The sequence below is a fragment of the Maylandia zebra genome, linkage group LG6, assembly GCF_041146795.1.
Source record: "Maylandia zebra isolate NMK-2024a linkage group LG6, Mzebra_GT3a, whole genome shotgun sequence".
NCBI classification, from domain to species: domain Eukaryota; kingdom Metazoa; phylum Chordata; class Actinopteri; order Cichliformes; family Cichlidae; genus Maylandia; species Maylandia zebra.
In genome coordinates, this window is record NC_135172.1 from 21900383 (window position 1) to 21972471 (window position 72089).

The 72089-nt window shown below is 41.0% G+C and overlaps 1 protein-coding gene across 2 annotated transcripts; it reads left to right on the top strand.

Moving 5' to 3' along the window:
* The first annotated feature begins 15916 nt into the window (after nt 1–15916).
* Nucleotides 15917–45504, top strand: cxxc4 (CXXC finger 4). 2 transcript variants are annotated; one of them, XM_004549436.4, is made up of 3 exons: nt 15917–16356; nt 18328–19266; nt 44288–45504. In XM_004549436.4, exons 2-3 carry the CDS (start codon nt 18442–18444, stop codon nt 44330–44332), a joined length of 870 nt encoding a protein of 289 aa, XP_004549493.1. In that variant the 5' UTR covers nt 15917–16356; nt 18328–18441; the 3' UTR covers nt 44333–45504. The 2 variants fall into 2 exon arrangements, with proteins under 2 accessions (XP_004549493.1, XP_004549494.1); XM_004549437.4 differs by lacking the exon at nt 15917–16356 and adding an exon at nt 16484–16681.
* Nucleotides 45505–72089: the final 26585 nt, after the last annotated feature.

A 72089-nucleotide genomic window follows, 5' to 3' on the forward strand; every position in this document is an offset into this window, starting at 1 on the left:
AGAGCCTACCTCAACTGTCATGGGGCAAAAGGTGAGGTACACCAGGGACAGGTCATCAAACTATCACCCTGACTAACACAGACAGAACAAACATCTACACCCACACAGGCATACTCCTAAAAAAAACTGGTCTGTGGATTCAAACCCAAGACCTTGCATTTTGGCAAAAGTGCCAAACGTTCACAATGTATAACGTACGTGATTTGTTTTTATTCATGTGCAAGCCACATTTTGATGGCACTAATCTCATGAAGCGGATGTCTTTTAACTGCTTTAACTGCATGAATGGTTTCACTGACAACTTGTCTCTGCCAGTTTAAAAGAAAAATGACAATGTAGAACACAGCCAAAATGTTTCCCTTTTTTAATCTAAAGAAGTACGAGTAAATTCAGAATTCAGAATTAATGAACCATCCATTTACAAAACAGACGAGGAAAAGTTTAAAATATCTTAGATTTGTTTCATGTCTTAGTTTTAGAAAATATTGTCATCAATCACAGAAAGGCACTGGCGCACTACTTAGCTTAGCCATCTTAAGAGGTGTGGCATGGCAAGTTATTGGTAACATCTTCATAAGTAAGGAGGCTATAAAACTCTAACCCTAAGCCACAATGTAAAACAATGAAAGAACTGTTTCCTCTCTGTTTCAATGTTTAGATTTATACTATATACAACACAAAACAAAAAATCCAAACATTTATGCATGAAAACTCACTGAATCTCCCCAAATCTGAGGAGTATATAGGCTAGAAAACAGGTGTGCTCAGTCCTTCAGACTGATAAGCTCCATCCTGAGCTATTCTACATGTGCATTGTTTCTAACAAGACCTTCGGTGGCGTTTTAACTAGTAGAAACCATTTAAAAATGACTTTCTGTTACAATAGAGTTCATATTAAGAATGGATAGGCGACTGTTTGTACACACGCCCTTCTAAAGTAGCACAATCAAAGACGACTTCTCTACACTGTGTCAGGGATAGTTTGGTGAGTTGTGCTCCATGTTCCTTCAACACAGAGCCTATTCACTGTCACGGTTGTTCAAAACTGTTTTGCTGTATTACATTGATTTTTTTCACTGCTATTGTGCAGGAGACAGATTCAGCATCTGCCATTGTGGACTTTGTCAAAGCCAAGGCTGCGGCTCAGAGGTTGAGTCAACACGCAGATAAATAGTGGCTAGTTCTGGTTGACAGTGCTATGAAGTATAAAGAATGAAAGTTGTATTCATTTCACCTCATATAGATGAAATGATCACTGTAATAAGTGGGTTTGTGTGTATGTGTGTGCATGTGTAAGTGTGTCATGTCTCCCAGCAGAGCAATTTTCCTGTCTCTTTTTTGTTTGTTCATTTTTTATTTTAAGCAAAAACATTAACAGTTGTACTTACAGAACTGAGCACTGGGGGAAACTGTGTATGAAAATCTTATTATCCATCCAGATAGTTGATGCATGTTGGAGAACATTTAAATATTAACTTAGCAGATGGTAGAAAATCTTACTAGTGATCTATAAGACTGAGCGCACCTCAGTGTCGCCCTTCTTATGTCTCCATGTGAACTCACACATCTAGAAAAACAAGCCAGTATTAAAGATCTAGAAACTCAAAACTGTCATACACAAAGTAAATTTATGTAATTTTGTTAATTTTGACTGCATTTTCTTTTAGTTTTCTAATTATGAGATTAAAAGAAAATTAAAGTAGACTAAAGGTGGTTTAGTTGACTGAAATTTAAAGCGTACAAAGTTTATCAGGTTTTCACCTGTGAGATTTTCTCCACACAGTTTCCAAAGTGTCCCATTTTCCTTGACATCAAATGCGAAAGCTGTAGCATTTCTTGTGGAAAAATCAGATGTGCGCATCTAACCTCACTGCACTCTTTCCAGAATATATTCTTCTCTTTTTTTCCCCCACTTGTTGATAAAAGTGTCATAGTTTCATCATAGTTTTTCTCCTAGTGAATTCGTTTTTATTTACTTATGGTCTTGTTTTTGTCAAAAAAAAAAAGGTGTTGACAAAAGCATTGGTCAACAAAATTAACACTGATATTCTCTTTTTCATATTCCCTCTCAGCAAGTTTGCTGCATCTGACTTTATGCATAAAACCATGACTACAGTGTTTACTTGCTTTTCAAATAATTAATTAATTTATTGCTTAAAATGATGGATTTAGGAGACTCTGTTCTATAGATTTACTGCCATACTTTAGTTTAAAATGTTGTCGTAGCATTTTGGCCAGCTTGTTCCACTGTAAAGTATCACCAGTGTAATGCTTTTCTCAGCATTGCAGTTCAGTTTCAGTCTGCCCAAGTTCACATTTAAAACATCTCTTTTCTCTGCTCATGGAAATCAGTAATCCAGTGTCTTAAATTATTAGAAAATATTTTGTAAGATTAAAAAAACATTTTTACTATACATAAATGTCAACTTTTGAATAGTATGTTCATTCACACTCAGTACTTGGCTAGAGACTCGAATTACTGCATCACTGGCATGGAGATGATCAGCTTGAGGCATTGCTGAGGTCTTATCCAAGTCCAGATTGCTTTGGTAGAAACCTTCAGCTCATTTGTATTTTAGGGACAGATGTTTCTCATCTTCCTCTTCACAATATATCTGTAACGTTCAAGGTTCAGGTTAGGCAAGGTGGCTGACCAAGCTGATCAAGTACAGTAATAATATGGCCAGAAAACCATTTGGTATTAGTTTTGGTTCTGTGGCCAGGTGCTAGGTTCTGCTGGAAAAGAAAATCAGCATCACCATAAAGCTTATCATCGGATGGTTGTGTTGATAGATGGCTGTGTTGACACTGAGGTTGATAAACACAGTGGACCAACTAACCAACACCAGCAAATGACATGGCACCCCAAATCATCACAGACTGCAGAAACTTGTACTGGACTTCAAACATGTTAAATTCTGGGCATCTGCACTCTTCCTCTCGACTATAGGACCCTGAATTTCCAGTTCTTGACAGGAATTGTAGCCCCTTAGCTTGAGATGTGTGATGACGCTTGAGGCACTGATTCAGTTCGTTCCTTGTGAAACTCTCTTGAGTTCTTGAATAGACTTTTCTTGACAATCCTTCCAAGGTTGCAGTCATCCCCATTGTTGCTGTACCTTCTCCTATAACTTTTTTCCCTTTCATTCAACTTTTCATTATTTGCTCTAATACAGCAATCTGTGATCAGGCAGCCTTTTCACCAGTGACCTTGTCCTCTAGCTTACGTTCCTTGCAGAGGATGTCAGTGATCATCATCTAAACACCTGTCAATTAGCAGCCTTCTCCATGATTGTGGTTATGTGTACTGAACTACATGAAGAGATAAATGGCGTTTGTACAGTTTGACTAATAATTTACTCATACTCTGATTTTCATGAGCTGCAAGCTGTAATAATGAAAATGAAAACAAAAAAAGGATTCAGATGTTTCCACTTACCTGTGACGAATAAGACGAATAAGTTGTTTCCATTTCATTAGAGATGCTGAAAAGCAATAAATCATTTTTTAAAAAGTTTATACTACAAAGACAACATCTTTTTTTTAATATCAAACTATGCTTATGCCTTTTCTTTGTAACAAATTTAAGTTCTAATAACAAATTAGTTACATTGGGTATTTACAAATGATATGTATGGAGATATCATATCTGGGTGTATGGTAATTCGGGTGCACTAATGTTACTAGCCAGGTGTACCAGTTGTAATCTTCCAAATCGTGGATATAATTCACAACATACATAAACCAACAATATTACTAACAACACATCTGGTTTTATGATCACTCTACTTGTCTGGCTGGATATGTGGACATAATTAAACGGACAACAGATATAGACTTTATGTTAATAGCTGATGTAAATGTGGTCTTCATATCTATTAATACTTATTTAGGAACAAATACAATGTCAACACATTATTATTATTTTTAGAAATATTGTCATTTAATGGTAAAATCACTGCAGCAGTGGCGTCTGTGATATGACAGTGTCAACCAGATGTAGACACTTAAAAAAAGCAAAAAATCTGACAAGTGTGAGTGCACACAAACTGAGTCACATCCAGAATGTGACCTATGGGTTTAACTAGGTGTTTCTAAAAGATATTTGTGTTTGCTAAAGTTGTTTGTTCACCCTCGCTGACAGATGAGCAAGGCAACAATGTTTACACACATTAACTCAAAAGTAAAGGCATCCTGACAATTCCTTTTTATGAAAGGTGAAACTCCGAATTTGAATCACTTGTCAGTGAATGTATTTGTTAAATGTATGTAAGCATAGGCAGATATGAAGTTGGTTTGTTAGGTAGACAAGAAATGTATACATGTTCAGGGTATGAGAGGGTCAGTGAATCCACGGTAATGTGCAAAGCTCTTGACTAGCCCTTCATTTCATTAAATTTTCCTAGGGAAATTTGGAAATTGCTTCAGCAGTTTATTGAAACATGCCAAAATTACATAGAAATATGGCATATAAAGCAAAAACATACGTTGTACAGTTCTAAGGACCTGAAGGGCAATATTTGGTATGGCCATCTTTACTGTTAAATGCTGTGTAGTCTCTCTTTCTTGTCTCTTTCAGGCTTTCTTGCATTTCTGCATTCATAATTGCATCGGTTTTAACAAGAACAACAACACTGACAACCTCAAACCATGACAGAGCCTCCACCGTGTTTACAAACACTGTTGTGCCTCTCTCCTGACCTCCTCGATACATACTGATGATCATTTCAACCAAAGATTTAAAATTCAGCGTCATCATCTTAATTTTCAGATCATTTCTTGTGTAATTTGGCATGCCTCAGTCTTTTCTTCCTGTTTCTTTTTTTTAAGAATGGCTTCTTGACAGCCACCCTTCCATTGACACCATTTCTGATGGGCTTCTGAAAACTCAAGACTTTTGGACAATAATTCAATTCAGTTCAGTTCAATTCACTTTTATTTATACAGCGCCAAATCACAACATAAGTCGCCTCACTTTATATTGTAAGGTAGACCCTACAATAACACATACAGAGAAAAACCCAACGATCAAATGACCAAGCACGAGCAAGGCAACAGTGGGAAGGAAAAACTCCCTTTTAATAGGAAGAGAACTCCGGCAGAACCAGGCTCAGGGAGGGGTGGCCATCTGCTGCAACCGGTTGGGGTGAGAGAAGCATGCTGTGGAAGACAGGCAGAGATTAATAACAAGTATGATTGAATGCAGAGAGGTCTATTAACACATGTTGACTGAGAAAGGTGACTGAAGAAGAAATACTCAATGCATCATGGGAATCCCCCAGCAGCCTACACCTATTGCAGCATAACTAAGGGAGTATACAGGGTCACCTGATCCAGCCCTAACTATATGCTTTAGCAAAAAGGAAAGTTTTAAGCCTAATCTTAAAAGTAGCGATACTGTCTGTCTCCTGAATCCAAACTGGAAGTTAGTTCCATAGAAGAGGGGCATGAAAACTGAAGGCTCTCCCTCCGATTCTACTTTTAAATACTCTAGGAACAACATGCAAGCCTGCAGTGTGAGAGCGAAGTGCTCTATTGGGGTGATATGGTACTATACCCCACAAAGCAAAACTGGTATGGCCTGGATCTGGCCCACACAATGTGCTTACATATGGCCCACATACCACAAAGAATGATGGCCCTTTGGTGGCCCAGATCTGGTTTGCCAGAGGTGGCCCACACATGGGCCAGCACAAGGCCAGTTGCAGACACACTGGTGGTCCTGTGCTAGCCCATATGTGGATTACCTTTGGCAAACCTGATCTGGGCCACCAAAGGGCCATCATTCTTTGCGGTATGTGGGCCATGTGTAAGTTGTCTGCAGCCACGGGCCAGTTGCAGACACACCACTGGCCCTGTGCTGGCCCAGGACAGTTTCAGCTCTGGCCCCAGATGTCAGCCTAATGTGTACTTTAATCAAGCCATGTAATAACAACATGTGCCGGAACATAGTAGTGCAAAAATAAAATGACGAAAATCTGTTCAGACAGTGAATGGACTGATTCTTATATAGCGCTTTTCTACTCTCCCGGATTACTTAAAGTGCTCTATACAACATTCTATATTCACCCAATCGCACACTTTCTCTAAACTGAGTGCTTCCTAACTACATTCACATTCTTGACATGCAGACTGAAGGAGCCCGGGATCGAACCACTAACCTTCCAATCAGTAGGTGACCTGCTCTAACTCTGCTTTACCTCCAGTAAACCCTCACTAGGTTTTGAATAAAGTGTACACTCACAAACCTGTCAAACCTGCATTTGAAACATTGGCTACCATAGTTGTATAGTATTGCAACATGGCATTTGGGTCTTCTAACTAAAATAGGAAAATAGGAACATACATAGTGCCGTCATTGCCAGACCTGGCCCACATCTGGTTGACATGGTCTCTGCATTGACACCAGTCAGTCAGAAGTGCCAGCTTGATGCTGGATCTGGGGAAGACCTGTTTTCTATGAGCCTGGGCCTAGAAGTAATAAATGCATAAACTAGTTTTTCAGCATCACTCTGACACAGGATATTTCTAATTTTAGAAAGGAAGAAAGCAGTCCTCCATATTAGTTTAATATGTGTATTGAAGGACATATCCTGGTCCAAAATGACTCCAAGGTTCCTCACAGTAAAGCCCAAGGTAATGCCATTGAGAGTAAAAATTGTGTTACATACCATATTTCTAAGATTTTCAAGGCCAAGTACAATAAACTCAGTTTTATCTGAATTTAGAAGCAGAAAATTAGAGGTCATCCAGTTCTTCATGTCTTGAAGACATTCTTGTAGTTTAACTAATTGGTGTGTGTTATCTGACTTCATGGATAGATAAAGTTGGGCGTTATTTGTATAGCAGTGAAACTGTATCCTATCTCTCTAACTTCACGTCTCAGAACAGAATCGCCAATTACCGGAGTTTGATCCATGAACAGGTTAGACACATGAACAGGTTGGTGGTGTACCAGAGGCTTCTGTTCAGAACTACGCTTCGTCCTCACCGTCACCTAACCATCCTGTTTCCCCAGCTGCTAGGGACAGTCTGCTGGGAGACAGCTAGCGGGGCACCAGCTACAGGGACCCTGCTAGCTACGGGTTTTCGAGGGTGCAAAGCCAAGTCTCCAATTAGGTGATCCATGAAAGTGCAGGGGGGACAGGTGAAGAGGCCACGCTGCTAGCAAGTCGGCTATAAGCTAAGTTAAGATAGCAAAACCCTAAAGAAACAGTAAGTGAATACTTTGACTATACATTAGCGAGTGAATACACAGAGCGTGTGCTTTGGATGAAGCACGTGAAGATTACACAATGAAATAAGAAGTTATGTCTAAGTTTTTAATTAAATTGTTACGCAGATAAGATAAGCTACTCAAAAACACCAGTGTGTTGGACCAGGAAGTGATATTCTACCGCAGAGAGAGCGAACACCAAGTGACAGCGCCACCCCAGGAAAGACCAAATAAGCAAATGCTAAGCAAAGTTAAAAAAAAGAGAAAATATATATATATATTTTTTCAAAACTATTTCGCTGTTTCCTCAAAGCAACATCAAAGAGCCAAAGCAGTACATTAGACTGCCTCAAAACCAGTTGTTTTCCTATCTCCACCTCTGAAAATCTATGAAAGTTTCCTGTGGTATCTGGGACAGCATGATGCTACTTGCCGCATAAAGTGAGGCGGCACTGTCACAAATAGCAGCAGTATTTCACACCCTATTTCGAAGTTGTGTTTTGAACTTGGTTTTTACTTGCTTATTTGTTTGCTTATTTGTTTTTTACTCTTTATTCTAGTTGTTGGCCTGGTTCAAACACTAAAAGCTACTTTGTTAGTTTTAGGAAAATATGTTTTGGGTAAAAAAACAAAAAAAACCTGCTAATTCACAGCATTAAGCCTGCAATTTGAAAAATGGCACTTACCCTTGGGTTTAAAATGTGGTTCCAAGGGATCCTCTATGAACTTCCATATTTGACAACTTGGGAATGAGAGACCCATCTCACTGTCACCAAAAACCCCCCAGTGCATCATGGCACCGATGCCAAAGGACAGCTTGTGCTTAATTTGGAGATGCCAGAAACTTTGACAAAGCTGCAGTAATTGATACCCTGGGAATGAGAACGGCAGAGGTGGGACCAAGTCATTGTTTTGCAAGTCTCAAGTAAGTCTCAAGTCTTTATCCTCAAGTCTCAAGTCAAGTCTCAAGTAATGTCAGGCAAGTCCGAGTCGAGTCTCAAGTCACTGGTGTAAAAGTCCGAGTCAAGTCACAAGTCTGAAATTTTGAATTTCAAGTCCTTTCGAGTCTTTAAAAAAAAAACGAAAAAATAATGTTGCAGTTATGCTAAATGTAAATATTAGACCATGTAATTTTTAAATCTGTGTTTTTCTCAACACATGACAAAATAGTGAACTTAGAAAATATACACAAATTGTGAAATTGCACCTCTTTAGAATGCAGCTCAATTAAACCTAGCTCCAAGAATAATTTTCACCGACAGTTCTGAGATAAGCTGCATGTTATTCTTGGATGCGGTTGTAGGACCGGCTTTAAAATCGCATGACAAAAATATCATACACATTAAAAAAAAACTGCATCACCGTAGCCTGGAAAACATTTGCTAGTTAGATGAAGTCAGCTATCTCATCTTAGCATATTTATATGCATATTTATAATCATACGGTTCTTGGAGTGAGTGCATACACTCATGAAGTTTAGTAACTTCAGGTCACTGCAACAAGCCCAGGTACAGTTTACCGCCGGATGGCTACAGGACCTTGAAATGCACCGTGTAGAACGAAAGACCATCGTATGTATCATAAGTTTACCAGTCTCACAAATCGTCTTCATAAATACACATTCGTTAACCGTTTATTAATAGGACCTTTGAGCTCAACGATAATTAATTAGTAGTGGAAATAATTTCTGGTACGCGTTACAGAAATGTAGCAGTGACAATAATATTGTATGCTGTAATCGTACTGGACAATTAGTGATACAAAACAACTGTTTTACCCTGTGAATAAAAGTATATGTTTTTGTCAATGTACCATAATAACAGAAGCGAAACGCAATATTGTGTCAGGACAATTCACTATTTATGCACAATAAACAAAGGAGCATAGCGCGACAATTTCTGTTCAGCGCCAGACTTGCTTGTAACCTATATCACTAATTATGTTATGAAAATGACGTATTAACTACAACAGCAGACTGACCTTTGTGGAAATGCTTGGAGCAGACTAACCTGTGAGCTGGAGTGTTCTGTGACGTTAAATTTGATCTTTGAATGGCTGCAATCCAGGCCATCCGTCGCCTGTTTGTCACTTCGGAAACATGGCTCGAACAATTTCTCTTAAACGTCGTAATCCGATAACAACCGATCTCTTTACCCGTCGGCTTCCAGTGGCTGTCATGCGACCAGCTATTGCAGTTAATAATACAACAGCTTCTTGACATTTTTGTGTTTCTTTTTATCGCTGTGTGACTGATTTCAATTGAAAGCCTGCACGCGCTAGTACCTCTTGCCACGAGTTCCCAGAATCCTTTGCGGTTCTACCCGTGAATGATGTCACATTTTCAATCTCTATATAATATGCGTGTTAAATTTTATATTTGGGGTAAAATATCAAGTCTTTTCAAGTAAACCGGTTCAAGTCCAATTCAAGTCCCAAGTCATTGGTGTAAAAGTCCAAGTCAAGTCACAAGTCTTAGAACATTTTTTCAAGTCAAGTCTAAAGTCATAAAATTAATGACTCGAGTCTGACTCGAGTCCAAGTCATGTGACTCGAGTCCACACCTCTGGAGAACGGGCTGGTTGGAGTGGGTTAACACTGGCACTGTTCTGTAGCTATGCAGTCTCATATGCAGCTGCATGTGATGAACTATGTGTTGTAGCACTTTACGCTCATAACTATTGGTAAAGTATTCTGCAAGTTGTGTTCCTGTGGTTCCTGCCATTTTTAAGAAAGTTCTAAGCTCTAGCTCTAAAGATCTACAGCGTTGACCCCAAATTTTCATTCATGTAGGCTACATGAAGATATTCCTTTCCTCAGGTCTAAGCTGCGTTTTGTGTGGGAGTGATTGTGTGTAGATGCCATCACCTGTAGTAGACCGTGTGCTGGGAGTTTCTTTTCAGCACAATGAGGTGCGCTCTATACACTCCAATTAGCAGGTAATTGCAATGGGAGGTGGAATCGCTCAAATGCAACCCAAGGAAGCAGCGTAAAACAGTTAAATCACAGCAGAAGGCTAATGTGCAAAAGGTGAGGGCATCATATATTAAAGACTGCAGGAGGAAGTGAGGCTGCTTTCTGAATAAATGCTGCCAAGGTTGCTGCTACACTCTGGTGCATCACTGCCAAACCCATAATCTCCCACTGTTTATTTTCCCAAGTTGCTCTAGCCCTCTTTTTCTCTTAGTCTCTCTTCACTCTCTTTCCATCTGTGTCTGCGTCTTCATGCTTTGAAGGCCTCAAAGGAATGCTGTTTACCTTAACAGTCTGTGGGAGCCCATCAGAAACACCTCCAGAAGTTACAGTCAAGCTCCTCCCTCTTTCTGGTCAGACATTTTATTTCATCGGAGAAACAGTTGTGGCTCTGCTGTGGTTTTTCCTCACTTGCACACAAACATCATTACACCCTGAAAGCCTTTTGAGCCATCTAAAGCAAAACAGAAGTATAGAGCGTTTGAATTAACAAGCTCGGGTATGACGCAGTTACTCGCTTCCTATCATTATGTGGATCATTCCATGTCCACCAAAGCTTAATAATTTTCCTTTCTTGTGAAATATGTTTTGTTTGCATCATTTTTTTCTAATCTCGCGAGGCAAGAAAAGGAGGATGAATATGAGCGGGGTTCCTGTATGATCACTGCCTTTCCCCCCCCCTCACAGATGTGAGCACGGAGCTCGGATCACATTGAAACGGATGAATCAATGGATACACACCATCAATCCTCAAACACCCATGTCTTACAACTTCACTCCTCCGTGATTCTGTTCCCATCGACCAAATGCAGGCTACATTTAAATCAGGGGGTCATGGTTATTAATTACTCCTCTGAGTTCAGTGGAAAGCTCAAGGAAACAGGGGGAGGAGCAGATGCATGGGAAGCAATGCCAGCAGCACACAGATAGGAACAAAGGCCTGCCACGAAGGTTCATGCCTCCCACTGCTAGAGACCCATACACTGCCGTGGCTCTGCAGACTGAGAGGTTAAGACCACCTAGGCAGATTTCCCTTGGGGGCTATTATCGCCAGGAAGATGAAATGATTTTCAGAGAGAGGAGCTTCCACACACAGATGCACAGTTTCTGATACCGATCTCACTTCAAGAGAGGTTCTTCTTCTTCTTCTTCTTCTTCTTCTTCTTCTTCTTTAAAGTAACTGTCAATCAAGTCTCATGTCTAAGAACAAAAGCTCTGATTGATCATTATTTTAGGCAAATGTCAAGACAAATTTATTCAGGATTTATCCTTTGCAAAAAAAAAACCAAAACTGTAAAATGCATTTTGTAGTCTCAAAACAGCATGTGGTACAGGGCGGTGTGAAAAGGACACCGCGCTACAGTGATCAAAACAAGAAAAAGAAAAACGATTTATAGAAATTGCATAAAACACACATTACGATGAATATGAAGGAGGCTGTGGAAATCTTTTCTTTAATTTTTTCGGTTGTATCTATCACGGGGCTACACAAAGCCTGGCAGACCTTCAATGGTAGGGATCTATAAGTAAGCAAAGTGGGAAAAGAAATATAACAGCTGGTGTGATTTTTTTGTTGTGTGTGTTATGTCTCCAGTTTGAATTTGAAGTAATCATTTTTAAAGATTTTTGTGTTTTCTTCATTTACATAAGTTTAAAACTAATGTTACATGCAGAGTGTATTTGAGCATTTACACGGATTCATGATGATCTGTCTGTGAAGAACTCTGAAGCATTCATTTCCTTGGATTTCATTTCATGATTGCAAAGCCTTTACATGCTGCACAACATTTACATAACATAACATCATGGCCACCTGCCTAGCATTGTGCTGGTTCCTATTTTTCCTGACCCATTGAGGCATGGACTCCACTAGACCCCCGAAGGTGTGCTGTGGTATCTGTAACAAGATCAACCAACAGATGCCTGATTGGATTGAGATTTGGGAAACTTGGAGGCCAAGTCAACACCTGGAACTTGTTGTTGTGCTCCTCAAACCATTTCTAAATCATTTTTTGCTTCGTGCCAGGGTTCATTATCTTGATGCTAACTGCTGCATCGTCTGTTCGATCGGACCATACAGGCCAGCTTCGCTGTCCATGTGTGTCAGTGAATCTTGGTTGTCCATGACCCTGTCACTGGTTTGCCAGTGTTCTTTCCTTGGATCACTTCTGCTAAATACTGATCACTGCAGACCAGGAACACGTAACAAGATCTCCAGTTCTGGAGAGACCCAGTCATCCAGCCATCACAATTTGGCCCTTGACAACTCAAATCCTTGACTTCACCTGTCAGTGGGCGTAATGTTTGTGTATATGAGCAAACATCTGAGTTTATTAATTTGTTGTGCAATAATAACTGACAGAGCAAACGCAGTGGTCAAATTTTTTTTTTCTATTTAGAGATGGAAAAGAGTGAACAACGTATAAAAGTAGCCTCAGCTTAAAGATGACAGTTGAGTGTGAGACTGTTGATACTAAACTTCACTACTCCAGACCCAAACAAACCAATCTCTGACTTCCTAATCACATATACACGCACACTTAACCACACATATTAACACTTTTGTTGATACACCTACCAATTTTCCTAAACATGCCCATGCACCACTGCTTCTACTCACTGCTGGGACATAATAAGTTTAATACAGTGCTCTGAGGAAGACAATCTCTTGCTTATGCTCCTTATTTACATTCTCTGTCTTCTTTCTCCTAACTCATCACATCAGCTGACTGAGAGTGCACTTTCCTCAGTTAAACCAATCAAATTTTGCCTTAACCTCTGACTGGGAGCCAGTAATTTTACAGCTCTCAGTTTTTTTAATGGTCTCTCTGCTGCTGTCAGCTGTTATTTCAGTGTAAGATCGATTCATCCCTCCTCTGTCACTTTTACCTCCAGTTTTTCACACACATGATGCCAAGTTCATAGGTAGTATATACGGTTCTATGTCAGATTAATCCTTCAGGTCTTTCAGCATTGCTCCTTTCCCCCACACCACCAGCGCTGAGTGACTTCATCGGTGCATGACTGTATAGCTTGTGGCATAACAACCCCCTTAAAATGATGATGTCACAATAGGATTTTAATATTACAGCTCTCATAACTGTGCACATCATGCCAAGGCTGTTTTCCTCCTCTAAGTCTGTCGGGAAAGCTCTGGTACACATCCTGAGTTATTCCAAACAAATCATTGTGCCCATTATGACTGACTAGCAATGACTTCACAGAGGTGAAGGGTTAAAGGTGAAGGTGAAGGTTTGTCAGGTCAGACCTTTTTTAGGCACAAAGGGTTTCTTGTAGACAGAGAGGTTTGTCAGGTACAAAACAAAAACAAAGGAAAGACTTACACCCAAATCAGTTGTTACGTCATGGAGCTTCATCAGTAAATTTGAGGTGAGGTGCATTTATCGTTATAGTTTGTGTTGCATATTCACTGCATTTTACCATTAAACTACAGTAAAACACAAATCTTTACCTTTTTCCTGATCAGTACTTTAAAATGTTGGAATACTCTTAAAGAATTATGTTTGAATTTGAAGAAATGACTTTTATAATCCAAATATCATTTCTGAACAAAGTTTAAAAGATGTTTACATAAAATTGTACAACCCTTATCACAGAAGTTTGCGCTTCTTCCTCGTCCTCTCTATTGCCACCTCGAAACACAGTCATCAAAGCGTCGCCTTTAGCAGCCCATAGGCCTGCGCCGCACAGCTCACCTGGAAGATTATGGCTTAGAAATGTGTCAGTGCAGCTGTCACTGTGTTTACTCACACATAAGCGTGCTTTAAAAGTAGAAGCGACGCAGGGACTGTGTATTCCTCTGCGACATAATGCCATTTTGCAGCGGAGTCGAAATGATTGATCGTCTCACCGATTGACAGAAAATCAGCTTGTAGAAACTCAGATAATGAATCGTATCAACAAAAACACGAGAAAGTTGGTGGTTTGTTTTTCCATTTTTTTGTCTCAAGTATCAACATTTGTTGTTTTGTTTTTTCTAATGACTGTAAATTGAATATATTTGGGGTTTGGGATCTTTAGTGAAACAAAACAAGAAATAGATGCTGTCACATCAGTCTCTGAATTTCTGATGATTAACTCAGGAAATGTCGTGCAACTTAAGAGAACATGAAAAATGGTAAGATTTGGGCCCTATTATGAATTAAATGATTATTGTTATGATTGCCATATTCTATACTGAGCTGAAAAACTAAGGAAATTTGTGTTCAGTAGATTATTTCTTTGTTGTAACAAAGCTTCTTGGTACTAAATAATGTATTCATAAGATTGTATATAAAATTTTTATTTATGTTTGTTTAAGTGTAACACTGAGGTCTTTGGGAGCACTGCAATTTCAAATTCCTGTGTTTGATCTCTACATATTGTTTTTGACAATAAAGTTGACTTTGATATTATACTGTTGGTAAACCTGTTTATTTCCCCTTAAATGCTCAACCCGAAAATGCATTTTCGGGTTGAGCAGCAGGGGTGAGTATGTTGCTTGCACCATGAAATACTTGCCAGGAAACCTGCCATGAATGCGCTTTATCATCAGACCTATTTGCTCTGGTGTTGGCAACATGTCCGCTGGAACCTGAACATGTGGAGGAACATTATGTTAAGCGATGAGCCCAGAGACTACCTCAAGTTTGGGAGTGGAGATTACAGGTGACTGCCTGCATTCCTGAACTCAACCCCACTGACCTCTTGTTGTGCAGTTCGAGCACAATTTACCAAAAAAAAAACCAAAAAAACCCCCACACTGGCTAATTTTTGCTACAAATTCTGGTGAATGTGATGTCATCCAACAGCAGTGTGTGACCAAGCTGGTGACCAGTATGGGGAGGAGGAGCCAGGCTGTGTACGGTTCTTCCACATGCTGCTGAGGCTCCTGCTTGTTAAATGAATAAATTGTTAAATTCCTAATATGCTTCTGTTTCTTCAGACTTCAATCATCCAATCCAATAAAATAAAACAAAAGTCGATAGCAAAATAAGCTGTTTAGTACTGGCAGAGATGATCTGGCAAGTTTGTCATGAGCGTAACCCACAAATGCATTTTCCTTACAAAAAATCAACCAAACACAAATTTCCTAATTTTTGGTGATAAGTTTATATCTTATTCACCTTCTGTTTTATTGAAACAGTAAAGACAAACATTGTGTATTGTATTTGTTTTTTCTCTATAATGCAAAGTACCGTAAAACCAAGAATGGGATTAAAAAGGTGAAGGTCCCATCATAACCTGATCGGACGGGACTGCCACACACTGGGACTCATGGTGTAAAATGTGCCAGGCAAGATCCTTTTGTCAACGGGAAGTGTGTAGGCATGGGTGGTGAGCAGGCAGGACTTACAATGTGATGAATCCTCGAGGTCTTGGTAATTATGGCGGTCGATGGACGGGGGGAGGGTTGGTGGAGGCATTTTATCTTAATCACAGCTCAGCTCCATTCAAATTAATTTGACAAGTTACCCCAACTCTTATTAAAAGACGCGTCTCCCCCCCCCCCCCCCCCCCCCCCCCCCTCTAAATGTGACATTATTAAAGAAGTATATTAAAAATATTTTTGTCAAAATAAAGGGGTGAAAGAGGACACCACGAGGGTTGAAGACGCAGAAATTTGCCGTAGATATTTTCTCCCTGTAGGGCGCCCTGAGCCATCCATCCCTCCCACCTCCCGAGTGTTTCTATAGTAATTTCCAGCCAATGATCAGTAGGTGTCCACATCCCTGCTTCCTCACCTCAGCACCAATCAGCCACACACAGCGACAGGAGACACGGGCTGAACTGAGACCAGGCAGACACACACAATACAGCCTCCGGATCAAGAAGAGAGGAAACACCTAACCACCTCTGCGATTTCCGCTTCCCCCTTCTCTCTCTTTTTCGTCCGACACCTTTTGGCTTATTTATGCACTTTTCAACCTCCCCCCCCCCCCCTAGCGTGTCCAGAAAGTCGATAAAAATGATCCTTTTGTTTTGAGCGTTCTCAGCACACACACATACATACACACACACAGTCTCCCTGTTCTCCTCCGGCAGCCTATGTCTGTGCGTCTTCTCGCGTCTTTGCATTATTTCCCCCCCCGCGTATCCCTTCGCAGTGATGTGCCGTTACACGGTCTCCGGCTGGTAGCATCTTGGGAGCTCTTCTCAACAGGAACCTGGTAGGTGATGCTCTCTCCCTCTCTCCCTTCTTCTCTCTCTCTCGCTCTCTCTCTCTCTCAAGCTTTCCCTCTCGCTCCGAGTGTTTGTCCATCCTTATTTTGGCGTCCGGTTGCATGTGTTTTACCCTCCCGTTTTGCTGTCCCGATTTGTGTCCGTGTGGCTGCCAAGTGATCCGGCCAGTGTCAGATTATTTTTATGGGGCTTTTATTCGCACTGTTACACCGCACTCCCTCTCCGGATTATCTATGCATGACCTTTGATCTGGATGTCTAGCTCAGACCAGGCTGGGTGTAATTAATGGCATCATTGTGCAGCACAGCAGAGGTACAGCTGCTGATCACCGGACGTGTTTTGTTTATTTATTTATTTACTTTTCTTTCTTCGGTCTCCCTTTCGCACTCTCCACCTTTCTCTGGTTATCTTTCTCCTCTCCCCCTCTTTCTCTCTCTGTCTCTCCAGCTTCGAGTATTGAACATTTCTGTCTCTCTAAACTTTGTTTACAGGCTGAAAATCAATGTCCGTGACTTGATTGCCTTTGGGCTGCGTATTTCGCTCCAGGGGTGAATTGATTAAGTAATAATGACCCTGAGGAGGGCTGATCATTAAGCCAAGGAGGTTTTGTTTACGGGTGGCTGGCGGTTGTTTCAGATGCCACACTGACATTGAACTTCCAGATTTGGAGACTATGGTGGAGAAAACTCGTCTTCTCACATTTGCTTTGTGAAAATTAAAAGTGTAAAGTGTACCGAGACCTCAAGAATTGCTGGAAAGAGAGAAAAAAATATATCTATATAAAACCGTATGGAACATTATTTAGATTTTATTCTCCTGATAATCTGGTGTCAGGTTAACGGGACAAATGCTTGACTCTTTGGGCATGTTTAGTAGTGGATACACTTTAGTATATTGAGGACTTTGATAATGCCACCCAGTGTGATACCTCTTGTTCTGTGTGTGCATATTTATAATTCATTCTTTTCAAGACAGCTGCTGGGTAGCACCATGGAAGTGATTTGAAATGCTTTAGTGTTCTAGCAATGGATCAGCTTTGGCAATTAAGAGAGAAAGCCCAGAAAAAGGTAATGGAAGTAGGGGAGATGTGTCTAATGGGCTTTTATCTGTGGAAACCAAATCCAGACAGACTGGGGGAGAGAGAGAGTGAGAGAGGAAATGGAGCACCCGCACCCCCCACAAACACACACACACATGGACACACACATGCATGCGTCCCGTCCTGAGGCAGCTGACACTGTAGTTGGTCTGGTCCATGATCTGGTTGGAAATTCACCAGTGGCTATCACTGAGCGCTGTCACAGAGTAAATGTAATCGAGCTGGCCATGAATGAATACCACTTGCTGCTCAGGCTGGTCAGAGTCTTGTTTACAGGGATGGGCCAGCTTTGCAATTACTGTTACTACAGGCGAAAATCAAGAGATTTGAAAATGTTTAACTCTGTAAATCCTCACATCCAAGCCAGATTATTTTTAAGAACCTCCTGCAGGAATTTTGTGCACGTCTTCACATGACATGAGGCTCTCTTCTAACTTTCCCAAAATAATATGATTTTGGATAGAATATTTAAATTTTCACGTTTTTATTAAATGCACTACTGCATATCCAGATGTTTGTGTTTATTCTGTGAAGCAGCAGATTGAGTTTTCTTGAAAATAAGTAAGAAGACCCTGGCAAGAGAATCTTTTAAAATAAACATGCTAAATTTTTTCTCTCAATAATAATAATGACATGTTGGTCTGTCACAGCCATCACGTTATTGTCACTTGATGACTTTTTGTGATTATACTGTCAGAGTATAAACACTGTGCCAGAGGATTCTTCACAATATCAGCCTCTCTTTTTCAGAGAAAAGTTGAAATTGAGAAGTGGAAAGTGATCAGGATGAAAGTATTTGTCTCTTTCGTGTGTAACTGTTGTTTTCTTCTCATTTGTTTTGTTTTCTTTTTCTTTTTAGCTCTGGAGGAGACAAACCAGGATGGTAACTCGTTGTTCGTAACCAGCTTCACTTTGACGAAGGCCGCTGTAACCTCAATCTCTTCTCCTAAACAGTGACTAGCGTTCCTCAGCCATGTCTAACATAAACAATGCACTTTGCATTGAAAATGGACAGAATGCAGATGTGTCTCTGCTACAAAAGGATAATCTTCAGGATGGTGGATTAAGTCAGCTTTTGGATTATAATGCAGAAATGGAAAGGTACAGGTCTTTTGCAAACTTTTATAAAACCAATGGGGCATTTCCACAGACTGCTAAGATTGCCCGCATCACGACGCCCATTTTTCCCAGTGCTAGAATTGGTATGTCCCCTTGGAACTGTGATAACGCCATGCTCTGGGGAAGGAAATCAGCGGCAATAAACCCTAATAGGACCAGCATGCATAGAAATGACTCCCAGAGGCCGGGGAAGCCTGGCGTGCCGCCAGAGACGCTGCAAATGGCAAATAATAATTTCCTCTCTACCTTATCCCCCGAACACTGCAGACCTTTAGCAGGAGAATGCATGAACAAGCTGAAATGCGGCGCTGCTGAAGCAGAGATAATGAATCTCCCAGAACGCGTTGGAACTTTTTCCGCTATTCCGGCTTTAGGGGGCATCTCATTACCTCCCGGGGTCATCGTCATGACAGCCCTTCACTCCCCCGCAGCCTCAGCAGCCGTTACAGACAGTGCGTTTCAAATTGCCAATCTGGCAGACTGCCCACAGAATAATTCCTCAGCATCCAGTGGAAACCCAGCAAAGAAGAAAAGGAAAAGGTGTGGGGTCTGTGCACCCTGCAGGCGGCTAATCAACTGTGGTGTCTGCAGCAGTTGTCGGAACCGCAAAACGGGCCACCAGATCTGCAAATTTAGGAAATGTGAGGAGCTGAAAAAGAAGCCAGGCTCATCGCTGGAGGTGAGAACCGGGGCTCTGCTTCCCCTTCTTTTGTTATTATCCCCTTGCACTCCAAAGCATTAACCTTTTCATCCAGTCACGTTCTAAGCCCTTGAAAATTGTTTCCATGCCCACCCATGCCTGAACATCCCCCCGGTTTCTCAAATCTGCCTACCCGCCTAGCCTAATTGGCAGTAATTAGGGGTGTTTGTGCGGAGCGCAAGCTGAGCTTGGCTCAGACACCCCTAATTGCTGCCAGTCAGGCTGGGGCTGGAACGCATCCGAACAACCCCGAGCTTGGCTCAGCTCCAAGCAGGGCTGGGAAATGGTTTTCAGCAGAGAGCCATCTCTCTCTGCACCCGGTCATTTTAACCAATTATGGAAACCGTCTCTGGATGGGGAGAATCAATATCTCACAAAGCCTCAGCCTCCGACCACCAAGAGATGGCGAGAGTGATGGCAGAGCTGCTGATGGCGTTTCTCAAAACATCCCCCAAGTTTTATTTGGGGAGGGGAATAAAGCACCCAGACGGATCCCTTCACACTTATCCTGTATGAATTGATTGTGCATATCACAGTGGGGTGGAGATAAAGTCATTTTACATTATATGTACGCCATTATGGGCAATTATGCATCAGTCTGGGGCATGATGCATAAAAAAATAATAATAATCTGGTCCACTTAGGAAAGGGAAAAACATATTAGGAATCGGCTTAACTGAGAGCTAGCAAGAGGCTTCATTAGGACACAGGGCTGAATTGTTTTTAAAGATTTGTTTTAATTGATCTATTTACCTGCTGACATTTGATTATCAGGTGCAAAGGCGGAATACGAATGTTGAGTTGCAAATATGGTTCTGATTATCCTGAGGTTATGACTTAACATGCGCCTGGATGAGTTTCCACCAAATGCAGCCCGAGTGCCAGATAATTTGTTCTCTAATCAGGAGATTACACAGGGAGGATAACAAGGTTAATTCTGAAATATTACCTAATCTTTGAGGAAAAACACCATATATGGATGTATGCTTTGCTAAATCTGAAGTCAAGTCAAGACATCCGTTTGTCTGATTCTTGTTTGGTTCTCACACGTGTTCAGTAATACAATGTTGACTCCACCAATGCCCAAGTCTGTGATGTAACGTTTTGTTATTTATCATAAATGTCACTTTTGTTTGCCACATAGAGATTTTCCATCAATTCAGTCACAGCCTGGCAACATTAGCACCTTGTAATCAATTTCTCCAGTCCAGAACCTCCAAAGCTTTGCTTCTTGGTCAACGACACAGTAATCTACATGTCTGTTTTACTCAACTTAATCCCTTAAACTGATCAGCTGTTACACGCAAGCTCTGAAGGCACACCATCAAAGTTTATTGTTTAAATTCTGCATTATTTCAGAAGTTATAAATTTATTGCATGGCATGTGTACGAAGTGCATGTTTGTGCATTCACCCTTTCTCACCGTTTTCTTTTAGAAAACAGGGTGAACGAATCTCTCAGTGAAGTGGGAGGATTTCAACCTTTTTGGAAGAGAAATCAAGATTTCAATAAATAAATAAATACATCCATAACAATAGTGGGTGTCTATGAACTGAGATGGTTTGCTCTCAGGCAAGTAGAAATATTGTCACAGTGGGGATAAAGACAATGATTTTAAAGGACAGACATTACAAATATAAAAAGCGACTGTTTAGCAAAGAGACTTTCGAGGCTTGCATTTTAAATATTTTTAAATGTTTGGTGGCGTCATGCAGAATCAAATGTGTCAGGTTTGGATGTTTCTCTTAAAACATGCTGAAGCTTAGATTTAGAAAACAGTAGTGGGATCATACTGCACGCATGACTTGTCATACAGTGTACAAGACTCTGCTATTAAGGGGCAAAAAAATTAAGGTTTAAGAGTTTAATTAAATGGGCCATTAAGGAGGTTATTGAGTATGAGCTGGATGTGGATATTGCCGAGGTGTCAGTCTGAAGCTCATCGGATGCTGACTCTATAGATGATGTACTAACAGGTGTTCCAAACAGGTGTCCAGGAAGCTGGGCCCGAGCTCATAATCCATGGGTAGCATCACTTTTTGGAAAACATCCATTTGCAAAGAAGGTTAGAATTACCGAGGGTGTGAAGCCCCCCAAACAAATCCTAACTTGGATTTAAAAGCTTTTTCTCTTAGTTCAGTAATTCCTAGTATGGACTTCTCCAGCGCTAATTGTTATTTTTGACTCTGGAACTGTAATTACAGGTGCGCCTTCTGCAGTGTAAATGGGCTTGCATTTAAAGGCATCTCAGAGGTGTGAAGTTGTGCAGTTTTATGTACGTTGGCACTGAGTGGGTGTCTTTTCGCCTTGTTGACGACGCTCGGGGTTCGTTGGGATTTTATTAAAAAGTGTGAGGAGTCAAATGGTGCACGCAATATGCGCAGCATCACATGTTGTAACACGTAGTTGCACTCTGCGTGTCACCTTTTCTTCTTCTTCCTCTTTTTCTCTCGCACACACAAGATGTACGCAAACACACACGCACACGCAATCTAGCATCTAACTACTCAGTCACAAACGCACACACTGAACATGAGCCAAGTCTACCTTTTGCCTTGGAAGAGACGATAAGCTACTGGCAGCCAGTTAGATTTGGCTGTCAGTGTTTTCCACATGGGAATCACCCTGAACTAATTATATCTTAAGCAGCGGTGGAAATGCAAATCAGAATTTTACTCACACCCCTGAAATCGGAGAGCCAATTTAATCTAATACCCCCTTTAATTTAGCGCGCTAATGCAAGGCCCTAGAGAATTGCCCTCTGTCACCGCTGTGCTGTTCTGCAGCAGATTCTGCTCTCTGTCTGCTCCGTCTCTGTGCTGCTCTCAGGCTCCAGGATGGATTAGTCTGGCAGAGGAATCTCATCTAACCTAACATTTCCTGAGCAGTTACCTTTGCATAGCTTTAGCTCAGATGGCTCAGAGGTCCTTCATTAACTTTCAAATGCTATACTTGTATGAGGGTAAGCTGCATCTTCACCTCTGTTTACCTCACCTGTCTGCCTCACTCCAGCTCTTATTTCTGCATAGTCTTATTTTAAATTTCTTAATGTTTGCCAGTGAAGATACAGTACAAACTGTGCTGCACCGAACAAAACAATTAAAGTACGTAAAAATGTATACGTATGTATCAATTTCACTCTTTGTAGTTATGCTTACTCCCCACCCCCCCAAATACAGCGTTTGGCCTTGTGGTGAACATAGCCTCATCTTTCTGCTAATAGTTCTCAAAATTACCATTATGTTACCAGGATGCTGCTATGACTCACCTGCTTAGACTGTCAACCCAAACCAAAGGTGCTGCAGAGGCGCGGGTGTCAAATAAAGGCCAAAATCACATCTTATATTACTTACTACTAGAATATTATGTTTACACATATGTTGTGTATATTTTGGTGTTTTCTGTTTGCTTTCCATTTATTTTAACCCTTCGGGTTTATGTCAGAGCACTGAGCCCATGTTTGAGAAATATTATCTCTAAGGTGGCGTACAACAAGTGGTTCAAAGATCTAAATACATTCAGTTTATTGGGAATCGTTGGTGCTTCTGTTCACGATCATGTGGATGTTCATAAACAATTCTGCGTGTGAACTGAATGTGTCTCAGAAAAGCTTTAAAACATTTATTTTTCTGAGAAATCTTTGGACTCTGTCCTTACACTTTATAATTTATCAGTTCAGTTGTCATAGATTTTATTATACATAGCATGGCACTAGACGGTGAAGCAATCCAGGCTGAATCCTGACCATCCTGACCAGTTCCTGCGAGATATTCTAGCTATGCTACAAATTCAGCTGTTGAATTTTACATAATTGTTGACACTGCATTTATAATGTATGTTTTTTTCCCGATGACTCTCACTATTAAAGACTGTAAATCGGTGATTTAATGCCTACCATGCCTTCTGCAAATATATAATTCAACAGAAACTTCCTTTTAATTCCAAATGGAAGTTCAGCTTATTGTGAAGCAGGAAGTATACCGGCAGGAACAATTTTACTTAAAGAGTGCTTCTGTAGGTTTTGTTTTTTACATTAATAAAATAGTAATGACAAAGAAATCTACTTGAAATAACATCCTGAGAGGCTGCTATTTTAATAACACTGGAGAAAAAAAAGCAGGAAAGGACAAAGCCAAGTCCCGCTGAACAGATTCCTCTTTCAATTAACAAATGTCAAAGGGCAGCATCAAGTCATGTGCAGGAAAACAGCATCCCAGCGTACAGAGATGTTCGCTCGCTCCCTCGCTCCCTCCCTCCTTCTGTTCTTTGTGCTGTGTTGATACGACTACATGAAATGGGTGAGATGAAAAGGTGGCATGGCTGCCTGGAAACCTTTACTATTGTGATAAAAGACAAGGCCCGAAATGGTAGGAAGCAGGACCTTGAGTAAAATAGCTTGGATTCAGCCCCTTAATGAGAGTGCGGGAGCCAAATAAGCAACGGTAGCCAGGTCTAATTTGTTTTAGGTGTGCTCAGAATAGATAAGGACAAATCTGTGGCCTTCACCCCCCTCCCACCAACCTTTGCCTCCCTGGAGATAACACCGAGTGCTTCCAGTCAATCTCCATGGGCAAAGGAAAGGAGGGAATGAAATTTAAAAAAAAAAAAAAGCATAGAAAGAAAAAGCCCGAGGGACGCGCAGCCTTTAGATCTGCAGATCTCTAACTTACTGGATTTATTCAAGCTTTAAAACTGCAGATTAATTTGGTCGCAGAGGTCTAAGGGGGGGGGGGTGCGAAAGAAAAAAAATGGGAAGGAAAAATGAGACCGTACGCTGCTGCGCATCTCCACCTAAAGGGCAACAGTAAGCTCCTGTCAAGACAATGGGATTTTGCCATCTGAACCACAACGCAGACCGCTTAATTATACACATCTTTCCTGCAAGGTACCCTCAGCTACTTAAGAGCCCGGGCCCCTTTAGTCATTGTCATGCCCTTTTTCCCCAAGATTGGTTGTGCCATGTGGCTTTTCTGTCAGCTTCCATTTGCAGAGAGTAGCTGTCCTCCTCAGGTCTTCGCTGCGCGCGGAAAGGCACAACCGCACAAGACTGTTAAAGAATTCATCGCCGCTGCCACTGTCACCAATTAAGGCCAAAGCGTAATTGGAGGCATCCGGACGATGCCCTTACATTATGTGGTCTGTCGCCTCCTCTGCCCCTGCTTGATTTAACATCCCTAGTTCGGCGGTAAAAGAGAAGTCGTTGTCATTGTCTTTATTATAGTGAGAGGAGAGCGAGAGAAAGAGAGAGAGAGAGGGAGACGAGGATGGGGGTAAAACAGCGGCTCAGCAGAGGGTGGACAGCGTGAAAGAGCAGGTGCTGGAGGACGTTAATGTGTGGCACTTTAAATTTTAAACAGATGAGAATACATTATTGATGATGACTCTAGCTGAGAAGTTAAAAGGTATCTCGTCATTACTGAGAGCATGTACCAAAAAGTGTGAGAGAAAAAGTCTTCAGTAATTGCATCAGGGGACTTCACTGAGCAGAGAGCAACAACGTGTTATTATGATGCCGTGTTCTTGACTTTTTTCTTTTTTTTTTTGCATAATGCCCTGATTCAGTGGATAAAATGAATGATTAGACATGCTGTTCCTCTGTTCCAGTGAGCTATTCCTCAATACCTATAACCAGCTTCTTTGTGGTTATATCAAACATGTAATAGGTAGCTGTATTATTACATTGTCCTTATAAGGAGAGTGAACTACACAGGAAAATGATCATTTGTGGACTGGAACAGAAGTTCTAACTTAGTGGCTACCTTCTGACAAAAAACAAACCTCACCACATTTAATCACTTTAATCACTCGCCTATACTCTTCATTTTATTTCATTCATTAAACATTTCAGTCGTAGTGCAGTTCTGGCCAATGTCACGGTTTCATACTGACTTTGACCTTTTTGTCATTTAAATCCAAATTAAGCACCTTGAAATAAATCTAAGTCAAAGCTAGCAATTTAAACAATTGCTGCTCTTCTCCCTGTACACCAACTGCTGCACCTCCACCCACCAGTCTGTCAAGCTAATCAAGTTTGCAGATGACACCACCGTTATTGGACTCATCTCGGACGGGGACGAGTCTGCCTACAGGAGGGAGGTTGAACGTCTGGTGTCTTGGTGCAGCCACAACAACCTGGTGCTGAATGCCCAGAAGACAGTGGAGATTATTGTGGACTTCAGGAAGCACACAGCCCCACTCCCCCCCATCATCCTGACTGACACCCCCATCACCTCTGTGGACTCATTCCGCTTCCTGGGTACCACCATCACCCAGGACCTGAAGTGGGAGCCCACCATCACCTCCGTCATTAAGAAAGCCCAGCAGAGGATGTACTTCCTGAGGCAGCTGAAGAAATTCAACCTGCCAACACGGACGATGATGCAGTTCTACACTGCAATCATCGAGTCCATCCTCACCTCCTCCATCACCGTGTGGTACGCTGGAGCCACTATCAGGGACAAACAGAGACTGCAGCGTGTTGTGCGCTCTGCTGAGAAGGTGATTGGCTGCAGACTCCCATCTCTGCAGGACCTGTACACCTCCAGGACACTGCGGCGTGCAGCTCGGATCTCAGCTGACCCTTCTCACCCTGGACACAGTCTGTTTGACCTGCTCCCCTCAGGCAGGAGGCTCCGGTCCATTCGCACCAGAACCTCTCGCCATAAGAACAGTTTCTTCCCCTCTGCTGTTGGACACATGAACAATAACCATATGACTGTACCCGCCACTAACACATGACCCTACGCTGTGTCACTGCATCATTCTATGTTTGGCACTGATCACCACCTGCACTCATGTATATATCTTTCAACGTAGCACTCTTAATTCTTATTCTCATGTATATATCTCATGTATATCTCATGCACATATCTTTCCACGTAGCACTTTTAATTCTTATCCCTACTTTTATTTTTTTCCATGTCTATTTAAGTGCTATTTATGACAGCATGTTTGCACTGAAGCACCGCAGCAATTTCCTAATGTTGTAAACCTGCTCAACATTTGGCAATAAACCCCATTCTGATTCTGATTCTGATTCTGATTCTGAAATTGAGGATGTGTGCAGAAGGAATAAAGATCTAATATTTCTGCAAAAAAAGTCTTTATGACTTTTATGACCAAAGACCTTCTTGCAGCAGAGTAGCCTAAACCTGTCCCTTCACTTTTTTTTCTTTTTTTTTGAGGCTGAAAGAGCTGCAGCACTGACAAGTTGAAAGGTTGATTCAATCCGCTGTTATCCACTGTGACTTTACAGACATATATAAAATGATGGCAAGGACATAGGTGATGATGGTAGCCTGTGACATTGTAAAATTATGTGGCACCGCCACAATAAAAAAAAGCCAGTGGAGCTTTGCTTGAATCAGATGAAGGACTCATTCAGGAGATTTCAGTGTGAGATGTCTAGCATGTCGCATTGATCACGGTTACTTTCTTCTTATAACCAGCTTCATATAAAATCTCATTCTTTTTCAGAAAGAGGCATCATGCTGTATTTTAAGTGTACAATTTTGTGTGGTGCTGATCAGTCAGATATGCTAGTAAAAGTTGTGTGTGTAAAAAAGTAGTGTTGAGATACAGGTTAACTGTGTTTTGGCTCAAACCCAATCAGCATAGTCAGATATAACATGCACAAGAGTAGGCCTGAAGCATAAAAGCACTCTTTGAGTTGCATTAATCATCATCACATGACCCGTTACCTGTCTTTTGTTGACACAGAAAGTCTGCAGAATAAATGAGGAACTTGTTCAGTCCTGTGGGTGCAGGATGCACGAGTAAGTATCGCAGACACGCCATGTAACTGTCGTGTATGAGAAGAAGTGTGCTGTAACAAAGAGGTGTTAAAGTTTATATGTAGTTGGCACAGTTGCACAAAGCTCCAGAAAACCAGACGCTTTCAAGAATTTTGTGTCAGAATTTGTATGAAAATGTATTATAGAGGAAAACAGCATTGAGTTTCCATAAATCTCAAACTTTACTCATAACTGAATATACTGTTACACAGTTTTCACTAACTGAGACTCAGGCTTGTAAGCTTACCTTGTATGTGTCCCTGTATCTAGTGGCTATCGCTAAACATCAGCTATGATAAAATTGTTATTTAATACTTTAATATAAAGTGACAATAACACAGACATGAGCCCTATGGCTGTCCAGTTTGTTTGGGTTTCATAGAACATGTCAGTGAATCAGCTCTGTTCACATCCTAAACCTTTAACCATTTCATCTCTTCCCTGTGATCCGTTCATCATCCCTCTGAATACGCTGCACTGTCATTCCAAATACAACGTTCCTTCATTTCCTCAGGATAGAGTAGACAATTTAAATACTAAAGCTATTGACCACGTTACCCTGGTACAAAAACTAAAGACAAGCGACCGTGTAGGAAAAATGACTCCTCAATGGCCTGATCCATGCAAAATAAACTGCCATCTTTAAACCAGTAAATGGCTTGGTTCTATCATCTGTCCAGCATGGCTAACACATGGTAGATCAAACATTTTGACTTTCCTGGCATCAAAGGCATAAGACACTAAGAGGCAGCCTTTATTAATTACCACCGTGGCTTTGGTTGCCATCCTGATATCAAGGGGTTTTTGTTTGTAGGCCAGTGAATGAAGATCCTGCAAAGAATTATTTCATCTGGAGTACAGATGCTTTCTGTGTAAACAGACAAGAAGGAAAGTGATATGAATTCACTTAAATGTCGTCTAAGGAGCCTGGAAACAAAAGCATCCGGACTTCTTTTAGTTGCTTGAGGACGTTTCATCCGAGAAGCTTCTTCAGTTCTAGGGTCAAATGGTGGAGAGTCCCAGCTTTAAGCCTGTGGGAGTGTCCCCCCAAGAGGGACAATGGACCCCCTAATGATCCTCTACACGAGCCAAGGTGTGAAAATGAGTGTAGGTAACAATCAGCCAAGGTTTCGGGTGAGCTCACTGTGAAACCTAACCCCAACCTATCATGTCCTGAGGTCAGATGGCCCAGGATGTGAGTGGGCATTAAGGCGTCTTTATATGTCAAACAAATCATATAAGAAATTTCTTAAAGGATCTCTTCTACAATGCCCATCTCATTTGGCCTATACTTCCAGAAATGGAAGCACTACTACTACGGATGTGACCAGAACTGAAACTGCATGGTATTTACCTTTTAGTACCAAAATTCTAATGCAGCAAAAGCACACGAAACACAACAGAAGTGTTTCTGAGGAGACACTAATATGACAGAAACACGATTCATACGATATTGTATATAAAAATTTGGTATTAGCCGTTTATTGTTAGCTTGAAACTTCGTAGATGGTCCATCGCCTTACTGTATCCACATAAAATACTTCCCTTGTCTTGTGTGAGTTATATATTTATTTAATTTGTTTTTATGTGAGATTTTGTGGCATTTAAAAAAAAAAACGTTTTGTTTTATTTATCTTCTGCTGTGCTTTGTGTGCGTTTAAAGCATTTTTTCTAGTTGCTAGTGTTTTATTAAGTTGCAGTGCATTTGCCACCGTACAGCTAAATTAGCTATGTTCTATAGGCTAAAATATTTCCAATGGCTAACATTATTTAAATGCTAACGCTAACATGGAAGTGCCTTGAACCAGCATTTCTATATGAAGGCCACCAGATGGAAATAGTTGTGGTTGCAAACCAGATTTCTGGTGCTTTCCCGAGTTTTTGGGCTCAGTTACTCGTTTTGGTGTAAACGTTCACCTCAAAGGCTTCCAATGGTGACACACAAAAACACTGAGTGGCAGTAAATACGTCCAACTTTTACACTTTCTGTGATTATTCCCCCGGTGATATTAGTAGGTTATTTGGCAGTCATCGTAATATTTCCATTTGTGTCCTGTCAGCAAACTCTGATGTTAACATTTTGCCACCACCACGTTAGTAATTTAAAATTACTTTTTAATAAAGGAGCTAATAAAGTAAATTGTATCAAATTGGGTATCAAGAATGTCGTAACTCTAACGAGTTACTAAATTTCTGGTATCATAACATATCCAGCTACTGCTACCTTTTCATGCTCTGCGGCGCCTTTTATTTATAACAGTGTTATTTAATTAACACTGTTAGATTAAAAAAATTTATACGTCAAAAAAATTTATGACGTATAAATTTTTTATGTAAACATTTATGACGTATACAAAACTTAAACCGCATCCAAAAATATGAAGTATTTGAGTTTAATTGTAAGTGGGGGGTTTTGAGACACATTCACATTTTGGTTTGCTGAGTTTGTCTTTTATGATTTCTCTACCGAAAACACAAACCTGAGAATGTCCAGGTTATACAAGTATAGCTGTATGGCTTAAAGCATAAGGATCCAGGATGTTAAAAAAAAAAAGCAATGCAGCTGGACAGATGCACTAAAGTGTTTATGCGTATAAGTTAAAAGGCATCAAATGACAGATGGCCTTGTGCCATTCATCCGAGAAAAACTGACGTGAAAGTGAATTTGTGAGTGACAACTTGTGATGGGAGAAATCGGTCAATGTGGTTTAAGCATCTCAGTTTCTGCAAGTCAAATCCGCGCATGCTGCCACCTCCTCTATTGTGGCTCTGCTCTCAGATTATGAATATTTCATGCCGAGCATCTGACACCGTGCCCAGAAAGATATTTCAAGTTTTTTTCCCTGTCAGAAACCCTGGGGTTAGAGAGTGTCACAGAGGTGTGAAGTCAGTTTCTAGTCCCCAGGCAAAGGATAGGATTTATGATGCACTTGCTGATGACATCAGGTGGATATTTTTTTTTACCGCTGAGCCCCTTTGTCCTCCATGACTGATAAACCATTGAGCTGTTGACGGTTTTGTGTCACTCCTTAAAAGATCTGTCTGTGGCGTGGTGTTGAGTAGAGAAATGATTTCAATCTGCTCAGAGTGCAAGCTGCATTTTGACAAACTGTGACCAGTTGCACCGTCTGATCAGCACAGAGCTGGGATGACTAAGCCGGTGGGAGTGTGCTTGGATTAGCCCTGACTTATTACCTGCCCACTAATGATATCTGCCTTGTTTTTATCTTTGTCAACTTTCACAAATCCAGTTTTAACTAAAGCTTCCTTATATAATTCCTCATTTTAGTTTGCTTCAGGTGGAATATTAGTCATTGGACTCTTAACTAGATGACTTTAATCCTCAGAAGGGAGGTTTTCTCCACATGCAGAGACCATCAAACTTTTATTGTATGTGTGTCTCAGCTAAATTCAATTAAACCAAATTAAGTCTTCTTATACATGCAGCCTCGCTGTTTTTTTTTCAGCAGTATATATAAATGCAGCAGTGCAGCGGTTTCCAACCTTTGTGGCGTGTGACTTCTTAAGTTGGAATTATGCGAGCCCACGCAGAGAATCCTGTGATGGGTATGGCTTAACTCCCAAATCTCAAGCATGCATTGTGCAAACCTGTGCATTAAGGATTGGATTGGTTCTTTCAGCTGTAATGAGGAGGAAGGTTTTAAACAAATGTAAATGTCCTGCATACAGTTATGTAGAGGGAACAACCACAGAAATGCAACCCCTTTGTCTGTGGTTGGTTGAACGCGCCAAACCAAAGCTTGTTTTCTGCTTTCTAGCTTTTTCACAAGCAATAACGTGACTGAATGGAGAAGAAGTACATCGCTGGGTTTGCTTCTTACCACTGTTCCCTGGTTTTTTGTAATAGCAGGCCTTCATGCGTGCTATGATCACCATTTGAAATTATCTTACCTTGTTTTGTTTTTTTTCCTCATTCACTTTTGTTTGGAGGAGGCACGAATCAAAGCCGTTCCAAAGCTCTGCTGTCACAGTTCTTTAATCTGAAAAAATTTCAAACTAATACACACATTTTTGTGGCTGTTGTTGTTGTTGTCGTCTGGATATTTCTAATGCAGATCAGTTCGCACTAATGTCAACCTGAAATTTTCCACAGACAAAGCAAAAGGAACTTTCTTTACTATTCACTTCAAATCCTTTGATCACCTCTTGTTGGTTTTTGGACACATTTTAAAATAACAGTAACTTTTCATGTGTTGACTTTTTTGACGCTGTACTAGTTACGTTCGCTCGGTGCCAACATCTTGCTTAAAAATGTGTAAAAAGAAAAAGCAAAAAAAGGCATGAGCAGCACATTACAAGTATAAGCAGTACATTTTACTTACGACAACTGATTATTAAAAAAAAAATCTGATTTACTGAAGTGAAATGTATTTTTACTTGCTGAATTTGATGAACAGATTGATTTGACTCCCAGTTACCTGAGCAAAATTAAAGATTCATCTTCAGCTGTCTGTATTTTCTAATCCTAACCTAAATATTATGTTGATTTGCTGTAAATATGCAGAGCTCTGCGTATGGACCTTCTAAGTTTAAGGGCTCCCACACAGATGCTGTGAAATCTGCTCAAAACAAGAAGGCCTGCTCCTACTTTGCATTTCAATTTAACATTTCAGAGAACTGGCAGCATGTTGCCTCGCTTAGCCCTCGCTTCGTTACACCCACATGGCTTCTCGTCGTGCTAGCTGACGTCTTTCGCTGTTCAAAGGGCTGCAACTTGGCTGAGAAATTGGGGATTTCCATACCAGATCCCTCAGGTATCCGCACACTCAAAACGCGTGTCCTGTTCATCTTCTCCTCCTCCCCCGCTCCCATCCTTCAGCGCCTGCCCTTCTCGCTTCTCACACTGCCCTGATTTCCTGTCTTGGAGCTCAATTGACCTCTCCGCTGCATCTCTTTGTTTTGTTTTCCTGAAATCTCAGCAGCACCTGAAAGCCTGTTCACTGTCTCATATATAGGGGTATGCTCACAGACAGGAGTTAGCTTTGTTGGAGCCCTGTATGAAATTGGCTTACTTGGGCGAGGGTGCTAAGGTAAAGCTAATTGAAATGGAAGCTAGCATACATAGCTGCGGGAAGTTGATCCTGGCTACGGATGCAGCCTCTGACCTTAAGGTGAGCCCTCGTTTTTTGCGTGGAGTTTTTCTCAGAGGGCTGGCTCCGTCTGTGTGGGCATGGATTTTCAATGCACGATGAAGGGAAGAGGCACAGCATCTGAGAAATATTTCAGCAGCATAAAGTTGCTCCCGTTTTGCCCTAGATATCTCTCACACAGCATGAGTCCATTGTGTGTGATGTATTCTGTGATGTAGCGTGAGACGTTTTAGCAATGGAACAGGTGCTACTGGACAACGTCAGAATACCAAACCTAAATTTTTGGCTTGAAGGCTGAGTTTTTGCCCGTCTTCCTTATTCTGCATATTCTACGATGCTGACGTCTGAATGAAGAAAATACTGAACTAGCACAAGCTAGCACTTATTGAAGAATTGAAATGAAAAAGTATGGATATATCTAACCATCATTTAAAGTAACAGATCTGATCAGAGAAACTTTATTAATCCCAGAGGGAAATTAAGTTGTCATAGCCACATATACACAACAGACAACAAAGCAACTGTATAAAACGAAGAGATAAATGCATAAACATAAAAAGACACAAGTATTAACACCAGTGTTTCTGAAATATTAACAGGTATAAGGTGCTGGTAGGTGTGCAAATATATGTCGTACAGTGTGGTGTGTTTAGTCCGGTTCAGTACGTGTCGGCCTGATCTAATCAGATTAAGTAAAGAGTCTGAGAGCAGCGCCTCCTGTGTTGTTCCTTCAGAGATCGAGGTTGAAAGAATCTGGTGCTGAAACTGCTCTGTCTCCATCCATCTATATTCTTCACTCCTTACCATGCTGTTTTATCCTATCCTTCTTGATATGCCTGTAGGGATGGGGCCCATCCCAGCTGAAATTAGGTAAGATGTGTGTTACACACTGGGCAGGTCACCAGCAGAGCTACCACAAAGACAACTATTCTCTCATCACATCTACACCAATTTAGAATCACCAGTTAATGTGGCCTGCCTGTCTTTGGACTGTAAGAAGATTCAAACCAGCATAAACGATAAACATTGCCTCTTGGTTTGAAAAGTGAGACCAAAGCAGAGGTTCCTTAAATCTGCATTCATTTTAAAGGCCATCAGATGGCGATAGCTGTGGTTGCAAAGGCTTCCAGTTTATACAAGTTTGTTGGAAATTTTTTTTTCTGACATGACCTCTGTAAATGCTTTCCTGTTATGGGCTCACCTATTTCAGGTCAAACTATATAAAACATTAGGTTTATTTGGTAAATTTTGGTTATAAGTCTCAGAAAGATCATGATTAATTGATTGAGTGATAATACTATATTCATCAGGAGGGAAATTGGGTTAATGCTGCCCAATTTCCCTCGGGAAAGTGTTAGGGTTAGACATATCTAGCATATGTTCACTGTCTACGAACTTGCGATTGACAAGTCAGTACACAAAAAGCCAAGATGGTGATGGTGAAAATACTTTTCTCAAGGCTTCAAACCAGAACTTCACAAAAAAGTGTGTGACATCACGACATCTACATCCATCTTTTTTACTATCAAATCCAAACTCTTCTTTATGTGAAGAACATTGCTAACTACTGGGCCACTGTGCATTTACACAAAACTGATTCACCAATTTTTTCACCAAATTTATCATCAAGTATGAAATCTTGATATCGTGCAGAAATGGGATCAGGATATGTGTTTGAGCATCAAGCCATCAAATAAAGTTCTTGAGAGTGATGTAAATTTTTCACTGTTCTTCAAAGCTCACGCCCAACACCACCAAGCACGCTGCTCTCAAATGATTATGCCTGGTTGGGGCATGCTAGCTTTACATGGTTACATCAGCACTGGGCCCCATTTTGATTCATTGCTTTGTTGATGCCATGCAACACTTTCATGACCGTATCAGCATCTAATTTCAACACACTTTGCATGTTTTAATGGTCTGAACTCTTTTTATTGTTTAATAGTCGTCATCAAATAACTTCTAAGTGCATTACTACCAGAAATATCTTAATTCCTCGTAGCATGGATTCAACAAGAAATAATTGCATCGCAGTTGCTGCAGATTTGTTGGCTGTACATCCATGATCCAAATCTGCTGTTCCACCAAATCACAAAGGTGCTCTGTTGGATTGAGATCCAACAGAGGTGACTGTGGAGGTCATTTGAGTAAAGTGAACCTATTGTCATGTTCAAGAAACTAGTTTGTGATCATTTGAGCTTCTTGACACAGCGCGTTGAAAACAGCCATTAGAAGATGGGTACACTCTGGTCTTAAGGGGTGCAGATTCAGACCCTATCATCCATATTTTTGCACAGGAGTGACCCCAGGTGTGCTCTTTTTTTAAGTTTTGATGGGTTGTGCGTTCATAAATGCTCTTCTGCATACCTCAGCTGTAACAAATAGTTATTTGAGTTACCAGTGGCTTCAGCTTGAAGCAGTCTGGCCATTCACCTGTGTGTTCTGGCATCAACAAGGTATTTTCAGTCTGAGAACTGCCGTTCACTGGATATTTTCTCTTGATTGGCCCATTTTCTGTAACCCTTTGAAATGTTTGTATGGAAAAATCCCTGAAGATCAGCAGATTCTGAAATATTCACACCAGCCCATCTGGCCCAAACAGCCGTACCACATTTCTTCATCTTGTTGCTCAGTTTGACCTTCAGAAAGTCATCTTGACCATGTCAACATGGCTAAATGCACTGAGTTGCTGCCATGTGATTGGCTAACTATATATTTGTGTTAATGAGCAGCTGAACAGGTGTACCTAATGAAGTGGTCATTGAGCGTGAACACTAACAGATAGCTATATACTGCTCAAAATAATGAAAAAAACTTAAATCAAACATTGGATTGTGACAAATATTGAAAATATTTGTCGATATATGAGGACAAAATGACGGAAAAGCAGTCACTGGAAACAAGAATCGTCAAACAGTTCAGTTTTTTTAAATAGCACAACCACTATTTGAATATTTAAAAATGCCACCAATCCGCAGTTTTTGACACTGAAGTTTTCGTACTGCGTGTCGTGTGATTTTAGAGATACGTCTACTCACAAGGTGTAGCATGAGAAGCTCGTGAGCAGAGCAGCAGAAGCACATCCAGCCACTCTCTTAAGGCTAGGGAGAGATTGACGTTTTGGTAAATATTGAAATTCAACACTTCCCATCTGTTGTTTTGCCATTGATTGGCAGGAGGACATTTTAAAGGGAAAAACAGGTGAAATGAGTTGAACATTTGCGATTGTATTTTTAAAACACAATAAATACTGTATATGAACATTTACAAACATATACGGTAAATTTAAACATGTCCTTGTTATACTAATTTTTTAAAAAAGTAGAACTATTAGCAAAAAAGACATAAATTGTCATTTACAGCTGGCTTATCCTTTAAAAGTCAAGGTAGTTATTTGATTTTCATACACTATCAAATAGTGTATCAAAACCTTAGATCCTCTATGTTTATATAAGCTATGGATACTAGTACATCCAAAGATATTTATTAATTATTGAAGGCATGTGATTCCATTAAACTTAAGGCTGAACACCCACTTAAAGAAAACTCAAGTTGTATCTCTCTTACCATATTTCACAGCTGTTTCTAACTGCCCGTTTCAAAAGAAGGCACGGAAAAAAAATGTAAATTCTCCACTGTGCACTTCACATTGCTTCCTTCATTCTCACATATCTTGTGAGAATGAAGGAAGTGCTTGAGTTCTGTTTCTGTATCCAAAGTTGACTAACATCTCAAGATTTAAAGGGCGAAATCAGAGTTTCTTTGCTTCACTACCATCTCTGGTTTGCATCGTTTGAAGCATCCTGCGCTTCCAGTCGAGCCTCCGTCAGCGACGTCACTGGCTCAGCAGGTGTTTTGCCGTTGGCAGCTGATTGAAAACATCTGCCGTGACATCGCTGACTGGGGAGCTTTCAGAGGAGAGCCGCAGTCTCAAGTTCCGCAAACTCTCCTTCGATTTACCTGTTTGACTGTGGGCGTTTTTCATTTTCATCAACATACACTGACTTCCTCGTAAAGAGACACATCGCTGTGCCGCCTCGGGAGTGGTGGGCCTGTTCCATTTCGCTGTCCACTCAATGGCTCCTTCGCAGTTTGATAAAAGAAAGGCGTTTTTCTGTTGTTTATTTCCTGAAGCCACTGAGGCCTGGCCCGTCTCTCAGAAAATCCACTCCTATGGAGGGCTCGTAAAATATACATCCTACAGGAATACTGCACTGTAATTACATTCGCCCATTAGCATACGGAGGTTTGGAGTCACACTGCACTCAGCCTCCAGCAGCACTTTGCCATATGGTCCGTCTGTGCTTCTCGGGCCATATTTGGCAAGACTCGCGCAGAAGGTCAAATATCAAGTCAGAGGACTGTGCCAGAATTGCATCTATGCTAATTGCTCTCTCTCTTTCCCTGCTTCCTCATCCATCTCATGCTCCTCTGCTCCGCTCCTTCTCTTTCATCCCTCTCTTCCTCTCCCACTGAAGTAAGTAATCTGCTTTAGGATGTTTCTGAGATGGAGATGGATTTGGTTTTCCTTCGCTGCCCCTCAGCCTAATCTCCCCCCTGTGACCACCCCGCCTCCTGCAGGCACAGCTCTTAAGCACACCATCATACATCCCCCTCCATCGCCCCCCTTTTGCCCCCAGTCCATACACGCCTAGTCAGCGAAAAACTCCCAAATTCCTCATTACTCACAAACATCCGCAATACACTTAGCCTGATTTGCTCGAATGGATGCCTAGTGCAAGGCTGGACCTTGACTTAAAAGATTGTAGCCGCATTTCTGTGTTGGAGTGCTATCACCATTCTGGTGTACTCTGGTTCTTGTCTGTGTGCCATGAGCATATTTGAGTAGGATCAACTGAAAACATATGCTGTTTAGAGAGGGAAAAAGGTTATACCATTCTACTTCATTTGCTTCTATCTCTAATTTTGAGCCCTCCTTGTATAATCACATAAACTATAGCGCTGAAATCTCTGTGACCAGAAACATTTTTTGATAAACGTCTGCAGGTGGGGACAGCATACCACAGAATTCACAGTTAACCTTTTCTTCTGTTGGTGCATCAATATAAAGGTCCCCGCTCAAGGGTTAGTTTGCACCTGTATGGTCCTATGATAGTCATATAACCAAACATATACGCAAAATTCATAAAACAATGACAGCTGAAATGACAGCTTAACATCCTGAACAAAAATAAGGGCATTTCCTAGCCTGCATTAAAATATTATGTTTTGATGTAACTTATTGAACAACATCTGCAAAACCCAGATTTATGCGTGATGTATTCACATTATTCATGTTATTTTATTATAGTCCCAACTTCTCTACTTATTGCCGCCGATGCTGAATATAAGAAAGTATTTGCAATATTTGAGGTCTAAGCTCTGTGTCTGCTCATGTTGCGGCGTGGCGATGCGGCACCGGGCGCAGCGGTGTGTGGATACCTAGATGAGTGGTCTGTCCGTAATAGCGGCCTTGGAGAGGTAGTTTTTATAAGCAGCACTGGGTGGCTAGAATATTGGCTACAAGCCCTAAGATGAGATTTCAGCCCCCACCTTCCTAACAGCGGTAACGTTGCAGGTGATGGATTGCTATACCTTCCAGGTCTGAGCTTGGCAACGCCCCAATATTTCTCCAGAATAAAGTGACAGGCAATATATAACACATCAGTTAAGGCTGACTGGATTCCTAAAACCCCACCAACATCACCACCACCACCCAGCCTGGAGATGGTTCTGAGTGTTTTGGATGGATCTCAAAGTCGTCCTTCCTCGACTCTGATGAAAGGACATTTCTTTTGCTTTTAGCCCACCTCACTACTGGGGTTAAAATAATCAAGGCAGACTGTTGTTTTATTTTGAAAGGTTTGTTTTTTCTGACTGTAGTTTGGAGGTGTTAGATGTATTGGGTGCGAGGTGTTTGTAGGCATGAGAAAGACGAGTGTTTGCAATTATACATCTGAATGGATCTGAAAAGTCAGTGTGAAGGAAAAATAAAGCAGAATTAAAAAAAGTTTGTATATTTGTGTATGTTTTGTTTGCAGCCTGTTAGAGCTCCATGCAAAGGATTGTGGTCATGAAGTACGGCCTGGTTCCCGGCCCGTATCTTAATAAATAATGGGTATTGTCAGGGTAACATATGGGCGTGTGCTGATGTGTTATAATGAGCATTTGGAAACACATCAGCACACTCCCACAACCTGCCCGATGCCTCTACCTGAAATTCCCTCTTCCGCTCTGTCTTTCTGTCTCCCACATATCTCCATCTCACTTCCCCCTTTCTATTCATTCTACCTCTTCTCTGATTTTTCTCTCCCTGCCTTTTTTAAAATCTTTCTTGTTCTCTGCTCTGTCATCTGTAGAGTACAAGCAGATTCTTGAGATTTCCTAGAAAGAAAAAGTGAGGGCGGGAAGGCGAGTTTATAGTTGGAGAAAAAAAAAATCCACCCGTAATTGCGGTGAATTAAAACTTTTATGATGTTGCGCGCGCTTGTGTGTGTGTGAGCCTTGAATGTGTGTTGGTGGGAGTGAGAGGAGTGAAGCGGTCGTGGTGGTGGCGGTGGTGGCGGGGCAGGGGGGGCCTCTGTGACAAGGCTGGCTGGGAGCAGAGAGCTGAGGGTTAGTGCCAGACATGTCTCAAGAGAAACCGGGGCACATTTGCAATCACCCCGAGTTCAAAAGGGTAATTTATTCACAGTCTGTGGTTAAAGTAGGGCTGCTCAGAATGCCAGTGGAATAGTGCTCGGAAGCAGAGCAGTAAAGACACATTATTTTAATTTTTCTCTCTCTTCTTCTCCTCTTTCTTTCTTTCTTTCTTTCTTTCTTTCTTTCTTTCTTTCTTTCTTTCTTTCTTTCTTTCTTTCTCTCACTATCTCTCTCCCCTCCTCTTGCTCCCCCCCCCCCATTGCCCTCTTCATCTCCTGTTGTTGTTTCTGCGAGCCCTGTGTGGCGTCTTTTAACACACGCCGGCGAGCATATTTCACTTTTACACTCATCCGCATTGACGTCTGGGCGCTGATTGAATTTTGAGGCGCTGTGGCGTCTGCCATTATCATCCTCATCGTCTTGAGTGGTTTATCTCTGCCCCCAGCTCAGTGTGACGCCAAGGCTGCAGGGGAGAGGAGGAGCAGTGCAGGGGTGGGCTTGGGGGTGGGGGGAGTATTTGTGCGTTTCCAGTATTTGTGTGGAAAAGATAGGGATCCTGGATTTTTAAGATTCCGGATGGAGGTTTTTGTCACCTTTGCACGCATGTGGCTCTGCAGAGGTCGGAGTTCGGCTTGGTTTGGGCCAACTGGTTTGATTTCCACCACCTTGTTTTAATCAGCTGACGATGTGGCTTCAACGTTTACTGCGCCTGCCAGGTCCAGTTAAGATCACATGCTGCCCTGAGACCTTACACTGCCTCACCAGAATCAGCAGAGAATTATTCCACTACATGTCAGTTTTACTGTGTTGTTATCACCCAAAGCCACCAGCAGACAGTCAGAATACCCTGCCTACTGTGCTGGTGTGGTGGGGTTAATTTGAGGTCTGGAGAAATGTCTTCCTCCTCCTTCAGCCAGTTCAATACTCTGTTGTGTGCATTCATTGCCGGAGCGGGAAATTGTCTTTCCCTTCAGTCTGTCGTTGCAGCCAGGTTGTTATGTATGCTCTGCTGCAGAGGCAGCAGCGTTGATGCGAGCTGAGCTGCTGCCACAGCGTCTTGATTTGAGGTGAAACCTTGGCGTTGCTCCCTTGTCCCTGGTGTAGCACTATCAGCTCGTACCTTCTCCTCACCCTGTCTTTATCGCCCTCTCTTTCGCTTGTCTCCGTATTCTTGTGTCGTCCCCCCCAGCTCTTCCTGCCAGTCGACTTTGAAGGCACATGCAGGTGGGGGACCAGATGACACAGAGCTGTACTAATTGAGCCTTCTTTGTGCCTGGTCACAGCAGTGTGCCGAGGCACGGAGACCTGGGAGGGAATCCAAGCAGCACTCGAGAGCCCAACTGGATCGATAACGTGGGAACTTAACAAAACAGAGACATGCCGAGTGCCCAGATTAGGGTCATTATTGTCTCTGGTGAGCCGCACTTCCACCAGGGATTAATCAATGTGAGAATATGGATCAAGATAAACATTCTCACCTCTCGTCTTTTCTTCAGCTCCAAGAGCATCACAGTATAGGCAAAGAGAAAGAACAGGACATGAATGTCCTCCTGTGGATGCGCAGATGTGTTCACAACATCCACAGCATTGTAAAGTTTGTTCAGTCCTCTGAAAGAAATGTTGATATTGTCCAGTCGAGTCACAGAGATCTGTGTTTGTTGTTAAAGTCTGGTGATACGACAGCTGTTAGCAATTAGCCGACAGCCACATAAGCGGTCTGCTAAGTTGTCATTAAGCTAATGAAGCCATAACAATTATTTGTGTCTAAAAGGTGTTGTTTTTCTTAAAGTCCAGATTGAAGCTGAGAAAAGTCTACGAACTACTAGACAGAAACACTAGCAACGAACTTTACCAACTCTGATTATCAATGGAAACATAAGGCCTAAAGCACGGCACTACGGCGCTTTTGTTTTTATGTATGTTTGCTTTACCGAAGAGAATCTTAAAATATATACTTTTTTTTTTTTTTTTACATTTTTATCTTTTTTATATAAAAATGGTACTAAGTGTTGAGTATTAACCGAGGGTTAATACTCGTGTAAGTTTTGGTAAGTGATTTGGCATTTATATAGCAGTGTGATATTCTTTTTGTCCACTCAGATGTTACACTGCAAGCCACAAAAATTAAGTTCTTTGCTTCCATCCTTTTGTCTCAAATGGAAATTTAAAGCAAAACATTGGCTGTAAGTGATGAATGTTCATATCAAGAAAACTAGGAAAAGTACTAATAACTGAGAAGTGTTTATGTCTTGTCTTTTTGGATTTTTTTTCAAGGGAATGGTTTAGAAAAGCAATCATTTATACTCTCAAATGTTGAACCTATGTTCACATTGCGCAGAATCCCAATATGAAGTAAATAAACACTAAATTGATTTTCTACTATATTTTCCAGGGGACTTTTATGCTCAGCATAACTTTGATTAAGCCTTTCATTGTTCTCTAAAAATACATTTTGAAACAAAAATCACATAAAAAACATGCATTTTTAGAAACAGCAAAACTGCTTTCAAAAAATGAAAAAGTGCAATTAATGGACTGCAGCGATACAACAATCAGCTCGTGGCAATTAGGTAAAAAAAACTAGATGTGTGAACACATCTTGACCCTTAAAAACATGATCGCATTTCATTTCCTCCACGTTTAAATTGGTGATGATGGTATCCTGCTGCTCTGGGTTCCACCATTACTCACTCAGAAGGATAATAGTAATTGCTTAATGTGGTGTGAAAAAATGGTAAATGGTTGCTACAGACGAGGAATGCATGCATCCAAATCAGGTGGGGTGATGAGCCAGTACCTGTACAGCTGACTCTGTTTAGGAGATCACAGGAAGAATATCCTAAAATGTAGGAAAAGCCACATCTACTGCATTACACCTGATGAGTGAATATTTGTGATCCACAGCTAGTGTGAATGAGAGCCCAGAGATGTGTTGCACTGGTGTTCATCCATTAGTTCTCACCCCAGCCAGTCAGGGCAGATGGCTATTCTCTATATGCCGGTCAGAGGTTTCTTACTATTAAGTTTGGTACCAATACTGCAATGTGTTTGCCCAAAGGAAATATATCTGTACCTTACTCTGTAAATTGTTTAAAAGGCCTTGTGCCAGACATGTCTCAAGAAAAACCAGAGCACATTTGCAATCACCTCGAGTTATTTGTCGCTATATAAATAAACGTTAATTTAATAACATAGGTGGCTCTGAAAAGCCTCATCAGATGATGGGTTTGCAGACTCATCTGTTTATGGCATGTTTATTCTTTTTTCATTATAAAGATTATTTATGTGGGTTTCTAAATAAAGTTTGTCTTTTAATTCTAAACTTGTCATAGCAGAAGACATTAAAGTCCTTATCGCAGTGTCAGTGTAGCCATCGTAAGCACTAGTTAAAAAGTTGGGCTTATGACCTTCTCATTGATGTCAGTCAAGTAATAGTTTTGGTTACTTGAAAGTGAAAAGGCTATAATTCGTGCTGGACACACATTGTACACATACATATAAAAAGGATGTCACAATACAGTACAGTAAATTAGCGGTGAGTACCAATGGAAGTACATGATTCACAATACCAAATTCATACCAAAACAAAATGATTATCTCCTGTACTTAAACATAAAATCCTTTATTATAAAGTCGTTTTAAATCACTGACATTGTGGTGGGAGACAGTTTATTTTTAAAATGTTATGATTACATTTTATTGACAGAACACTGGAAAAATGAGGGTGGTTGTCAAGTAGCATGCTACTTTTACTACAAGGTATCGATTCTGTACGTTAGCTTATGCATGTAAATCACTTTAGCTATTGCTAACATTTTTGCCTACAATGTATCGCTGATTTCACAACAGTGGTCTCAAACAACATGGAAATGTGTATTTCAGGATAATATAGGGACTATAACACTTCAGATATTATCAGGTTGAACCAAAACCAAACCAAACCAACTTGGAGATGAACTCTTTGTTCCACATGTAGTTTTTCTTGTGCGTTATGCAGCCCCCTTCAGTTCTGGAAGAACTGGTGCAAGTACTATCACATTTTCAGAATTTAGGTATGAAAAGAAACCACAAGTGTGGGCTCAGGTGACCTCCCTGCATATATGGGGACTAATATCTGATAATTAAGAAATCTATTGTTACACATAATGTTGCACAGTGCACTCTACACACATTTAAATGATGTAATTTCTTGTTTATTCTGATATGAAACAAATTGCCAATGTATTGCACTTGTTCTTCAGTCTGATACTAGTGCAACTGGAGTTTTCTTGAATGAAAAATCACTACAGACCAGCATATGCATGCAGTGTCTAATGACATTAAAAGTCAATGTAAACACACTGGCTTTGGTTTTAGTTTAATAAGTTAAGTGAAGTAAAAGCTGTTCAGCTTGTTACTCCACTTGTCACTGAGCAGCCTCTTTGGTGGAGAAAACAAGCTAATTTAGGCTGCTTAAATATCCATTTTGCAATGCACTGCATGACAAATAACAACAGCATTAATCCCGCCTACTGCATTGACTGCATAAATGTTACTCCTCCTGCAGCAATTATCAGGCAAATTCATTGTTTATCGAAAAAAGGGAAAAAAACAGTGTTTTGTATCATGATGCCAGACAATTAATAATTACAAATGGTTGGAATCCTTTTGGGTAATACAACTTAAATATAAACTATTATCAGCGCCCGTTGTACACTGTAGGTTTTACATGTGGTCAATAACCGGTATAAGCTTGAGAGCATGCGCCTGTCTGGTGCTAACATACTCATCAGCATGCCTTTAAGAAGCTGCCAATGACACTTGGTATTAAAATGTCAAATTGCTCTCCACTCAGACTAAAGTGATTTTAGTTGTGATTATGCACCATTTCCCCCGTCAACAGGGGGGAAAAAAATCAAAAAAAATGTGCTAATTGGTCATGGGGATTGGTTGGAGACTCCAGTATTTTATGTCTCTGACTTCCAAATGAGTTTCGGAAAGAAGAGGCTGTCACTCTGGCGTAGAGGTTTCGGGGAGAAGAAGGAGGGGCGGCTGCTGGCGCGGGCTCAAATTGAAACGATGCACTGTTCCCCCTCACTGCGGCTAGAGCTCACAGTAATTAAATGCCTCATTGTTGCTTCTTGGGAATTTGTATTGAATATTTCATACAGCGTAATGATTATTTGGGTGTGGGTGGGACGTGGATGTAATCACCTTGGCTGGCTCTTTGATGAAATACTTGATTTGGTGGTTGTGCTTTCTGGCCATTTTAAGTGCCCTTCTGGGATTTTTACTTTACTTAATGTCCATGCTGTTTCTAGCCAATTCTACCCAACTGCTCCTTACATTGCGGGTTATTGCCATCTGTGATTTTTGAACGTGAATTTTGTTTTGTTTTATTTTCAAGAGGTTGCCAGTGACATCACCATGAAACCTGTGAAATAAAATGTGTCCTTCACATTTTGTCTCCCACAGAGGACGCCGGTCAACAACGGCGAAGCTTTTCGGTGGTTCTTTTAGAAAGAAAGCCGTGGCCACCCCATCCACCAGTTAGGAGGGCAGGTGGGACTCTTGACTCTCTGCCAGGAGCACTTCATGGGTTCACAGAACCCATCACGCCCGAAACATTTGGAGAGGATGAAAGAAGAAAACGTGGACAGACAAAAAGATAAAAGATAACATAATGGTGTTGTTTTAACTCTGTAATTTCCTTTTCTGTGTAATTATTGTACCTTTTGACAGTATCATAATGTATATTTTTGGTGTCTATGAATGTGTTTTCAGTGTCGTGGCTGTAGGTTCACAGCCAATCCTGTGTAAAGGACTCAAACAGACAATCATACAGTCACCCTGAATCCATCAAACAGGAAGAGGCCACAAGGATCGAGGATATACAAACCCAACACACTTCACCGCGGAGCAATAATCTATTCTTGTGATTATTCTTCAACCTTTTATATATATTTTTTACTTCAATTATTATATCAAACTGAGTCCTATTCAGTTTTTTGTTCTTTTTTAATGTAATCTGCAATCCACATGCTCATGTTTAGACCATTGCTGGCAGTGTGATATGTTTGCGAACGATAGCAGCAGCGCTCCCGTGATGGGTTTGTTGATGTGCTTCCTGGTTTGAGTGGACATAGAGCAGAACGGCCCACATTGCCCTGTGTGGTGAGCTACACTTCTTTAAGCTCTAATTGGGCGTCATTTGATTGTGGCAGCGCCAGATGTTTGAGTCAGACTGCTGTCTGAGGGGTCATATTCTCAAAGAAAATCCTTTTTTTTCCCTTACAGAACTACATAGGTCATTGTGTCTTTTTCTTTTTCTCCTTTCAGTTTGGATCACTAAAGGTTGTAACTGTCAAAAAGGTAGAAAGTAATGCCAGTAAAGAGTTGTAGGTCATGTTGAAAACATTCAAATTTTGAATTAATTACAGACCACTACACATATTTGACATGCCAGATGTTGTTCTGGAGAGAAGAGATCGATGAAACTCCTCCTTCAGCGTAAACAGCAGTCCCTCCAGCAAAATAATGTTGAGACATTCCAAAAACACGATTATTCAATAAGTTACTCATTGTCTTAAACCCTATTGTTGCATGTGTAAATGTGTTTTGGTTTTAAAGATTACTAAGAATTTGTATATTGTTGTTGTGATGCTTTTATGTGTTAAAATAAAAAAAAATGACTTCAGTAAAAGAAATGCTGGTAGAACCGTTTTTGTGCAGAAACCATGGACAGAGAGAAAAATAAATGCCCCGATATACAAACATATATAAAAAAGGGAAAAATCAGTAATCACTTTTGATCACCTGATAAGTATTACCTTTCTTGCCTGTTTTTAAAGCCTCAACAGAAATAACAACCTGGAGGAGATGGGAGACATATAACTGCATTGGTTGCCTCCCTGGTCACGTATTCCCTAGAATACTAAAATGTTGCATGAAGAAGAGTGGTTCCCAGAGGCAGCAGACTTTAAAGGACTAGTGAAATCCCATGTGGTTTGTCATGCTGGAATGCACTGGGGGGGCACAGGGGTGGAGGGATGCAGGGAAGTAGAAGAAGGGAGGATGGGGAGGTTGGAGGGGGGGAGGCGAAGCGAGACAGGCTCCTGAGATAACTTGAGCGACTGAATGATTGCCGGGTCTTTTGGTTTCTGGGGTAGGTAGGGCGCGGGAATAGGAATGCTGCGGAGGTGGGTGGGGGGCAGGCAGCGGGAGGCAAAGGGAGGACATAGGCGCATTTGGACGATAGCTGAGATGGGGGAAGAGGGGTGTCAGTGCAGAGGAGAACGAGCAGAAAAAGGAGGAAATCATCCGGGACTGACTTCTCCCCTGACTGAGCACGCTTGCCATCACCCAAATTGAGCTGCTGACTGTTTAGGGACGGCCTGGAAGATGGCTTGAAGTGCTCTGCAGCAGCAGTGTTGGTGGCAATGTGGCATCTAAGGCGCCCGTTCTCCCCCTCACCCGCCCTCACTGGTCATCAGAGGTTGATAATGTGCACTGGGAGTGCGCCGGCTCCCTGGACGGTGAGATTAAATAACATCAGAGACACTTCTCTCTAATCCTTCTTTCCCTCCACCTCCTACTCTGCTCGGGAACTAGGATTTAAAGTCTTCAGGCCCAAGTGCTAATGTTCAGCTTTCTGCTTTGGCAGGGAGAGGCAGAGACAGAGACTGAGAAGGTAGCAGGAGGATGTTAGCAAGATAGCAGGGTGGTGGCGATATGTGACAAGCTATCCCATTCTCAGTCATGGGCCGCTTTGTCAGAGTCGCCGACGTCCAAGAGACAGAAGGTGTCCTTGGGTGTCAGTGCTCTGTCTCATGGCAGTGATGAGACTGGGCTGAGTCTTAACAGGTCACATATAGACTCCAGACAAAAACTCTTTGGTGTCACATTTAAACACAGTGGATAGCCTCAAATGTCATTTTTCAACATGTTAAAGGTACTCAATGTAACACAAGCCAACTTAAACCATAACAAGTAGCTGTGCTGCCACTCTCACTGTCACCAAATGCATCAAAATGCAAAAGTAAAATCATCTTTAAAAAATCAGTGAGTGAAAACATACAAAACCCCAAAACTTGCAAATAGGACTGACAAACTTCTGACATCAAGCATCCACCTTCAGATTTTATTTCTCCAAAAAACAGGGCCATTAGTGTCTCTATCAAACCTTGCCTGTGATGCCAGCAGCTTGTTAAAACATGATAGCATTTTTATAGCACATTAGCCTTCGGTCCCCAGTGTAGCACCACATTCTTAAGGAGTGTTAAGACTGGAAGAAACTAACAGCCGTAAACCATGGAAAGTCAGCCGACTGAAGTGAAGTACACGCCTGACGTCTCACGGAGGGGACTTCTTCCTCATCTGTTCTGGTTGACAACACTTTTAAACTGAAAAGAAAGTTCGATCATGTATAGCAAGCAACAGCTTAATCAGATGTCTGTAGCTAACGAGCAAGTTGTTTCATGTCAGCTATATTCAATCTGTTTTAAAACAGTCACAATAAGAGGCACAGCACTCACATCCCCGAACTGGGATCCATTGTTTACAAAAGATAAACTACATGTAAAGTGTGTTAGTGAGCATTTAAAAGCTGTGCAAGCTAAATAGCTCCCACATGACTATTTTAATGGACAGATGTGAAGGTTGTCATCCTGTTAATACAGGAACAATGAAATCATTCATTGTGAAACATCACATTCTTCTTTTTCTGTGTGTTTTGCATCCACATTGTTGGAGAATTATTAATACAACAGTTAACCAGATCCTCTTTAAATAACACTTTCAGTTAATATTGTGCACCAAGATATACTGTAAAAAAGAAAAAAAGAACGATAAAAATCTGTAAAAACAATACAGTACGATGAATGTTTTAAAATGAATTTCCTTATTTTCTTAACCATCCAAAACCACCCATTTACTATTTATTCAAACATGCATTGAAATGGAGGGAACAAAGGATTAATAAATTACCATTTTCCATTTTTTATAGAATTTTCTTTTTACAGTGTAAAGTTTAATATTTTACAGTTAGGCAGTGCTTGGACCTTGCAGCGCAATCTGAAACAGCCGAAGATGCAATTTCTTCTTAAAAGAAAACTAGAAGTTCACGCTCTTGAAAAGCATTTCACGGTATACAAGTTTCCAGTTTTGCATAGTCAGACTTAACACGATTTAGCACCGTGAAAAGTGTAAGATCATTTCCGTAAGAAGAAGACAATAAACGTCTGGTTTACATTAATTGACGGTCCCTTAAAGCTTTGGTTCTGATTTATTTCAACTTGGCCATCAAAGTTTAAGCTTTGGCGTTTGTATCTATTAGCAGTACACAATGTACAAGATCTGCACTTGTGTGAATTTAAAACTAAGGTCTGTTTAATTCTTTCTGACCACCGGAGTCAATGTGAGCATGTGAACATGCACACGAGGTCTAGAAGGAATACCGGCTGAGTTACACATGTGAAGTGGGTGATGCAAGGAACAAAAAAAGGGGTCTTACATGCAACAGCGGTCTCTTTTTCAACTTGCCTTCATGCACAGGATGCATGCATGTTGCAAGCGAGGCCACTGCTTACTGCTTATGTGCAATCCTCCAGATGCTGCACAGCCTCTGCTTGACCAAGAAGCATTAAACCTTTCCAGGTAAGTAGCAACCTGTAATTTCCAGGTACCTGTTGTGTTCTTACCTTGTTAAAGCAGCAGCTATTTCATGAAACCATTTTTCAAAAGCTGGAAATACAAGCTAGTAAAGCTTTAAAAGTTTACTTTCAGTATTTAGTAGCCTTATTTTTCTTAGATTTTTCAATATTCCATAAATTCCCTTCTGTGAAACACTTTGTAACCTTGTTAGGAAAAGTGCCTTATAAATCCAATATATAATTTCCAAAATGACAACTAAACCTAACCTAATGCATTAGTGTCTAAAACTACCTAAGCAGTGCAAGCAAAAAAACAAAACACAAAAAAGAAGCAAAAAACTTCCTAAAAACTTCCAAATGGGACAAAAGTCAGAAGTTTGTCTCCAGCCAGACAAACTTCTGACTTCACCACCACCTCCCCAACCTTCTAATGCAGACTTTCTTGTTCCTTAACACTTTCCCCGCCAGAGTATTGTTCTGAACTTCCCGGTGACTCATGAATCATTAATCACTCAAGACCTCCAGGATAATTTTTAGAGTTTTACATTTTTAATGCTATTGCATGATGTGAGAAAGGCGATTGCTGGAATATTTCGTCATTGGCAGGGATAGTGTTAAACTGTTCTCTCGCTTTCTATGTATGCAGCGACATCTGGCAAAACATGCTGTGCGTACATGCAGGATGCTTCTTTTTTCTCCTTTCAGCTGCTCCCTTTAGGGGCCGCCGCAGTAATCATTCGTCTCCATCTCATCCTATCCCTTGAATCCTCCTCTGTCACACCAACCCTCTGCATGTCCTTCTTCACTACATCCACAAATCTTCTCTGAGGTCTTCCTCTTTTTCCCCTGCCTGGCAGCTCCATCCTCAACATCCTGTTGTTCAGTATATCTAGTGTCCCTCCTCTGCACGTGCCCAATCAGCCTTTCCGCTCTAACTTTTTTTTTTTAAAGTTAAACACTGAGGTTTGATTTAAAACCCATAGTAGGCAAACTAAATGAAACATCAGCCATCAGTCTATAATATTTTGTTGTCTGTTCTTCAGACACAGATCAACTACGCTTTTATGTCCACCAACTCCTGTCAAAGACATCTGGGTCATTGAAGATGATTTTAAATGTGACTTCCTTTAATAGTGTGTCTTTCGTCATTGTTGGGAAGAATCATTGAAATCAGCTTTTATTTGTGTTGAAAATGATATCATAGACTTCTCAATTTCACCCGATTGCTTAATTTTTGTTTCCTAATGCTGATAACAGTGGGAAGGCTGGCCTGCAACAATGTGCATTTTACTTCTTTGTATTTATTTTTTCGAAGCATGGATTAAAAAGCCAATTGCAAAACATTATCCAAGACAAACGCTGCAGCATATGTGGAACTGAAGTCATTTGATAAACTGGATGGCATGAATGTTTAGACAACTAAATATTAATTAAGTGTGGATGTCATTACAGCATCAACATAAACGTTTTACGGGACTGGAGTGATGAAGGGATGAAGATGTAGGATTTTCTCACAAGGGCTGCATGGTTGCTGAACTGTACCCGGAATGCTATGAGTGAAGAGGGTGACTGTAAATCACCTGCCATCTAAATAAATACTGACGTGTATGCGGGCCCCTCTGATGCCAGTCTTGCCACTGGGTACCAGGGCTTAGTGGGCCAATCAGATGTGCTTACCCTCTCTGTATCCTCCACAGAAATGCAGAGTGTCTGTGATAATTCCTTCAGGGATTTTGACTGAAAATGCTCCTGCGCTGCACTACTGGCATACTTACATCTTGCCACCAGGAAGAAAAACTTCCAAAGACCTTCCTGAGGTGAGGAAGTGCTAAGAAAGGGCAGCCCTGATTGAAATACTGGATGATAGAAATGAATATGCTATTTCAAGGAAGTCAAAATGAATGCTCTTGATGTTCTAATTTCAAGGTTAGTGCCATCTTTAAAAGCTTTATGGCAGTCGTCAGTGCCTTCAAACATTTCAGGAGTGTTTGTGTAATAAATCCTATAATTTTATTTCCGTCTCCGACTTAAAAGGAAAACTGTACGGCTGCAGATGCTTGCGATGCACGTAGGTACCTTCGCACAATGCACACAGCACTTTCCCACAGTGAGTCACTCGCACGCACACACAGAGGACAGAGAAAGAGACCAAGAGAGAACGACACAAGAGAGCCCCCACCCTTCCTCCTCCTCCTCCCTACCTTGTCTTTCATTATTTATTTACTGTCTGCAGTTTTTCCATCGCACGCATATTGATGCAGAGAAAGCAGGGTGTGAGTGCGTGTCAGAATCATTTCCTGACGAGGGAGACAAGGTGGAAGTAATCAGCAGTGCGCTGATGCAATATGACAGCCCCTAGAACCGCTGGTACACTGTTAAGAGCAGGAGGGAGGAGAAGAAGAAGAAGAAGAAGGAAGGGAAAAAAAATCTTCCCCACTGAAGGAAGCGGCAAGATTTGCACAAGCAACATTTGGGTGGAAAGTAGATTTGCAAAGTTCTGAAAGTTTAGGGGAGAAGGAAATCAGATTCTGGGGCTGTTTTGTCTCAGCTCATCTCTGAAAATTTCTGCTGAAGTATTACCCAAAAAAAAAAAATGCAGTAAAAAGGTGGCATTTTGTTTTAAATATATTTCACTATAAGCTAAATAAGCTATCCATTTAAAATAATTTCACTTCCTCCACTTGACTTCACTGCTCTGGTTGCACCCCCAAGGAATTTGAGTAATTGGGAAAAATATGAAGTGACTAAGTGTTGGGTTCTACAAGCATGACTAATATCTGTGTTTTTTTTAGACACACACACACAATGAAAAGCGTCATAAATAGTTTTATTTCCCTTTTCCAAGGAAATGTAATCAAACGTATTAATACATAAGTTTATCTTAAAAGCCTGGAAAAAATAGCACACAAACAGGATCTGCAGTGAAGCCAGCAGTGTGCACGGCTGACATGATCTCTCTCCGCTAATCTTGTCTGAGTGTTCCTTCTCCTCCGCGCTCTCTCCCTCTCTGAGGCAGGTACAGATTGATTAGTTATCCTGCAGCCATCACCAGGCGCAGTGAGACGGTCGAGCACACCGGTCCTCCTCCCGTGTAACACACCTGTGCATATCTCCCTCACACATCTGTACATCTCTGTCTCATACATTTCCATCTCTGTCTCTGTCATCACCTTTCTCTGTTTCTCACATGCGTACCGACACCTTCACCCTGCCTTACTCACCCACAGACACACACTAGCACACCATCTGCTCCTCCTGACAGACACAACACACCCGCGTGCGGTAATTGATGAATGTGAAAGGCGATGCTTTCAGGGTCTCTGTGCGTCTCCTTTTTTACATGCTGACCTGGAAGAGCAAATGGGTGAATACTGTGCTCAAACACACACACACACACACACACACACACACACACACACACACACACTGCTGATTGATTGATTGATTGATTGCTACAATCTGTATCATGATTGGTTGGTGACATTTCTCCACATCATGTCAAATCCTCTGGCAGCTGGAGTCTCACAGTAATCTCCAAGGAATTAGGTAATCTTTGTCCGAACGGCTGGAATCCACAGTTTATGTCCATGGTTGACACAAAGGGACAGTTCGTTTGTTTCATGATAAATAATTAAAAACATGAGACTGGGCACAGTTATTTAAAAAAAACAAATCTGAAATCACTTTTAGACCTCAAACAAAAGTTTTTTTCTCAAATGAAAAGATGGAAATTAGGAGATACCCCACCATAGTCACAATATCCTCCTCATCCCACACTTTGCCTTTACTCAATTCCCAATATGTTTTAATTGGCTAAAATGTAACTGTAATGGAAGCAGGAGAAAAACATCATCTTATTACCTTTTATTTTCAACACAAAACCTCCCATCCTGACTTAATACAACATCTGTATAATTCCATATCATTCAGTTACTTTATAGATACACCTTGCTGGTCTTGGGCCGTACACCCTTTTGTCTTTAGACCTGCCTTAATTCTTCATGACATATATTTAACAGAGTGCTGGAAACACTCAGAGATTTCGGTCCATATTGGCACGACAGCATCACACAGTCGCTGCAGACTGTGGGATGTGAACCTCCCATTCCATCACATTCCCAAGGAGCTGTACTGGAAAGAGAATGTTACTGGTGACTGTGGTGGCCATCTGAGTACAGTGAATTCAGTTAAACCAGTTTGAGATGATCTGAGCTTTGTGACATTGTGTCACATGGAGCCATGCTTTCATATTCTAATTCAGTTTTGATCATACTGTCTGAATGCTGCAGAAGAATTCGAGTCCCATCAGACCATCAACATTTTTCCAATCTTCTACCGTCCAGTTTTGGTGAGTCTGTGCAAATTGTAGCCTTAGTTTCCCGTTCTTACCTGACAGGGCTGGCACTTAGTGTGCTCTTCTGCTGACAGAGCAAATCTGCTTTAAGGTTTAACATGTTATGCATTCAGAGATGCTCTTCTGAATACCTTGGTTGCCAGAAGGTTATTTGAGTTACTGTTACCATACCATCACTTGGAAGCAGCCTAGCCCCACCAGCAACAATGCCTCATTCAGAGTCACTTAAATCATCTTTCTTTCCCATTCTGACACTCAGTTTGAACTTCAGCAGGTCCTCTTAATCATGTCTATACGCCTAAATGTGTTGAGTTGCTGCTGTGTGATTGGCTGAGTAGATATTTGTGTTAAAAAGCAGTTGCTTCTAATAAAGTGTGTTGGTGAGTTTATATACTAGCAGACATACGACCGTACATATTCTGCTAAAAAAACAATAAATAAATTAAGAAAGACTTAAATCACACACTGGATCTAAATGAAAGAAATATCCAAAGTGTTCTCTGATTTATCATTGTAACAGAATTTTCAACCACCTTGGACAGTATGTGATGTAGGAGTGAGAGTGTAGTATATAAATACATTTGATGACTGCTTTTGCATGCTAGCAAGACCTTGATGATGAAGATGGGACATCAGCTCCTGCCATGTCTGGTTTACTAAAACAGGCAGGTTGAACAGATACAGGCTCCAGTAGCACTTTCAGGTTAGCATCTATGAGAAATAACTTGGTGGGGGGACATTGTTGGACATTGCTCAAGTCTTTTAATTCAGTTATAACCAGAGATGGGCAGTAACGCGTTACTTGTAAAGCGTTACTGTAATCTGATTACTTTTTTCAGGTAACGAGTAAAGTAAGGGATTACTATTGCAAAAACGGTAATTAGATTACCATTACTTTCCTGTAGGAACGCTGCGTTACTGCGTTACTAAAACCGTGATTTTTTTGCAAGAATGTCTCATGACAGTGACGTAAGCGAGTGCGACGTTCGTGACAACAGCTGTGTGCAGATCAACAGTGGATCATGTATCGAGTGCGGGAGATAGTATGAGCGTGCAGCGTTTAAAACGTGGAAGTACTGACCTTACTTTGAGTTTGATTCCATAAAAAGTGACAAAAACATTAGTGTCCGTTGTGCGTGGGAAGAAAACTTCTTTTTACAGCGAAAAAAAACCCTAAACTTCCAAGAAAGCACCGAGTGCGCAACGACGTAATGGGAAACTCACAGAGAAACTCGCGGATTCTTCCACTGACCGCTGCGGCACACCTGCACCAGCGCACACCTCCGCCTACCCCGCTCCTGCTTTACAGGTGAAAATAGAGCAACAGGACCGCTAGTCTTTGATGTTATTTATTTTCTGCTGTGTTTTACTTGCATCTATTTGAAAGAGTGTAAACACACAAAAAATATATATTTTATGTGCTGGAATGTGCAGAAAATAGGTTTAAATGTTAAACAAATTTCTTCCAGTCAGAGAATGTTGCATATAATTTACTTTTTGCTTGATGCATGAAGTTAAAAGATTAAAACTAATAAAACAAGTTTTAAAAAGAGACTTTTCCATTTGATTACATTTTGTATGATGGATTATGCAGAAAAAGTAGAACTGGGCTGAAAGATCTATCACTTTATTACCTATTCAGGTTGTAAATCGTGTTTTTAAAAAGTAACTAAGTAACTAAGTAATTAATTACTTTTGAAGATAAGTCATCAGTAAAGTAACGGGATTACTTTTTGGGGGGAGTAATCGGTAATTAGCTACTGATTACTTTTTTCAAGTAACTTGACCAACACTGGTTATAACTGCTTTTGTTAAGTTACTTAATATGTTTTTTTTTAATGAAGCTGTTTTACTGAGCCCATTTAAAGCTTTAATACAAAAATGTGTATAGTAGGATTTCAACTGCGGTAATGAAAGAATTTCCCAGATATGAGAAAAGGAATCTCTCAAAATCTAATTTCATCATCTTCATCTTCATCTTATTGGGACTTACTTACACACCCCTCGTCCAAAGGCAGCCTGTCACAACGCGCTCCATCCGGAGATGGACCCCAGAAAAGGAGGATGCTCTGAGGGACTGTTATGACACCACAGACTGGGATGTGCTCCTGAGCCCACATGGTGAGGACATAGAGGGTGCGACACACTGTCTTACAGACTACCTCAACTTTTGTGTGGACACGGTCGCCCCTGCTAAGACGGTACGGTGTTATCCTAATAACAAACCGTGGGTAACACAGGGAGTCAAAGCTGTCCTCAACATGAAGAAGAAGGCTTTCAGGAGCAAAGTGAAGGAGGAGATGAAAGCAGCACAGCGGGAGGTGAAACGCTGCCTGAGGGAAGCAAAGGACACCTACAGGAGGAAGGTGGAGCAGAAGTTGGAGAGGAACAATATGAGGGAGGTCTGGAATGGTGTGAAAACCATCACAGGCCACAACACCAAGAAAAGCACAGTGGGGGGGACTGTGGAGAAGGCAAACGAACTCAACAACTTCTTCAACAGGTTTGACCAGCCCACAACCCCCCCACCCTCACCCTCACCTTCACTACAGAGTCCTCTCCCCACTCTCCTACCTCCCTCGCTTCCCCCCCTTCCTGACACCATGACACCCCCCTCCTCCAATCCCTCTCTCAGCAGCAAGACATCTCCCCCCCTCCCCTCCTCCCAAACATCTCCCAGTGTCACAGTGGATCAGGTCAGGAGACAACTGAGGAAGCTTCGCCCCAGAAAGGCAGCAGGCCCAGACAAGGTGTGTCCTAGGATGCTTAAGGCGTGTGCTGCTGAACTTGGGGAGCCGCTACAACGAGTCTTCAATCTCAGTCTGCGACTAGGGAGAGTGCCCGCCCTATGGAAGACATCCTGCATCGTCCCGGTCCCCAAAAGGAACCGGCCCAATGAGCTGAATGACTTCCGACCGGTGGCACTGACGTCACATCTTATGAAGACTCTAGAGCGGCTCTTCCTCAACCTCCTCCGACCACAGGTACAACATGCCCAGGACCCACTACAGTTTGTGTACAAGGCGGGTGTCGGAGTGGAGGATGCCATCCTGTACCTCCTACACAGAGCCCACTCACACCTGGATGGGGGAAAAGGCACGGTCAGGATACTGTTTCTTGACTTTTCCAGTGCCTTTAATACCATCCGGCCCTGTATGCTTCAGGAAAAACTGAACAGGATGGAGGTGGACCCCTGCCTGGTCGCTTGGATCTCCGACTACCTCACCGACAGACCACAGTACGTCAGGCTGAAGGACATCACGTCTGACACAGTGGTCAGCAGCACAGGAGCACCACAGGGAACTGTGCTGTCCCCTCTTCTCTTCACCCTGTACACCTCTGACTTCTGCTACAACTCTGAATTATGCCACATTCAGAAGTTTGCAGACGACACAGCCATCATGGGGTGTATCTGGGATGATCAGGAAGAGGAGTACAGAAGTCTGGTGAGGAACTTTGTCGCATGGAGTCACACAAACCACCTGCAACTCAACACCTCAAAGACTAAGGAACTGGTTGTGGACTTCGGGAGGTCCAGAGAAGGTCCACTGCCGGTTCAGATAGAGGGGGAGGAGGTGGAGGTGGTCAACAAGTACAAGTACCTCGGGCTGTGGGTGGACAATAAACTGGACTGGTCATGCAACACAGAGCACCTGTATAAAAAAGCCCAAAGCCGACTGTACTTCCTCAGGAGGCTGAGGTCTTTTAACATCTACAGGAAGCTCCTGAGGATGTTTTACCAGTCGGTGGTTGCTGGAGTACTTTTCTATGCTGTGGTGTGCTGGGGGAGCAGCACAGCAAAGAAGGACTCATCCAGGCTGGAGAAACTGATCAGGAAGGCTAGCTCTGTGGTCGGCATGAAGCTGGACACTCTGGTGACAGTGGCAGAGAAAAGGACATTAAAGAAACTGATGGATATTATGAACAATGCTGGGCATCCTCTGCACACGGCCATTAACCCTTTACAGCCGATCGGAGCGGGCACGCTCTGTTTTGCGTAACTATTTTTAAATCCCGGTAGCTCTGCAACCACGTAAGCTAGCGCAATCATTTTTTTTGCATATGAAACTGGAGGAGTTGTACTTACATCTTATGCCATCAGCTTGTCCTAGGTCACAGTTTCCTTCCACATATAGCTTTGCAAAAACTGCATAAAAATCACTTGCAGCAACAAAAACATGATATTCCAGAAACACGCTTCGCCGATCCGATCAGCTGTTTGTAACACTTCCTATGTCCATCAGCGCGAACTATCACATGACCGCATGACCTGCCCGAAACCGGAAGTGACGTCATTTTGCGGAAATGTAGTTTTTTTTACGATCGGGGCCTTATGAGCCTATACTTGTGTTTTAAAAAGTTATGTTTGAGTTTATGACTTTCTGTGTCGTTTCTGGGATGCTTAGGACTCATATTGCACTGCTGGAAATAGTTTATTTTGATGCATATGCTGTTATTTTGCAAATTTGCACTATAATATTTATTTTCGTTTTTCCTGCAGTATATAAAAATTGGTGTATTTCAAAAATAAAACTATGAAGACACTCAAAATAAATTTCCTGTGGCGGGAAACTAGTTTGTGCAACTTTTTTGTATTTACAGTTTTGAGGGATAAGCCTCTTAAATTTCTCTAACTAGAAATATATGTTAAAAAAACAAAAACGATTTTCAATTTTTTTGTAGTTTATTGCACTTTTTTGCAATTTATGTAATTACTATGCACCTAATGCATGCATATTATTAAAGTTTGGGCTATAATGGTTGTATTGATGTATAGCAACTTGAAATGCTCCCAAAAATGGCTCCACAGCATGTAAAAATATAATATAAGCTCTGGCGGACTTGGTTCTATGGTAGGTCTTAAAGGGTTAACAACCAGAAGAGTCTGTTCAGTGACAGGTTGCTTCTCCCCAAGACAAGAACTAACAGACTTAAAAACTCCTTTGTCCCACACGCCATCAAACTGTTTAACTCCTCTCTGGAGGGGAAACAGGAGGACAAAGGAGGGGGGAACAACTAAGCTGTAGTGCCTCTTCACCTCACTGTACAATACCTTGTGCAATACTTTTTGTAAATAGTCAACAGTGCAATAGACTCAATACTTGAAATGTGCAATTCACTTGTATTTTTATTTTTATTCCTATTTATTCTATTTATCCCCTTCGTATATATTTTTTATATTTGTCTCTGTATTTATATATGTGTGTGTATGTGTGTGTGTGTATATATATATATAATATTCTGTAACTGTAACTTCTGTCGGTGCTGTGCTTTTTTGGAAATCGAATTTCCCAGAGGAACCCACCCGAGGGATTAATAAAGTTCTATCTTATCTTATCTTATCTCTCTTACTTGCTTTTTTAGGGAACCCCTAGTGGCCATATAAGGAGCTGCAGGTTTAGGCAAGAGTTGTTTTAACTGTCTTAAAATAAAGTCGATGTTAGCACAGAGCGCTAGCCTTATCAGCTGCTTCTCAGTTAATCCAGAGGATCTTTAGTTCCTCAGATACTAGAGTGCACAAAATAGACCTCCACTAGTGCTGAAATTTGAAGCAGGGACCAGCACAAAAGGTGTGCTAACAGCTAAAACTACTTGAAGACTCTTGGCTGAGGATTTTTTGTTTGTTTGTTTGTTTGTTTGTTTGTTTGTTTGTTTTGCCTGTTTCTTTGTTGTTGTTTTTTGGTAACTTTAGTAAACTTCTTGACTTTTTTCCCCAGGTTTTATTTTGTTGTGTCAGTTATTTTAGTTTAGCTGATGACAGCATGGCTGCTCTTCAGTATACAAAGTTTCACAAAATTAAACGTTATTTTGAAAAAAAATTTCGGTAGTTTATTTTCTGACCTTGACCCTTTTCTGCATAAAAGTAGTAAACATTTTCCTGTCTCCACATCAGGCTTTTCTTCTTGACCCTAACCCTGACTAAATAAATTTGTTAAATAGATATTCTATTCATATTGTTAATAGACTCATGCAGCGCAGCTTAGTTGTATGGATGATAAAAGGTTATAAGAATCAAGGAAGAAGCATGTCATCAGGATACAAGGAAATTACCAGTGCACTTTATCTCTAAAGTGGCTTTCATTCTCTTATCTCCCATGTATCACTCATCTTTCAATCCATCCACCGAGGTTTTCATCCATGCATCGACCCCTCTATTCATCATCTACCCATCCATCTATCAGCTGCAGCACCAGTCCTGCCATACATCCGCCTGCCTAGTTTAACCAAGTGATTCAATGAACCCATTACTTCCTCTCAAAAAAACAAAGATGCCACTTGGCCAAAGAGTCATCGCTGCAACATCAACCTATGCAGACACCATAAGCATGTTGCTGCACAAGCCCAATATTGGGAAGAGGAGATGGACCAATGAGGAGAAAGGACAGGGAGGGTCCAAATGTCAGGTCCCATTGAGGTCAGACGGTAGCGGCTACATTTACCAAAGCAAACAGAACAGAGGAGCAGAGTACTTCACCTGTCGGTGTGGATTACTACATTATCACATTTGCCAGTCTCACAGTGTCCCATTCCAACCACTCACAATTCAAAATTCATACACCATGCAGAATGGTGGGTGCTATTAAATGTTAAACTACGGGAAGGTTACAATTTTCAGAAAGGTATTGAGTTATTGAGAACTTAACTCTCTGAGTAATCACATGTGAAACTACTGTAGAAGAAGACGACCTGGAACAGAGAAGCACAATTTTTTTTCACAATATATTTAAATATATGAGCGGATCTTTAAGGTTTACTTACAGCTTTAATATGAGTTGTATGCATGTAAAGAAATATTTGCTAAAACAACTCATGCAAATATGTTTACAATATTTAATATAAATGGGAAATAAATGAGTAGCTTCTTTCATGGAGGTTCACATCCAACCCCACAATTTTTCCTGATATTTGTCTATATATGAAAATTTATGTGTACACAGAAAACTGTGTACACATAAATAAAGGACAAAACTAAACTGAAACTGATGGGCCAAAATAAATAAATAATAATAATAATAATAGAGCATCAGTTACTGATGATAAAATATAAAAATTCTTAAATATTAATGCAATATAGTGAGAATTAGAATTAAAATTAGGTTTGCATACATAACAATTTCTGTTACTGTTCTTCTCTTGCTAATAAATAAGTTAAGTTCTTCTGCATTTCAGCACAATTTCTGGACTGTAGCCCTGCAGGTATTCACTGGAGGTGAACTTCGTTGCACTGTACTTTTACCCTGCAGCAATACAGAATGCCAAGGCACTTATAATACCTCTGTGGTTTAGCTAGGCAGCAAATAGAACACTGGAAATGGCACAAAAGACATATCCAGGGTAAAGAGCCATCCCTGGAGAGAAGAGTGACACCAAGGAGTCCCTCTTCTCCTTCTCAGCAGAGTGATTAATAACCTCTGTGCCCCATAATCTCTCCATCATCTATCTATGTAAATGCCCCCAGACCTGCAGCGCCAACACACTTTGACTGATGGCTGTTCCGCAGCACTGGGCTCTGTGAGCTTGTATGTCAGAGCGCATGTGTGTGTGTGTGTGTGTGTGTGTGTGTGTGTGTGTGTGTGTGTGTCGGGGGGGCTTTTTTTTTGTGCATATGCAGGCTGGAATGTGTCTGTGTGTGTGAGGTGCTGTGCAAGTTTTTGTGACGGGAATGAAAAAGATGAGCAGACCAGCTCAGCTATAAGCTTACCTCCTGTTTTATCTGCTCCAAACACACAAATAAGAAACGAGAGATCAAATTAGATTTGGGCAAACAGTTTAATAAAGTCTTGTTTTAGCTCATTTTTCGGCCGTGGCAGCTTCAATAAATGTGTTAAATTGGATTCATTTGGCGTCTCAATATAACATATTACATTTTTACATAAATTATTAGTGTATATTGTTTTAATCAATAAAGGTGTGTCTCACAGGTAAGTGAGTGCTGCCACTGCCCCACTGAAACCAACCAAGAAGTATTTGAGCACCAAGGAAATGAAAACAGGACAATGTCTCTTCATTTCCCAAATATTTCTCAGTGCTGATGATGGTTCATGTGGGAGTTTCAATAACCTATTTTTCACTGACACGTTGCCAGTTCTGCTTTGGTGTCTTTTGAGACTCACCCCACATGTGGAAACAGTTTGGGAACAAACTGTTATGTAGTGTTACTGTTGGGGAAGTTGTAGAAGTTGGGGTGAGTTTCAAGAGAAGAAAATAATGCACGGAACTGGTTCTAGATCAGGCAGCAGCACCACGTAACTGAAAAAGGGATAAACGTATGCCTTTTTGGAAAACTTTTGGGGAGAACCACTACCTGTCCTTTTCCCCATCGTGTCCGTGCCACCTGAATAGTCACATGCAGCTTTTAATTGCAGAGAAATGAGAGCAGAGAGTAGAAAAGCTTTAAGTCTTTGCTTAAACTTATCTTTGTGAAATAAACACTGATTGCATAATCTCTTGTTTGTAGAATAAAGACACCAAGAATTTAGATTTGCTAAATACAGTCTTTGTTTTCAATGTGACATTCTGTCTGACACTGAGTACAAAATCTGGCTCCCTGCAAACAAAGGGGCTTGTTTTCCTGTGGAGATGTATACTGCATCATTAGGCATGATGTAAACTCTGTAAACTGTAGGTCCAAGGCACTCCCAGAATTTCACCTCTTTGCAGCAACTTGGTGTTAGATATTTGCACTGCGGTACTTGAAATCACATCATTTTGTCTCTTTCTGGCCAACTTTGTGATTCCGATGCTGTTTTACAAAAGATAAAAAGCATTGCAAACACTCCCTGCAACTCCTCCCACTATTACAGTGCTTACACTTCAACTTTGTCAGTACTTTTTGGACTAAAAACAAGCCACTAACGTATCATCCATGCAAAAATAGCTCCACAAATGTCAGTGCAGATCTTTATTTGATACATTTTTTTTAATGACTGCTATTTTACAACCTCTAATGTAACAGTTGTGTAAGCCATTTTATTTGATTACATATAATTCCATTAAATACTTTTTGATTGATAATTTTCAATTCAAATAATGAAAGGGAACAAATTTTAACAGCTGCTAAGCTGTGGGCTGTTGAACTAATGATTTTTACCATTTAAATTTAACAAACGGCTGCTTTAAGGTAATAAGCTAATCCATACTTTCACAAAGTTATTTTGGGATATTGATTTAAAAATGCAGAACCATCAACGTGATCGGCTACAGAGACGTCATGCTCCATTAGAAACAGCATATGACTGAAAACTGGGAGACGAGATTTAGGACTTTTGCATGTGTATTTTTTTAAACGGCTGTCCTGACAATGGGGGATGGTGAGCTCTGATGCAGACCAGGAGGATGCTCTGTGTTTTTTAACCGTCATATCCTTCAGGCTGTTCTGGGCACAAAGACCAATAACAAGAGAGTTATGAAAAGGTCAAAGAGTTACACTGTGTTAATGGGCAACTGACTCTGGGGACAGATGAGGAAAATCAGAGGGGAAATCTGACTTGGCTGCGGTGATTTTTGGGGGCGGTAATGTGTTTATATTTTCTTAAATATATCACTAAATCTCCATATCTTTGCCTCATGTCTCAACTACTGACCTATGAACAACACATCGCATTTAGTTTCCTATTTATTCATAGATAAAATATCTGCACCATCAAAAGATGTTGTGGACTGCTTTCGTTTGCTTCCATTATTCTTTCAGCCCACTGGCAGATGTTTGTTGGATGATGCACACATGTGGATTTCTGAGGTTGTTATTGCAACTAACAAGAACCTAACATCTTGACCTAATTCTGGCTTTAAAAGTCAATCTCAATAAAAACTCAATAAAGCCATCTCGACTTTGTAATTGATAATTACAGTTGACTTATTGCTGGATAATTACAATGCAACTCCAATGAAAATAGGCATGTATTGATTATATGGCATCTCGAGATCTGTTACTTTCATAGCATCACACCATCTGCAGTGTATTGGTAAATCTAAGGTGTTATGTAAAAAATTATCTTGAGGTCTAGAATATTATTTAAAAATTCAAACTCTTCAATTTTTCTATCACCCATCATCTCTGGGTTTGATGTGGATGCTTTTGGGGAAACTGTAGTTTTAAGAGCTACTTCCTGCAATTAAATTGTAATTTGCTACCACGTGCCCTACTGCACATCTGCCTTTGAGTGTACTGGCTCTACCTCTGCTACCCTCATGACAGCTTTATTATTCACAAATGGCAAACATTTGTAACAGTTGCCAATCTTCCCCGAAATGGACAACCCAGGAAATTTATCTCAAGACCACACCTTGCAATCGTTAGAGAGACTAGAAAAAAAAACCCCAAAGTGGTACATCTTAGACTCTACAGGCCACAGTTAGGACGTCAAATATTAAAGTTAGTGATGGATTTAGCCTTAACACGTATGGCTTGTTTGGAAGGGCTACCAAGAAAAAATCAAAACACAAGACTTCTGGAACAATAACCTTTGAGCAGGTGAGACCAAAGTGGAGATGTTTGGCCATAATGCACAGCACCCTGTTTGACAAAAACAAACCCCTCATCACAAATGTCAAGCATGGTGGTGGAGGAGTGACGCACGAGAAAAAGAGGAAGAAAGGCTCGGGGAAAGAGAGACGGGGAGAGAGACTTTGACTTCAGTCAAGCTGACGTCAAAGTCCAGACTTCAGGTGGCTGAAATGCTGTGGTAGGACCTTAGTGTGTACAATATGTTACGTGTTGTTTTTATTCTAAGATTGTATTTACCTAATTTTAAAACCTGGTAAGATGTAGATAATTTTTTATCAACTCCTGATTTAAAACCTTAAAATTGATTGCTTTCTTTTTACCATGACTGTGAAAAGACAGATGTGGTCAGTGACATCACTCGCTGGTTAGTGCACAAATTATTCCAAACCATCGCAATTTGGGGGCCAATTTGGACATTTGGACTGAGAAATTGTGTGACACTACACACTCATGTCATTCAGAAGGTAGGGCTTCCCTGAAGCTTTATAATCCTTTTGACTCTTGAGGTTGCCGATAGACGGTGTGGATGCTAAACAAACAAACAGATGCTCTGTGCAGCCATGTTTCTGTGGGACATACTTGATGAAATATCAAGTAACCACTGAAGGTCTGTAGGCTATTTTTTACATTTCAAACTGAAATGTAAAAAATAGTTATTCGTTCCATATTTTGGAACGAATAGCTGACAAAGTGTGTGGTGAAACCAAACAGCCTATGGAAAAGAGGGGAAAGGGACTGGAGTACATTTTGAAAAACAGTAAGTCTCCTTATTTGTATCATCAGGGTTTAGTGAGACTGTAAATTGGAGAATAGGACAGCAGTATGAAAATGTATTAGTCAACACTGCTATTGATGCTTAGATAATGGTACATCCACTTTAGACATTTAGTCATAAAAGCAAATTTTTAAAACGTCTTTTAAAAAAGTGGCAGATACGGCCTGGTCCCAGTACAGGGAGCTCCAGGATGAAAGGTTTTACTCATTCAGCCTAATTTACCTTTTAAAATTGTTTGTTTTTGTTTTTTTTACAGTGAAAGTCCAGAGGGGTCTTTAAAGCTCCCCTCTGATTTTGCCTTTTACTTTTGCCTAAAAAATAATTATGTTTTTAGGCAGAATCTACAGCTAATGGCGAGGGCTAAACATTTGTTGTCGTCTGTATTAGAAAGACAAGATTAATCCCTGCTGACAGCCCCAATTAAATCATTCACACAACATTTAATTTTTTAAAAATCACATAGAGTTTACAGCTGAATATCAGGGGAACTTTTAGCAGATCACGACTTCCTGTCACTTATCACTCCGAGAACTAAAGTCTGAGTTTTTCTAATGACTTTACAGGAAGAAAAATCCTGGATGCAAACCCCCAAAGGTTATCGTTTTCACATCTTTCATGGGCACAGAGAGATCTGATGATGATTGCCTTGATTTAAATGTAAAAGAAAATGACTCACTCTGGTTTTGCTTATGTGTTTACAAGTAAGTTTCAATTACCGAGTCTCTCACGAGAGGAAAGGGGGAGATAAGTATCTACAAACCAGCAACTTTCCCAAAAACCTTCACTGCTTTAACTGAATATCTCAGTACCCAGAGGAGAGTTGGCATCCTGCAGCCCACACTCCAAAGCACCTTTTTCAGTGAGCCGCCCTCACACAGCTCTTCAGAGGGGAGACATGTTGTTAATAATTAAGGCTGTGGCTGGAGGCACAGGGAGGCTAAACTTCCTCTAACAAGTGGCTCTCTGACAGCACAGACATATGGCTCTCGCTTCCCCATATTCTCCTCAGCCCCTCCAGACTTGTGCATTTTACACACGTCCAAGGCGGGGGTGAGAAACCTCCATCCTGACTGCCAAAGAACAATAAATCAAATTCCTAATGGTCGGCAACAATCAGATAATTATGAGTGTGGCCGCGTGGCATGAAAGGGAATTTTCTCCTTCAAATCCAGTTAACCATTTTTGCTTGATTTCCTGCCAGCGTTCACAACATTCGCTACAATAGGCCATTCTGTCTTTTATTTGAAAGCGGCCTCTGAGATGCTGAAAATATAACATTTGTGCCTGCCAAATTTTTCACACAGTCTAGGAAAAAACCACCAAGAAAGTGGCTGTTTAAGCAAATTTGTTCCACTGACCATGTTAGCTCCTTTGTACAAAAGATCAGATTTGAGATCTATGACTTAGAGGTTTAGCTGACACTCAGGTGCTTCGATTTCCTTTTTGGGGCTTGCTTTAGTAAATCCCCTTGCAGGATCTGTTAAGCCGCAGCACTGTGCAGAAGTCTCGAGCCACCTATTTTTTTATATTTTGCTGGGTAATTGGGGAAAGTGGGTAATAGGCGCAGAGAATTATTGAAAGCTGTGCAAACATACATGGGAATACAGTAAATAAAGCAACGACAGTGCAATTGTAACAAGCTTGACAGTCAATGGTATGATCACTTTTATTTTTCGATACAGCCTGAAAGCTCTTAGTTAAGCTTGCTTGTCATTTCTTTAAGTAGTCTTCAGGACTAGTTCTCCAGACGTCTTGAAGAACATTCAAAGCTCTTCTTTGGATGTTGGGTGCCTTTCCTTCTGTTCTCTGCCAAGACAATCTCACACTGCTTCAGTAAAATGATGTCCGGGATCTAGGGAGGCCAATCCATGACTGATGGTGTTTCATTGTGTGTTTTTCTACCTTTACTGCACTGTTGGCGCAGATGGTATTGGATGTTGGATGAAAACCCAAATGGACAATGCACGTTTTCAGCTTTCACTCCATAACATGCATTCACACGGATTTCAACCCAATTATTGTATAATTTGCCAAACCTCAGCCTTTTCTCTCTGTTTCTTTAAGAATGGCTTCTTGACAGCCACCCTTCCACTGAGACCATTTCTGATGAGGCTTCAGTGAACAGTAGATGGAGTAGCTCAAGGTCCAGATGCATCTATCAGGTCCTGTGTCAGGTCTTTGTGGGTCTTTTGCTTATTTCCTGCTCCTTAAGGACACGACTTTAAGGTACTGATCGTCTGCTGGAGATTGCTTTTAGGCCTGCTACTTCTTTTGGTCCACACTTGTGCAGTTTTCTCAAATTTTTTAAGGACACATTGCACACCATCCCAAGATACACCAGGTTTTTGGCTAATAGTTCTTTGGGAATCACCATGTTGGTGCAGAAATACTGTTTTATGTCAATTTGTGGTATTGTTGGCATTTTTTTTAAGAAATTCAGCAAGAGAAATTAATTTCTTGATATGTTGTCTGTTATGTGTCGACAGAACATTGTTTCATTCATTGAGTTCAGTGACTGTTTTTATGCTCGAATGACTTAAAGTTTACAAATAGTCTGGTTTTAGGACAGGATTGAAAATGAGGGGAAAAGCAGCCGATGTCCAAAGAAAACCTTTGAAAGACCTCCGGAAAATTTGGAGAAGTATTGCTCAAGACCACTTTTTAAAAAATTACAAGAAAGTGTTGAAACCCACAGTGAATGTGCTGAGAAGCATTTATGTTTCTAGTTCTTTTGACTCGTCTGGAGTTGGACATCTGCACTGAATCAACTCCATCCTGACTATGACTTTGCTCTGTAGAGACACGCCCCTCCCTCTGATTTGCATCTTTTAGAAGCAGCAGGGTAATGATGCCTCAAAGCCTTAAAAGACTGTCTAACCAAAGAAGACCAAGGACTGCTTCTACAGTCATCTGACCCCTGAACGTTTATGGAGCAGGTGAATGCTAAGAAGGCTAAGCACGCCTGCTCCTTTGAACAGTGTTAAATCGTACCTGAATAACACGAGTTGTCAGGTTTTGCACAAATTTGTGAGGTGCAGCTCAAGTGCTGCTCTCATTGAGACATGCCAGTGTTATGTTTTTAGAGGTTTCACGTTTTGAAGATTTTAAACATACAATAATAATTTGAGAATTTATTGAAAGACATGCAAAACAGAAGGATATTCATAGGCAGTGCTGGATGTTTGAACCTCACTGAATGGCAAACCCGTAGGCTGTACTGCAGTCTGAGTACTGGATGAGTATTGATGTTGTTTATTGACATTTGCATTTACAATGGAAGTAAAAATGACTTTGTCAAATGGTGCACACAAGCTGTACTACTTTTGAGGGCAATGTGAGCATTTGGCCAGTGAGAAGAATCATCATTTAACGTATTTCCTGCTCCCTCCTCTCTCCTTTTGCTGGATGGGGGAAGAAGGGGGGTACAAATCTTGTTTTGATACTGACGCTGTCAGGGGGCTAGCCGGAGAGGATAGTAAACACTGCCTTTGCAGAACATTTAAAATCAATCCTTCAGCCACAGGCCTCGATACTCCCTTCGCTTCTCTCTCCCCGTCTCTCTTTCCCCGAGCCTTTCTTCCTCTTTTTCTCTCTCCCCTCTCTGTAATGTGTCTGCTGCTCTCTGAGAATAGAGGCGGCACTTAAAAGCAGAGCGTCGAGGCTGAGTTTGGTGACAACAGCGGTGGCTTTTATTATCATGCTGAGATGTGCCCAGCAACGCCCACCATCACCACCAACCTCCAGCAAGCACTGATACCGACTTTCAACATAAACACATGTACACAGCCCCATATGTACACACTCATATCACCTTGATGAGCCAATAATCGTGTCATTAGCCTGTTCGCTTTCAAGGCAGTGGCTCATTTGCAGCTATCCAAGCCGTTACCTTTGCTCATGATGGCCACGAGATTAGTTGAAAATCATTTTGATTCCAGCAGTATTGCTTGATTAAGTCACCATTTGCCAGCCAATAGAAACAGTCAACAAATACCTCTACCAGATGACCGCTGATGCAGGAGCTGAATACCAATGATTGAAAGGCTACATTAATATACACTAACTTATACAAATTTCCTAAAACAAAATCTGGAACTCAAATTAAAAGCACTCGAACAGAGCTGAAAAAATTATGGCTTAGAAAGTTTCACAGTAAAGAATCTGTTATGTGGCCCTCTGCTGCAGTAACCGATCTCTTTCAAGATTCGACATGTGGTGTATTCAGAAACGGTTGTAATAAGTGCTTTGAGTTTTTTCTTTTTAGTTTATTGTCACTTTGCTATCAGCTCGGAGCAGTCGGGCCTTTCTCCTTTGACCCCTGGCATCAACGAGGCATTTTGGCTGCTCACTGGATGTTTTCTCGTTTTTGGACCAATAGTCTGCGAACCCTAGAGGTGGTTGTGTACCAGCAAGGTATCACCAACCATGCCATATTCAAATTCACTTACGTTACCTTTGTTCCCCACATCTGTTGAAGATCAGATCGTCTGCATGAACGCATTGAGCTGTTGCCACAAAAAAATTGATATTTGTGCTAAAAAGCAGTTGAACAGGTGTACCTAATAAAGTGGCTAGTGAATGTTGTTTAAATGAGACACATTTGAGGATGATATTAAAAATGATATTTAATCTGTCTCAGGATGAAGTCATTGTATTCTACAGCACAGTCAGCATTAATATTAAGAAGAAGAAAGAGAAGAAAGGATTGTATCACAAAGATTTGTGTCCTGTTTATTTTCATCAAACAGAAAAATCCGGAAATAAAAGTTTAGCTTTAATACAACCCTGCCTCACATACACTCATATTATTAATTAACAGAATAAATATGCTGTTTTTAAATAAGACCAAATGCAAAATTTTACACCAGGCCAGATTTCTTTCAACATGTCACCCGGGTTTGTCTCTGCATGCACCATTAGAGGACTGACCTCCACTGCAGTGTCGAGCAGCCGGTGAAGAGCATGTGAAATCTGACCCCAGAGAGGGTAAAGTGAAACCTGGTCCACAGAGACAGCACTCTCACACTGAGGCTTGTATGTGTTACCCACCGCCTCCTCTGCAGAGCATTTCATTCAATTTTCCTTTAGACACGGGATGACAGAAATTGCAGGGCTTTATTTCAGTGCACCACCATCCATGGAGACTGTCTTGTTGTACAATCTTCTGTTTGTCCGTTTCATGTGAGCGTTTCCATGCTTTTTTCATCTTTTTGTTTTGAAGAAAACAAATTGATTGGAAAATGTCATATATCAATGTTTCTTAAGTAGTGTCAGGTAGTGCTGTGCACTGCAGGACCTGAGCAACATAAAGTTACCACTTTAACCTCTATTAATGGAGATTTGTTCAAGGCAAAACCATGACAAATATGTCGATCCATGACCTGTAATTGCAAAAGCATCCTTTGGGCAATGAAGGTAATTTAAAAAAAAATGGTGGAATATAGTGATGACATTTATGGTATCATTTCTCTCTGTCAAATTACCCGTGGCTTGACAGTAAGTGTTGCAATAAAGGCAAAACACCACAAAATATCTTAAGGGCTAATTTTACTGTATTTACATGTGAAAATATTAGGCAACAACACTGGCGCTGATATGTAGTTGCAGTATAAAACTGACAGGAAAAATAGGAACATAAACAAGTGCAACATATACCAATAAAATAAAATTGTAAAAACATGCTTTTGAGAGCAGGGTCAGCTTGTAAATTTTCTTAACCTATTTATCCCTTGAAAATCAAAACGCTCTTTTCACTGTTGACTGACTGCACATTGCTGTAGATAGGGGCTGCTGGTGGTGGGGGTAGGAAGAGATTTCTGGTACAAACAGCCATCAAAGATGGGGGTGTGTCATGGGAGTAAAAGAAGCTGCAGCAAGGGCCAGCTTTCATACTTCACGAGCAAGGCTTACAGTGGAAGGTCCCCGAGGAGCAGTGTAGCAAAGACGGACACATTGTACCCTCCACACTGAAGACAGAAAAAGATTGTAAAACCACTGTCAGACAAAATCTGGAAGAGAGTTATGTGGAAATATAACCTGAATTGTTGAAATTATTTTTAAAAACTCACTGTAGATCTTTTGTTTGTTTGTTTGGTGTTAAATCAAAGAATTTCTGGTCTTTCTGATCTTTCATTACACCTGAGAAATGCTCATATCCTGATTTGGCTAAAGGAAAGATGGAAGAAACCCCATTAGTGTCAGCTGCAAAGGTTAAAAATTGTATGTTGAGTGATAAAGTCCTTGGACAATATACTTTTGACAAATCTACATATTTCTACAGCTACATTCACTCTAATCTGAAACAGACCCACTGGGTATAATTCTGGGTGAAAGTGTTCTGTATATGGACAGCATGAACAGGACCTTAAAGGCTTTTCTGCCCATTAAACATGATCCCAATAAAGTGAAAATGTCTGAACTCATAAAAGACTTTGACAGTTCATTTGACAGGTGTAGAAATGAAACATATTTATGGTTCAAATTTACACAATGACGTTTTACAGATGATAAATACAGAAGTACCAGACATCTTTTTCGAGTCTAATTTAACTCGATGCTAAATAAAGATCTGCTGTGGTCCAAGAAAGCATTTTTTTCTGATTCTAGCACAGCTTTAAGTGAATTGTTCATTTGGTTGGTTGGCTAGTTGGTTGATAAGTCATGTCCATGTGTTGTCCTGTTATAGCACCAAAGAGAACACAACCACTAGATTCAGATTTAAGAAATGTAGGCCACCCTTTGCAGCTACAACAGCTTCAACTCTTCTGGGAAGGCTTAGAAGTGTGTTTATGGGAATTTTTGACCATTCTTCCTGACGTGCATTTGTGAGGTCAGACTCTGATGTCGGACAAGAACATCAGGCTTGCAGTCTCTGCTCTAATTCATCCCGAGTGTGTTCTGTGGGTTTGGGGTCAGGACTGTGTGCAGGCCAGTCAAGTTCTTCCACACCAAACTTGTCTTTATGGACCTTACTTCATGCACTGGTGCACAGTCATGTTGGATGAGGAAGGAGCCCAAAACTGTTCCCTCAAAGTTGGAAATATGAAACTGCTGAAGATGTCTTGGTATGCTGAAGCATTGAGAGTTCCTTTCACTGGCAATAAGGGGCTGAGCCCAAATCCTGAAAAACAACCCCATAACTTGGTCTCCCCTCCACCAATATTTACATTTGGCACAGTAGTTAGATAAGTGTGGTTCTCATGGCAACCACCAAACACAGACTCATCAATCAGATTGCCAGATGGAGAAGCGTGAGTCGTCACTCCAGAGAACACGTCTCCATTGCTCTAGAGTCCAGTGGTGGCGTGCTTTACACCATAGCATTGTGCTTGGTGTTGCTCACCCATGAAAACCTATTCCTTCCTTCAGATTAGCTTCTTGAGATAATCTGAAGGCCACATTAAGTTTGGAGGTCTGTAACGATGGACTGTGCAGAAAGTTGAAGACCTTTGCGCACTATGCACTTCAGCATCTGCTGACCCTGATCTTTGATTTTACATGGCCTAACACCTCATGGCTGTTGTTTCCAGTAACTTCCACTTTGTTATAATACCATTTACAGCTCACTGTGGAATATTTAGTAGCAAGGAAATTTCACAATTGGGCTTAATTGCACAGGTGGCATCCTATCACAGTACCAGCGGGAATTCAGAACAACCCGTTCTTTCGCAGATGTTTGTAGGACCAGTCTGCATGCCTAGGTGCTTGATTTTATACACCTGTGGGCATTAAAGTGATTGGAACACCTGAATTCAATGATTTGTATGGGTGAGTGAATATTTTTGCCAATATAGAGTATTTTTCTTTTGTCAAAATGATTGCCTAAAGGCAACAAGCCAATTCAATCTTCATGTGCAGCCATCCTAAACAAAAAATGAGTTAAATGTATATAGTAAAGGAAATGTCACACAGGTGAAATGTGAAAAGTTGTTTTGCATCTTACTTTTTGGAAAGACGTGCCTCGCACCACAGGCTGATGCAGTCTTTATAGT

Excerpts from the sequence above, each read along its gene's own strand:
- cxxc4 (XM_004549436.4), top strand. The coding sequence starts at position 18,442 with ATGTCTAACATAAACAATGCACTTTGCATTGAAAATGGACAGAATGCA. Across the intron at positions 19,267-44,287 it reads AGCCAGGCTCATCGCTGGAG|AGGACGCCGGTCAACAACGG; the intron begins GTGAGAACCGGG and ends TGTCTCCCACAG.